Genomic DNA, 72,089 nt, shown 5'->3' with positions numbered 1-72,089 from the left:
TTTCCACTCTCTTAAAAGCCAAACCCATGTTGTTTTGGCTTACCAAGGGGTGATATAAAAACCCAAATCCCTAATTCATAACATAATCATTCATTCCACACAAAATAAATAAAAGAGGCAATCCTTTCTTCATCAAGAGAAAACTAGGATTTTCCAAGCATGTCCAATCTTCAAAAAATTTCTTCAAGGATTCTACTTCAAGTATGTGGGATATTTATCTGTAGGTCCCTTCCACCCATTGAGTCCCAAGAACACTCTAAACATCAAGTGTAAAACTCTTTTCTCTTTTATGGAGTTCTAAGTTAACTATGAATTTTATGAATCTCCTCTAAATTATTTGATTCTAAACCATGAAAATATATTGCCTCATGATAATTATGTTTCCATATGTTTGACAATGGAAATGAATCCTTCATGATTAGTTATTAAAATAAGGGGTGTTGTTCATGATTTTCACATTCCACGGATTTTTCAATATTTTCCAAGATTAGTTTGCAATAGATAATGTTGGTGGGTTATGAACACCTGATAACTAGATATTCATGCATGTCACAGTTTTTAGGTTAAAAGACATCCATACCATAATTGTATCATCAAATTCATAAAATTATAATAATGAGCACTTGTCAGTACCAGGTTACATTAAATAAATAATAGTAGCAGTGTCATTCAGTTAGGAGTAATACTTAGTACTGAGTGAACATGAGGATGGTGTAATACCGCAAATTTTTAAGTGCTAGACCCCTTAAAGTTGGGCCACTAAGTTAGCTTTCCAATGCATCAAGTCTCATCACAATACAACATGGAAAAAAGGTTATGGAAAATTTCCCTAAGGTACCAACACACTAATGTGACAACAACTCAAATGTAATAAGTCATAGCCACTCGTGATGAATCATTACGAGTGAATAAAAGCATTCCAATAAAGTCCCCATGTTTTATCCCAGTGCCTACGACTCCTCCCTGAGACTCATAATCAGTGGCTACAAGCTATTAAGAGAGACTTTTAGTCATAGTAGTATGTAACCAAAATACCTTCCAGTGGTTACAAGTCCAGCACACAACTCGTAGTCAGACCTTATGAGTCATTGTATGGACCCATAGCCTGACGAGTAAAGGGTGTAAGACTCAAGCATCATACTATAACTCTATCTTACAACTCATAGTCAATCATGATGTGTCATAGGGGAGAGTCGTAGTCAGGCCATAAAAGGGCCTCAGACCACAGATTCTAGCTTATGACTTAGACTGTAACTCGTAGTCAGTCCAATGAGTCATAGGGTGAGTCATAACGATTGGAAGCATGTCTACCTACATATTTTACTAGGGACTTTTATGTATTTTTCCACTCCCTTAAATTCCAAAACCATGTTATTTTTTCTTTACAAAGGGTGGTATAAAATACCACCATCCCTAAAGCATAACATAATTATCAAGTTCACCCAAAAGGAATCAAAAAGGCAATTCCTTTCTCCCTCAAGAGCAAACTAGGGTTCTTCAAGCAACCCTAATTCTCAAGAGAACTTCTTCAAGGATTCTTCTTAAGGTATGTGGGATATTAGTCAATGGGCTCCTTTCAACCATTGATTCCCAATGTTCTCCCAATTCTCAAGTTTAATTTCCTTTTTCTCCTTGGGTTCTATAAGAAGGATGGATTTCATAATTTATTTAGTTCAACTATCGAGTTTCTCTATGAAAATATATTCCCTCATGATAATTGTGTTACCATATATTTGATAATGCAAATATCTACATCATGATTAGTTATTAATATGGGTGTTATTTATAATTTTCATATACCATGGATTGTTTAATAATTTTCAATGTCAATCTCCATTAGATAGTGTTGGTGGGTTATGAACTAGATATTTATATATGTCATAGATGTCAAGTTACAATTCATTCAAAGCATACTTGTATCATTAAATTTATAATACTATTAAGTTAGGCTTATGTCAATATCAGTCATGTTAAGTCTTTTATCGGTATCAGTGTCAATTCAGTTAGAAGTAGGACTTAGCACCGAGAAAACCTAGGGATGAAGACTCACCCATTAGTAGAGGACTGAGACCTCTAGAAAAAGTCCCTAAATTATAGAAATACATAGTCATTATAGGTTATGAGAGGTCACCCACCAGTTGGGGATTGACACTCTCTTAGAGTTCACCCGTCAGTAGAGGACTGACACCCTAGTACTTTGGGACATCATGTTAGTGGATCCACATAGCCAATGTTGGTATCCATGGTAAGGTACTGACACCCTTCCTATTAGGGTTATAGGTTATCCCCTGACTATCTCACATTAGGGCATATTGGTTATATGATAGATCCTATAGATTAAGTTCAGTATTCAGACTACATCAGTTTAGGTCTGCATGACCAAGTGTCCATATATCAGTTACCTAATTATTCAGTTCATCCATTCATTCTCAATATATACGCATATTAGTCAGTTTTAATATCACATACTAGCACATTCAAAGTACTGATCGTATAATCTTTTTTGTGCTATGTTGTCTTATAACATAGGTTCTAACACTCAATTCCCCGATCGTACTTAGATAGTTCATATGACTCTTAGTAGCAGTTGTGGTGAGTCCTCATCCTTCGAGGATAATTTATCCATAGTTACTTTTAGTACTTTAGATTATAGTCAGTCGAAGTTAGTTGGGGGTTTGTCCCATCAAATCCTTATTTTAGAGGCTTTTAGATAGTCAAACTTGATTTTAATTTTATCAAATATTTAGATATATTGAGTATTTTTCTTTAATATATCTTATTAGTTGATCTATGCATATTATATCATGTTATTACTATCTTTAGTTCTCACAGCAGAAGCCAGACCATGGGTTTGCTTGGGTCACTTATGACTCTAAGCACCGTGTTACGACTAGTGGGTAGACCTGGGTCATGACAAACTTGGTATTAGATCACAAGGTTCAAAGTTTCCTTTATTGTCTAAAAGCCATGTTAAGTAGAGTCTTATTCATGGGTGTGAAGTGCGCCATACTTATGGATGAGAGAATACGATACATTTTAGGAAAGTTTCACTTCTTTCAGTATTCATGTCATGTGATAGAGCGTGAGCTCTATTGAATTTCCTCTTCTAACTCATCCATCATTAATTGATAGAAAATACCATCCAAAAGAAATAACTGGGGACCAGCTCACACTGCCACTTGTTTAAGAAGACCCTCTGAACGAATATGTCTCTCACGTTGAATTTAGGGCTGGTTTCATAGACATATCCCATTCTATGGATACTTAGAATAACCAGCAGCCTGTTGACCCAGCCAAACCAGTAGTGAATATGGTAGCAGTGACACAGATGAATCCTCAATTATTCTTTAGATCTAATTCTATGAAGGATCTATAAGATTTTCTTAATTATTTGTATAAAGTGATAGATATCATGGGTGTTACTCTGAGTGAAATTGTTGACTTCACTTCTTACCAACTTCAAGGGGTGGCTCACATCTAGGTAAAGTAGTAGAAAGAAGATAGAGGCTCCAAGGCAGCACTAGTAGAGAGGGATGAATTTGCTACTACTTTCTTAGATAGATTCTTTACACTCGAGTTGAGGGAAGCCAAGGTGCAGGATTCATAATTCAAGTAGGGTAACATGAGCATGAAGGAGTATTCACTAAAGTTTACTCAGTTATAAAGATATGCTCCGACTATAGTGGCTGATTCTAGGTCCTGAATAAGTAAGTTTGTCTTTGGGGTTTTTGAGGATGTGGTCAAGGAGTTTAGGACTGTAATATTGATTAACGAAATGCACCTTTCTACATTGATGGTTCATGCTCAGCAAATTGAGGAGGAGAAGCTTAAGAAGAAGAAAAGGGAGGATAAGAGGGCTAGAATGGGTGGTTTAAAATTCTCTTAGCAAAGGTTAGATAGTGGAAATTGTTCTCAGTTCCTCAAGAAATCTTCAGCCTCAGCCCCATCTTCTACTAGTACTCTAGTACCTATGTTCAGACAGGACAATTAGGACAGAGCACCAAGCTCTAATTCCAAAGGTAGTATGAATAGTGGTCTTACTAACCCTGTCGACAGGAGGTTTGGTAATAACCACAAGGGTGAGTGTATAGATGGAAGTGATGTTTGTTTTAGATGTAGAAAGTCAAGCCACAAAATCAAGGATTGCCTAGTAGTTACTCAAAAGGGTAAAGATTTCTATCTGTAAGGTTAGGCTAATTCTTCAGCAGCACGAGTAGGTTACCTAACTTAGCAGGTTGTAACTTCTAGTGCAACTAGTGTCCAGCATCAGAAATGACTTTATGCCTTTCAGACTCAATAAGATCAGGAAGGTTCTCCTGATGTGGTAACGGGTACATTACAAGTCTTCCATATTTATGTATATATGTTGGTAGATCTCGGATCCATATTGTCCTTCGTGATTCCTTATATAGCCGTAGACTTTGACATTAGTCTAGAAATTCTTAAAAACCCTTCTCCATGTCTACCTCAGTTGGTAGTTCTATTATAGCCAGACGGGTATACAGAAATTGCTCGGTCACAATATCTCATAAAGTTACTTCAATGATCTCATAGAGTTAGAGATGACCAATTTTGATGTCATTCTTAACATGGATTGGATCCACTCCTGCTATTCCTCAGCTGACTATAGAAATTGGATAGTTCAATTTTAATTCCCTAATGAGCCCGTCCAAAAATGCAAGGGTAGCAACTCAGTCCCTATAAGTCGGTTTTTCTCTTTTGTTATGGTGAGAAAAATGATTTCAAAGGGGTGTATCTATCATCTCGTTCGAGTCAAGGACTCAAGTTCTGAAATCTCATGTCTAGAGCCATTCTAGTAGTAAATGAATTCCCAGAATTTTTTCCTAAGGATCTTCTCAAAGTCACTCTTGATCAGGAAATCGACTTCAAAATAGATCACCTTACAGATAGCTAACTTATTTTAATTCCACCTTATAGAATATCTCTAGCCGAGCTTAAGGAATTGAAAGAACAATTGAAAGATCTTCTATATAAGGGTTTCATTAGGAATATTGTCTTTTCATGTGGCGTTCCAATCCTCTTTGTGTGCAAGAAAAATGATTTTTAAAGAATGTTTATCGACTATCGTTAGTTGAACAAAGTCACAATCAAGAATAAGTATCCTCTCCCTAGGATTGATGACTTGTTCGAACAATGTTAGGGTACAAATTATTTCTCTAAGATAGACCTTAGATCCAATTGTCATCATCTTAGAGTCAGAGAATGGTTATTCTGAAGATAGCCTTCAGAACTTAGTATGATCAATTAGAATTTATAGTTATGTGATTTGGACTAACAAATGATCCTGCAGCTTTTATGAACTTGATGAATAGAGTTTTAAAGAAGTACTTGGACATATTCATGATAGTCTTCATAGATGACGTCCTTGTCCGTTCATGTAGTGAAGTTGAGCATGTAGACTATTTGAGGATGGTTTTGCAGACCCTTAAGAATTATCAGCTATTAGCCAAGCTCAAAAAGTATGAATTTTGGTTGAAATTAGTATCTTTCCTTGGTCACATCATTTTAAATAATGGAATTAGAGATGATCCTCAAAAGACCGAAGAAGTAAAGAACTAGCCTAGACCTATATCTCTATCAGATATCAAGAGTTTCTCAAGCTTAGCTGGTTACTACAAATGGTTTGTTGAGGGATTTTCTTCAATAGCTTCTCCTATTTCTATACTAACTTAGAATAAAGTCAAATTTCAGTGGTCTTATTTTTGCAAAAAGAGTTTTCAGGAATTGAAGACTCGACTCACTTCAACCTAAGTATTTACTCTACCAAAGGGTTTAGATGGGTTTGTATTTTATTGTGATGCTTCTAGATTTGGTCTTGGTTGTGTGTTGATGCAGCGAGCTAAGGTCATAGCCTATGCCTCTAGACAGCTTAAACCCCATGAAAAAATTACCCGACTTATGATCTCGAGCTGATAGCGGTTGTCTTTGTCTCAAAGATTTGGAGGCATTATCTATATGGGGTTCATGTTGACGTGTTCACTGATCATAAGAGTTTACAGTATGTGTTCATGTAGAAAGAGCTAAATCCTTGTCAGAGAAGATGGCTTGAATTGTTAAAAGACTATGATATGAATGTCTTATATCACTCGGGTAAGGCTAATGTTAAGTTTGATGCCCTTAATAGTTTGTTTATGGAAAGTGTTTCCTATGTTGAGGATGATAAGAAAGAGTTAGATCACGAGGTCCATCAGCTAGCTAAAGTGGGTGTTCTGCTGGTCAATTCAACCAAAGTTGGTATTTATGTTCAGAATGGTTCGGAATCTTCTTTGATTATCGAGGTAAAGGAAAAGCAAGACAAAGATCTCAGCATAGTTAAATTGAATAAGGAAGTTTGGGATTAGAAGGTTAAGGTTTTCTCCTTAGGGGGAGATGGTGTGCTTCATTGTCAGAGCAGGTTGTGCATTTTAAATATGGATGATTTGAGAGAGAAATTGTTAGCAAAAGTGCATAGTTCGTGATATTCTATTCATCCGTGAGCCACTAAGATGTACCACAATTTGTGGGAAGTCTATTGGTGGAATGGTATGAAGAAGGATATTGCAAAATTCGTGGCTAAGTGTCTGAACTATTAGCGGGTTAGGGTTGAGCACCAAAGACCTAGTGGTATGCTTCAGGATTTTAACATCCCTACTTGGAAATAGAAAGTGGTGAATATTGTTTTGATACAGGTTTACCTTTTACGCAACGTCAACACGACTTGATTTAGGTCATTATAGATAGAATACCAAGTCAATCCCTTTCTTTCCAGTTTATACTTTATATTCAATTGAGGATTATGCTAGACTCAATCTCAGAGAGTTGGTAAGGTTATGTGGGGTCCCATTGACTATCATTTCAGATAGAGGTACTAAGTTTTCCTCCCATTTTTGGAAGGCTTTTCAGAGGGGCCTTGGTACCCAGGTTCATCTCAGCACAGCTTTTCACCCGCAAATAGATGGTCTAGCAGAGAGGACCATTCAGACCTTATAGTATATATTGAGAGCTTGTATTATCAATTTCAAGGGTATTTGGGATTATCACTTACTTTTATTGAGTCTTTCTACCATAACATCTATCACTCCAGTATCCAGATAGCTTCATTTGAGGCTCTCTATGGTAGAAGGTGTAGATCTCCTATTGGATGGTTTAAAGTTAGTGAGGCTACTTTGATAGGGCCTGATTTAGTATGAGCCAAGTTTCCCCATCTTTTCTCTATAAATTCAGATTTAACTTGAGGTAGTGGTTCTTTAGGTCAATTGTTTTATTTTATATCTCAACTATCTAACCATCCTCATGTCATAATATGCATTCATAAATACAATTTAGTTCACGCATCATGTTTTCAGATTCAGTTATTTAGCCATGATTCAGCTCATAGATCATCAGTGCATAATTTCAATCTTCCTAATACTCCAGCTCAGCTTGTACCATTCGAGGATGAATGAACCCAATGAGAAGATACTGTAATACCCTCAATTTTCAAGCTATAGACCACTTAAAAGATGGGCCACTAAGTTAGCTTTCTAATACTTCAAGTCTCATCTCAATCCAATTCCATGGCAAAATGGTTATGGAAAATTTCCCTAAGGGATCGACACACTGATGTGATAATGACTCCATTGTATTGAGTCATTTCCACACGTGACTAATCATCACAAAATAATCGTAGACATTCCAATAAATACCACATGTTTTGTCCTACTGACTACGACTCTTCCCTAAGTCCCTAATCAGTGGCTACAAGTTGTTTAGAGAGACTCATAGTCACAGTAGTATGTTACCAAAAATCCCTTCCAGTGGTTGTGAGTCTAGCATACAACTTGTAGTCAGACCTTACGAGTCATTTTGTGGACCCGTAGCCAGACTAGTAAAGGACCCAAGATTCAAGCTTTAGACTATGACTCCATCTTACGACTCATAGTCAGTCATGACTATTCATAAAGAAGCATTCATAATTAGATTAAAATATGTCCTCAAAACTCAGATTCTATCTTACGATTCAGACTATGGATTATAATCAGTCCCAATGAGTCGTACGGTGAGTCGTAACGACTAGGAACGTGTTTCCTAATATATTTTTCTAAGGACTTGTATGTCTTTTTCCACTCCCTTAAAGGCCAAAACCATGTTGTTTTGTCTTTACACAAGGTGGTGTAAAAAACCCTAAAGCCCCAACGCATAACGTAATTATCAATTTCACCCAAGAGGATTCAAAGAGGTAATTCTTTTCTCCCTCAAGAGAAAACAAGGGTTCTTTAATCAAGCCTTATTCATCAGTGGACTTCTTTCACCCATTGAGTGCTAATGTTCTCTAAATTTTCAAGTTTAATTCCCCTTTTGCCTAGGGTTCCATAAGAAGTATAAATTTTATAATTATTCAGTTCAACTCTTGAGTTCCTCTATGAAAATATATTCCCTCATGATAATTGTGTTTCTATATGTTTGATAATGCAATTGTTTGCATTATGATTAGTTTTGGGTATTATTTATGATTTTCCCATACCATGCATTGTTCCATATTTGTCAAATCAGTCTACATTGGATAGTGCTGGTGGGTTATGAACATCTGATACCTAGATATTCATATATGCCACAGATATTAAGTAATAACTCATTCATAGCTTACTTGTATCATTAAATTAACAAAACTATCAAGTTGGGCTTATGTAAGTATCAGTAATCTTAAGTATTTCATTAGTATCAGTGTCAATTTAGTTGGGAGTAGGACATAGCACTGAGCGAACATATGTATGAAGGCCTACCCGCTAGTAGAAGAATGAGACCTTTAGTAGAAATCCCTAAGTTCCATAACTATGTAGCCAGTATAAGTTATGAGAGGTCACCCGTCAGTTGAGAACTGACACTTTATTAGGGGTCACCCACCAGTAGAGGACTGACTTCCTAGTCCTTACGGATAATATGTTAGTGGATCCACACAGCCAGTGTTAATACCCATGGCAAGGTATTGAAACCCTTCTAATTAGGGTTATAGGTTGACCTTCGATTAGCTTTGATTGGGGCATGTTGATTATATGATACCTCCCACAATTTCAACTCAGTATTCAGACTACATCAGTTTAGGTTTACATGCCCAAGTGTCCATATATCAGTTACCCAGGCATTCAGAACATATCAGTATATGTTTATGCTTTGTCTTACATTCTATTTCCATGTGCATGCATTCATGCTCGACATATATGCATATCAGTCAATCTTTATCTCACATACTAGTTCATTTAAAGTACTGTTTGCCTATTCTTTTTTGTGCTATTTTGTCTTATAACATAGGTTTGGATGCTTAGTTCCCCAATTATGCTTCGATAGTTTGTGTGCCACTCAACAGCTGTTATGGTGAGTCCTCATCCTTCGAGGATAAGTTATACATAGTTACTTTCAATACTTTGCATTACAGTCTATTGGAGTTATTTAGGGGTTTGTCCCATCAACTCCTTATGTTAGAGACTTTTAGATAGTCAGACTTGATTTTTGTTTTATCAGATGTTCAGATATATTAAGTATTTTTCCATAATATATCTTATTAGTTTTCCCCAATTTAGCTTCTACATATTATATTATGTTATTATTATCTTCAGTGCTCATAGTAAGTACAAGACCATAGGTTATCTTGGGGCCACTTGTGACTCTGTGCACCGTGTTACAACTAGGGGGTAGCCCCGAGTCGCGATAGATGATGGCTCTCCCGTCAGTTAAGCATGAGTCATTAGTAGAAGTTCCTAAATTCCAGACCTACGATGCCACTATAGATAGTGAGGGGTCCCCTATCAGTAGAGGAATGACACCCTCCTCCTGTAGGATGTCAGATTAGTGGATCCACTCTTGCTAGTATTGGTACCCTTTGCAAATTACTAACACCCATTAAACTGGGGTTACTAGTTGGACCTTATTTTTTTTAAAATTGGGGTATTTCGGTTGTAGTTATCTCCCACAGTATCTATTTAGTATTCAAATTATACCAGTTTAAATTTACATGACCAAGTGTCCAGTCTATCAGTTATTTAGTTAATCAATTTACAGATAATTTTGAGCATATGCTTTACTTGATCTTGCATTCGGTTTTCATATTCATATTCATGTTTAGTACTATTATATATATATACATATTAGATAGTCCTTATCTCGTATACCAGTATATTTAATATACTGATCGCATACTCTCTTTTGAAACTATATTTTATTATAACATAGGTTTGGACACTCAGTTCCTCTATCATACTTAGACAGTTTGCATGCCACTCAATTGTAGTTGTGGTGAGTCCTCATCCTTCGAGGAAAATTTATCCATATTTACTTTCAGTACTTTTCATTATAGTCAATCAAAGTTGGATGGGGGATTGTCCGATCAACTTCTTATATTAGAGGCTTTCAGATAGTTAGACTTGATTTCAGTTTTACCAGATGCTCAAATATATTAAGTATTGTTTTTGTATTATATCTTATTAGTTTTCCCTATTTTAGCTTCTACATATTATATTACATTTTTATTATCTTCATTGCTCACAACAGGTGTCAGACCAAGGTTAGCTTGGGGTCACTTGTGACTCTAAGCACCGTGTTATGACTAGGGGTAGTATCGGGTCATGAAAAACTTGGTATCAGAGCACAAGGTTATAAGTGTCCTAGGGTGTCTGAAATTCACCTTAACTAAAGTCTTGTTAATGGGTGTGAAGCGTGCCACACTTATGAGCGAGAGGCTATGAGATATTTTAGGGAAGTTTCACCTTCTTTTAGTGTTCATGTCATGCGATGGAATGTGGGCTCTATTGAATTTGCTCTTCTAACTCATCATACTTTTATTTAAAAAAATGTATCCCAAAAGTAATAACGAAAGAAAAAATAGAGACCAACCCATACCCCCAACTATTCAAGAAGACCCTCAGTACGAACATGTCTCCCATGCCAAATTTAGATCCACTTTCACAGTTTTGGCCCAGTCTATGGCTGCACAGAATAACCAGTAGGTGTTTACCTCAGCCAATCTAGTAGTGAATACAGCAGCTGCTAGGATCTATGACTTTACTCGAATGAATCCTCCAATATTCTTCGAAGCTAAGTCTGAGAAGGATCCATAGTATTTTCTTGATTGTATGCAAAAAGTGATTGATATCATGGGTGTCACTTCCAATGAGAGTGGTGACTTAGCTGCTTACCAATTGTAAAGGGTGTCTCACACCTGGGTTAACCAGTGAAAGGATGATAGAGATATCGATGTAGGGCATTTAGAGTGGGATGAGTTTGTTATTGATTTCCTGAGCAGTTTATTCCAACTCAAGTTGAGGAAGGAAAAGGTACAAGAGTTTATCAATATGAAGTAAAGTAACATGAGTGTGAAGGATTATTCACTCAAGTTCACCCAGTTAGCTAGATATGCTCTAACTATGGTGATCCATGCTAGGGACAGATCTAAAGATGTATTCAAAGAGTGTAGAACAACTATGTTGATTAAGGAGATGGATCTCTCTAGGTTGATGGTTCACGCTCAGTAGAATGAGGCAAAAAAACTCAAAGAAAAGAAAAATGAGAATAAGAGGGCCAGAACTGGTAGTTTAAACTTTTCTCGACAAAGATCTGTTGGTGAAAATCATTCTCAGTTCTTCCAAAAATCATTAGCCCCAGACATCTTCTGTCAATGCTCCAGGGCCTAAGTTTCGGCTAGATACTCGTGATAAAGTGTCAGGCTCTAAGTCCTAGGGTAGTATGAACGGTGGCTGCACAGATTTAGTCAGCAAAAGGTATGGTAAGAACCATAATGGTGAGTGTATGGTTGGCAGCGATGTATGTTTTAGGTATGGCAAGATAGTCCATATGATAAGGTATTTCCCATGGGTATGTGGAAGGAAAGGAATGATTGTCCGCAAGGCCATACTAATTCTCTAGCAGAGCCAATAGGTCTTCCTACTCAGAAGGGTGCCACTTCTGGTGAAACTAGAGTACAATACCAGAATTGACTCTATGTACTTTAGGCTCGACATGATCAGGATGGTTCTCCTGATGTGGTTACTGGTACATTACAAGTCTTCCACATTCATGTTTATGCATTATTAGATCCTAGAGCAACACTGTCCTTCATGACTCCTTTATGGCCGTAGACCTCAGCATCAACCCAGAAAGTTTTATAGAACCCTTCTCAGTGTCTACCAAAGTTGGTAATTCTATCCTAGCCAGGTGGGTATACAAAAATTGCCCAATCATAGTATATTAGAAAGTCACATCAACTAATCTTATAGAATTAGAGATTACAGATTTCGATTTCATGCCTTGCATGGATTGGCTCCACTCTTTATATGCCTCAGTTGACTATAGAAATAGAATAGTTTAGTTTTAGTTCATCAATAAGCTAATCTTAGAATGGAGGGGTAGTAACTCTGTCTCGATATGCCGATTTATCTTATTCCTCTAGGCAAGGAAAATAATTTCTAAGGGCTGTATCTATCATCTCATCCGAGTAATGAACTCATGTTTTGAAATCTTGATTCTTGAGTCAATTCTAGTAACGAATGAGTTTCCAGAGGTATTCCCTGAAGTTTTTCCAAGAGTTCCTCTTGAAAGGAAAGTTGACTTCTAAATAGATCTCCTCCTAGGTACCTAGCCTATCTCAATTCAACCTTACAGAATGTCTCCAGCTGAACTTAAGGAATTAAAAGAATAGTTGAAAGTTCTTTTAGATAAAGGCTTCATCAGGCCTAGTGTTTCCATGTGGGGAGCCCCAGTTCTCTGCATGCGGAAGAAGGACGGTTCTCTAAAAATGTATATCAACTACCATCAGCTAAACAAAGTCATAATAAGGAAAAAGTATCCTATCCCCAAAATTTATGACTTATTCAACCAACTTCAAGATAAAAATTATTTCTCTAAGATAGACCTTAAATCAAACTATCATCATCTCAGATTCAGAGAATATGACATTCTAAAGACAACCTTCAAAACTCGATATGGTTACTTTTAATTTGTAGTTATGTCTTTTGGACAAAAACTACTCCTATAGTTTTTATGGACTTGATAAATAGAGTGTTCAAGCAGTATTCGGACATGTTTATCATAGTATTCTTAGATGACATTCTCATCTACTCTCGTAGTGAAGGTGGTCATGCAGACCACCTGAGGATTGTTTTGCAGACCCTTAAAGATCATCAGTCATTTACTAAGTTTAGGAAGTGTGAATTCTGGTTGAGATAAATACCTTTCCTTGGTCACATCATTTCTAGTTTCAAGTTTCGGTGGTCAAATTCCTACGAGAAGAGTTTTCAAGAGTTAAAGACTTGACTCACTTTTGCTTAAGTATTGACTTTACCCAAGGGTTCAAATAGGTTTGTAGTTTATTGTGATGCTTCCAAGGTTTTTCTTGAGTGTGTGTTGATGCAGTGAGGTAAGGTCCTAGCCTATGCCTCTAGACAGCTTAAGACCTATGAGACGAATTACCCAACTCTTGATCTCGAGTTGGCAGCAATTGTCTTTGCTTTAAAGATTTGAAGGCATTACCTCTATGGTGTTTGTGTTGATGTGTTTACTAATCATAAGAGTTTACAGTATGTTCTCATGCAAAAAGACCTAAATCATCATCATAAAAGGTGGCTTGAATTGTTGAAAGAATTTAATATAAGTGTGTTGTATCACCTAGGTAAGGACAATGTGATTTCCTTAGCAAGTTGTCGATGGAAAGTGTTTCCCATGTTAAGAATGATAAGGATTTAGTTCACAAGGTCCATCAATCTGCGTTTTCGGTTAGTCGATTTAGCCAAAGGTAGTATTTAGATTCAAAATGGTTTGAAATCTTCCTTAGTTTTAAGAGATACTATCCTAGTTAAGTTGAAAGAAATAATTTGAGATCAGAAGGTTAAGATTTTCACCTAAGAGGGAGATGGTGTGCTTCATTGTCAGTTCAAGTTGTCTGTTTTGAATGTGGATGGTTTGAGGCAGTGAATGTTATCAAAAGTTCATGGTTTCAGATATTCTATTCATCTAGGATCCACTAAGATATACGACGATTTGAAGGAAGTCTATTAGTTGAATGGTATGAAAAGGGATATTACAAAATTCGTTGCTAAGGTCTGAATTATCTGCAAGTTAAAATTGAGCATCAGAGACCTATTGGTATATTTCAAGAGTTCAGCATTTGTACTTGGAAGTGATAAATGGTGAATATGGATTTTGTTATAGGGTTACCTCGTATGCATCGTCAGTATGACTCAATTTGGGTCGTCGTGGATAGGATGAACAAGTCAGCCTACTTCTTGCCAATTCATACTTTGTATTCAGCCAAGGATTATACTAGGCTCTATCTCAGGGAGTTGGTAAGGATGCATGGATTCTCGCTGACCATTATTTCAGATAGAGGTACTCAGTTTACCTCTTATTTTTGGAAGGCTTTTCATAAGGGTCTTGGTACCCAAGTTCATCTCAGCATAGTTTTTCACCCGTAAACAAATGGTCAGGCAGAGAAGAACATTTAGACCTTAGAATACATGCTGAGGGCTTGTTTTATCAAATTCAAGGGTATTTGGGATGACCACTTACCTTTGATTGAGTTTGCCTACAATAACAGCTATTACTCTAGTATTCAGATGACCCAGTTTGAGGTTCTTTATAGTAGGAGGTGTAGATCTCCTATTAGTTAGTTTGAGGTAGGTAAGGCTACCTTGATATGGCCAGATTCATACATGATGCAATGGAGAAAGTTCAGCTGGTTATAGAAATTATAAAGATGGCCCTGAGTCGACAAAAATCCTATATGGATGTGAGCAGAAGAGAACTTGAGTTCAAAGTTTGAGATATTGTCTACCTGAAAAATATGCCTATAAAAAGAGTGAAGAAATTTGGTAAGAAGGTAAATCTCAATGCCAACTATGTTGGACCCTATAGGATTTTGAAGTATTTTGGAAAGGTAGCCTAAATGTTAGAGTTAGTTGTAGAGTTAGCATCAGTGCATCTAGTGTTTCTTGTCTCTCTGTTAAAAGTAGACATAAGAATTTGATTATTCCTATTAGATATAAGATAGCTCTTTATAAACTATATGGTAACTTCTCTTAAAATCCTCAGTTGTCACCCCCTAATCAAAAGACTTATCATCAATTTTATAAGGGAGACATTGACACGATATTGTAAAATATGTTGGCAATCCAGCTTTTGTCATTCCTATAGAAAGTATGGGTGTGGAAGATAGCCTATCCTATGAAGAAGTCCCAGTTGAGATACTTGACCACCAGATTTGTAGGTCGAGTAACAAAGAAGTTACCTTAGTAAATTTTTTATGGAGAAATCAGTCTATTAAGGGAGATACTTGGAAGCTGAAGCAAATGTGCGAGCCAAGTATCCCTATTTCTTCTCTATGAATTCAGATTCATCTTAAGGTAATGGTTTCCTTAAGGTAATCCTCTTGTTTTCTATCTCAACTATTCATCCATCCTCATGTCATATCATGCATTCATGAATTTAGTTCAATCTGTGCATCATGTTTTTTATTTAGATATTTAACCACGATTTAGCTTATAAGTATCCAGTGCATAATCTCAGTCTTCCTATTATCCTAGCTCAGATAGTGTTCATTTGGGGACTAATGATCCCAAGGGAGAGATATTGTAATAACCCATATTTTCATGTTCTAAATCTCTCAAAATATAGCCCCTAAAGTTAGCTTTCCAATGCCACAAGTCTCGCCCAAATCCGATATTGTGGCAAAAAGTTATGAAAATTTTCTTCTAGGAATTTATCAATTGACCAATGAAGACAACTCACTTGACGACCTGTAAATAGACCTTATGAGCCATAAAAAGGATTTGTAGTCATAACAGTAAGGGTGCCAAGTTTCATCTCAACAACTATGACTCCACTCCACGATTCTAATCTGACCTTATGACTGGTTGAGAAGGACTCATAGTCACAGTAGTGTTCAGCCAAGAATCCTTTCCAGTGGATACAATTCCAGCACACAACTCATAGTTACACCTTATGATTCGTTGTATATACCCATAGCCTAACCAATAAAGGATCTAAGAATCAAGCCTCAAACTACGACTTCGCCCAATGACTCATAGTCAGTTGTAATAAGTCATTAGGAGGCAATCACAGTCAGACCAGAATGTACCCAGGATTGTAGGACAACAGGTTACGACTTAGATCATGACTCGTGACCAGTTGTAATGAGTCATGAGGTGATTCATAATGACTGGGAGTATGTTCTCCTGCATGATTTTCTCGGGACTTTTGTGTCTTTTCCAACTCTCTTAAAAGTTGAACCTGTGTCGTTTGGATTCCCAAGGGGTGATATGAAATATGCAAAGCTCTAATTAATAACATAATCATTAATTTCATCCAAGAGAAATCAAATAGGCGATTGCTTTCTTTCTCAAGAGAAAATCATGGTTTTTCAAGCAAGTCTAATTTTCAGAAGATTTCTTCAAGGCTTCTACTTCAGGTATGTGGAATATTCATAAGTGGGTCCCTTCCACCCATTGATTCCCAAGAACTCTCTAAAATTTCACGTGTAAAACTCTTTTCTCTTTTATGGGGTTCCAAGTTAGCCATGAATTTTATGAATCTCCTCTAGATTGTTTGATTCTAAACTATGAAAATATATTCCCACATAATAATTGTGTTTCCATATGTTTGATAATGCAAATGTCTCCATTGTGATTATTTATTGAAATAGGGTGTTTTATTCGTGATTTTCACATACCATGGATTGTTTAATATTTTTCAAGATCAATTTGCAATAGAAAGTGCTGGTGGATTATGAACACCCAATACCTAAATATTTACGCATATAATAATTTTCAGGTTACAAGACATCCATACCATGATTGTATCGACAAATTCTTAACATTATCATAATGATCACTTGTCAGTACCAAATTATGTTAAATGAATAATAATACCAAAGTCATTCAGTTAGGAATAATACTTAGCATAGAGTGAACACAGGTATAGCGGCTCCCCATCTATTAGGCATGAACCATTAGTAGAATTCCCTAAGTTCCAAACCTATAATTCCATCGTAGATTTTAAGGGGTCCCCTATCAGTAGAGGAATGACCGCTCATTCTTTAAGACATCACATTAGTGGATCCATACCATCTAATGTTGGTACCTTTGTAATGTACTAACACTCATCCAACTAGAGTTACTATTTGGCCCCTAATTTTAATCAAATTGGGGTATTCAGTTATAGTTAGCTCCCACAATCTCAGTTCAGCATTCAGATTATACCAGTTCAGGTTTGCATGACCAAGTGTCCAATCTATCAGTTAATCAGTTTTATAGATTATTTTAGCATATGCTTTACTTGTTCTTGCATTTAAATTATATGTTCATGCATTCATGTTCAGTACCATTATATATATACATATCATCTAGTCCTTATCTTACATACCAGTACATTCAAAGTACTAATCGCATACTCTTTTTTGTGCTATGTTATCTTATAACATAGGTTCAGATGCTCAGTTCCCTTATCATACTTAGATAGTTTGTGTGCCACTCAGCAGCAGTTATGGTGAGTCCTCATCATTTGAGGACAAGTTATCCATAATTAATTTTAGTACTTTTCATTATAGTCAATCAGAGTTAGTTGGGAGTTTTCCCCATCAACTCCTTATGTTAGAGGCTTTCAAATTATTAGACTTGATTTCAGTTTTATCAGATGTTCGTATATATTGAGTTTTAATTCCATCTTATACATTATTATTTTTTCCACAGTTTAGCTTCCGCATATTATATTATGTTATTATTATCTTTAATGCTTACAGTAGGTGCCAGAAAATGAGTTAGCTTGGGATCACTTATGACTCTAAGCACCGTGTCACGACTTGGGGATAGTCTTGGGTCATGACAAACTCCTTTTGAAAAATCCAAAACTTTCCCCAAGTCACCCCTTTAACATCCTTAACATAATTATAGTTAAAAATTGATGTTATGAACATGGCAAGGTCAAATATAAAATGACCATAATTTTAAGGCATCTTACAGCTTTAATAGCTATATATTATCAGTAAACAAACCAATCTCAGTCCTCATCTATTCTACTTCTTGATCCGCTATCTCTTCTAAGGCTCTCTGCTTACTTGAAGCACCAACAGCATAAGTATCGACCAGCCTATTTGCCTCTAGAGTATTCCACCCTTGGTTGGTTTTTGTTATTTGGTCTAGGATTTTTGCAACGTGCTCCCAACAAAAGCTTAAAATGCCCCACCTATAATAGTGTCATCTACAGCCTTGGTATTTGCATTCAAGGCTCTGTAGAATATCTCAAGCAAGTTCTTCCCTGTGATTCTGTGGTTTGGAACATTCATCAATTCTTATTGAACACTAACCATGCCTTATATAGTGCATCTGAATATAGCTATTGGGAATTATAGATCTCATCTTTCAATTACAATATTTAAGAGAGTGATAAAAATCAATCTAAGAACTATGTCCTCAACTCGGTCCAAGTGGTAATAGACCCATAGGGCATCTCTTCTAGCCATAAAGTTTTCTTTTTTGTTAGAGAGAATAGGATCAACCATAGTCATATAGCTTTCTGACTCACCCCATGTAGATTGTATGAAGTGTAAATACCCACAAAGTTCATAATTTTCATGTTTGCATCATCACTAGGAAAACCATCAAACACTTCCTTCAAGTTTAGTAACTGGATCATTGTGCTCGCAATGTCAAATTTCATCCCTTGAGGCAATTCTGAAGGAATGATTACATATATCTCAATTGTTTTATACCTTATATCTTCTTTTGGATCATCAGAAATTAGCAAGTACTGATAAATTGGTAGTTGACCTCTGTTCCTTATGATTCGATCTTTTCAAATATTGCTCGACGTTCATCCTCCTTTTATTTGGACCTTTTCTCCATAGATACATGTCGAGAAACTGCTAACCTAGTATTTTATTTAACCATGAACCAAGCAATGACTTAATCTGCAGTTTCTTAGTAGCATATTGAGGTGGCCAATTCAATGTTGTTGGATAATCATGAAACCCTTCGATCAGAGATCCTTCATCATAAGCTTTCTCTTTCACCATCTTATAATTCTATCGTAAGGTCCGTTAAATCTTAGGATTAAGTAGAATCAGGGGATTTTCTTGACTCCGAGTACTAGGCATACTCTAGTGTGTGCCCTAGAAATAATAGAAAATAAAAAAGCAAAGAACAAAACAAAATGAATTTCAACAAACTCTATAAATAAATCTGTAGCTATATTCCCCAAAAATAGAGCAAAAATTTTATGTTGCATAAATTGCACCTCCTAGAAATTATAACCTAGTCTTTGAATCAAACATAAAACCAAACTAGGTTGGGGTTGAACCCATGAGGAATAGGCTAAAAATCTATCAAGAGCTTGCAGGCATAATTGGAAATTGGGGAAAATAAAAGAGGTTTTTTAATAATAAGAGTAACAATAACGATCGCTGCCAATTAGGGATATGATCAATATGAGACAAGTACTAGGATTGTGTTCACCATGATTTCATAACTCCACAGGCTATTCATGCTTGTCTAAATGTCTCGGTGCCTAGCATATAAAATCTAACAAGTTATGTATCACCTTACCATCTATTGACCTTGGTTTGGGTGAATTTCACACATTTTCTCTTGGTTTTAGAGAGTTACATTATGAACCCTTGTCTTATAATCTTAGATTAACTATATCGCCTCGATCTTAAGTTAATTATATAAAGGTTGATAGTTTCAAATTACTATTGTGATCTACTTTTCTTAATCTCTACCTGTCTCTCAAGAAAGTATTAAATACGAGTGAGTTCCTAATATTTGCAACCATTAAGAAGGAAATCAAAGTGAACAAAATATCAATACATGTAAGAATACTATTCTAGAATGACTTTACACTTAGCTTGCTTTGTTAATTTATCAGAGTTCCCACAACCCTAGGTTTTGAACCTCAGAAAATTTCCTGAAATTCTAGTCTCTGGCCCTAATATGATGCGAGAGTACGAGTTGTATATTGGGGTACATATGGTAAGGTCCAGTTGTATACTGACTAGTGTTGGTTGGTGGGATGAATTTTCCTTACTGAATACAACTTAGGGGTATGAGTCTTATTAGTGGCTACACAACATTTGGTTCCTTAACTTAATCTTAGACATGGTTACTTGGGTTGTATTTGAGTACAAGTGGCTCATCGTGAGCTGTAAAATAGGGTACGAGTCATACCATGGACTCATATGGTTGACAGTGTATGAATCTTTATTGAGCTTAAATATGATAGGGGTATAGATAAAGGGTATGGATCGTATGTCTTAATACGACTGAGTTGGATGAGTCATATATTGTACAGTGTTTTATCTAGGTTTGAGGCCAGGATACGAGTGGAGGATACCAATCGTATTAGAGGGTACGACTCGTATGGGTCAGTCATACCCCTGTGATGGAATATTGGCACAACTTAAGTGAGGGTATTCTAGACATTTCTCAACTTATCCTAATAAGTTCCCACGGCTTCTAACCTATTTGGGAGGTTATTAACCCTATTATTCCATTCATTATGGAAAATAGAAATCCATAATTGATTGTGTTTAGAGAGCAAAAACCTATATAGAAGAAGAAAATAATGACGGAAAAGAAGAGGATCAGTTTAGATTACACTGAACAAAGCTCTAATACCATGAATGTGAACATTGAGAATCCATGGGAACTCAGTTAATGAAGAGCATTGAGAGAACTTGATTCTCATTTCAGAAAAGAGAAAAATGTACAGTGTGCTGAACTAATCAATTATTACATAGTTGTATATAGATAAAAAAATCTAGGCTTAACTCATCGATAGACACTTAAAGTTATCCCGAAAATTTACTTAGACCCCTCAACTAAGGCATGTACCTATCAAGCCCCTAACCCATCCAAATTTTGATTCAATCATGCCTTTTTTTTTGTCAATCAACTAAAAGCTGAAGTGTATGCAACACACACGTGATGATGTGGCAAAAATGACGAAGTAAAAGGTGACACATGGCATTAAATCCAAAAATAATTTAAATTTTTTTTATAACTAATTAAATTATAATTTAAAAAGAATTATAATATTTAAAAAAAAAAAAACTAAACACCCTCCTGCCCTCCTCCTCATCTTCTTCTCCAACCATCCTTTGATTTTTACTAAATATTTTATTATATAATTATCTTCCTGTCCTGTGTTTATTAGTATTAAATATTCTTTTTCATCTATTATTCCTATTATATAATATTGAGTTAGATTAGGTTTTGGAGTTATCTCATATGCTATTCTTTTTCATGGTTCTGATTTTTCACAAGATATTCTTCTTGGTGTTCTTATTCTTTCATTTACTATTTTCAAATCTTCTTCTATGTCTATATTTTGGTAGCTATGATCATTATTATCTATATTGTTTACAAATTGCTCAAAAGGACTTTCTATTTGTATTTTGTTTATTTTATTTTTTCCAGTTATTTTATGCTTTATTGTTAATACATATAAATTTTTACATTTTGCTGTAAATATTTTACTTCCTGGGGGTTAATTCTATTCCTGATATTTTCCAATATAGTACTAATGACTTATCTATATTTTTATCTATTATTGGTACTGAATAATTTGCACTTAGTATAAATTTAAATTTTGGGTATATTAGATTCCTTCTTATAGCACTTATTATGCTTTTTTCTATAGGTTTTACGATCCTATCATCTGCTAAATATAGTTCTATTGGTGTATCTATTCCTTCTCTAAAACATGCTTTTATTAATATTTTTGTTCCTCCAAGGTGTACATATTTTATTGGGTCTTTACTTTTTATATCTTGTATTTCTTTATTAACTATTCTTTTTGTTACTAGTGGTATACTAGCTTTTCCTTTCGCGTATCTACAATCTATTATATGTTCTTTTTGGCTTACTACGTAGTATTCTTCTTTCCGTCTATTAAATATATTCCTTGTTGTTGGTATTTTAAATATTTTTTTGCACTTAACTCTAATTCTTTTCATTTTATTTCTTCAAATATATTACTATCAAATATAATTTTTTAGTCTATTTCTTCTTCATTTAGATATTCTTCTTTTTTTATTATTTGTATACTTTCTTCGGTCATTTAATTCATCTAATTCGCTATTTATTTTGTTATCTGTTTCATTTTCCAAGATTTCATATATACTATCTTCACTTTCTAATTCATAATCTATATAATCTATTTGCATATATTCTGTATTTTCTATCTTTATTTCTGATATTTGTTTCTTTTTTGGATCTTTGGGTACTTTACAATCTTTAGCTATGTGTCCTAATTTTTCACAATTATAACATTTACATTCATTTATAGATTTCTTCTTTCTATATAATCTTTTATGTTTATAGTCTTTTATGTAATATCTTTTTCTTTGTTTTTTATATTTACATTGGGATTTCTTATATTTATTATATTTCTTATATCTTTTTCTTTTCTTTTAGTATTTTTTTCACGTCCAAATTGGGGTGCTATTTTATCTTTGCAACATGCTAAATTCTTTATTAATATTTTTACATTTTTAATTCTTCCCTATATTTTTCACATATATTCCTATACCATTGTTGTAAAAATTTTATCCTTGCTCCTAGAGTATCTACTATTTTAGTTTCATCCCAACATTTTATTATTTTTGAACTAAATGGTTCAGGTAGTTTGCTAAAATATAATCTCCTTATTTCTTTACTTTCTTCTACATTATATTTTCCCTTATAATAATATTCTTTGAATGCACATGTATATTCATCCATGTAGCACATATTACATATTGTTAATTTCAACATTAAATTCCTATTTATATCATTTTCTATATTTTATTCTTCTTCTTCTTCTTCTGTTTCTATACTACTAAATTCATTTCTTATAGTTGTTTCATAATTTTTTAATATTTCTATGGGTGATGCTTTAGTCGTTCCTTCTTTAGTTGTTCCTTATGTATTTTTGTCAGTTCTTAGTACCTTTTTACTTTCTTCAGTTAAATTTGATAGCCATAATTTTACTGTTCCTATTAGTGTTTTTTCTATATATTCTAGTGTATTTGATGTGTCTATGCTATTATCTAGTAATTATTTTGATATATATCCTACCCATAATTGTATCATCTTATTTGTGTCTATTACACAATCTAAATCTAAGAAGTTATAATTTTTATTAACTATTTGTTTTAGTGTCCATCTGTATTCACTTTTTGGGTTGTACTTATTTTTGTAATTATATTTTGGCTTTCTTATTTCTGATGTACTAGGTATTATGTTTTCGTCATCTTCAAGATTATTTATTTCTTTTATATTTTCTTTTTTAACTACTTCTTCTTTTTCCTTAATTTCTAGATCTTCTATTCTTTCTAAAATTTTTGTATATGTTTCACTATCTTCTGAATCATAATCATTTATTTTTTCAGTATCTATTGTATTTATTTCTAATTCATTGGTCTTTAATTCTTCATTTTTTGTTTGTAATTTTTCTTTAAATTGGTTTATTTCATCTAGTAGTTTCTGTTCTTTATCCTTTTCGTCTTTTTCTCTTTGTCTTTTTCATATAGATCTTTAGTATTTTTAATTCTTTTTCTAACTCAGTAATCTTATTATTTTTTATTTCTTCTATTTTCTGTATTTCATCCGTAGTTTGTTGTTTTATTTTTTCTATTTCTTTTTTCTGTCTATTTCTTCATTTTTTTTTGCTATTCTTACCATAGCTGTTAGTTTATCTTCTAATTTTAATTCTTTTTTTTCTAACATTAAATATAAATGTTCATCTTTTTTCTTATATCTTCTTCCTAAATTAGAAAATACTATTCTTATTTTTAATCTTTCGTAATTTTCATATGTTTTTTTCATCTATTATGAATTCTTTATTCATTTTATCTATTTGATTGTATATGTGTCATGTTGTTGTATGTACTCTAGTTATCTATTAGAGCTTCTAAATATGATATTTCTTCTTTTTGTGCTTTTATTGATTTTTGACGTACTCCAACAATTAAATTATATTGTAGTCTTTCTTTTCTTATTTTTAATTATCTTCGTTTCTCAAATAATATTTTTTTTAGTTCCTTATATTTTTGGGATTGGTCTATTTTATTCATTATTTATAATATTTTGGTAGATTTCTAAATTTAGTTCTATCATAATATGCATTCCTTAAATAAATACATATAGAACAAGTAAAACCATACAATATAAAACATAACCAATTAACCATAACGTATAATAAAGAAAAATTATTAATAAAAAGAGCTTTAATATGAAAATATATGTACTCATGAAGATAATAATAGAAGGATATTATAATAGATATTATACGCCAATGATAGATATAGGAGCAGAAGTCAATTTATGTAGATATAACTGTTTACCAGAAAGTAAATGAGATAAGTTAAGAACACCAATAGTAGTTAAAGGATTTAATAATGAAGGGAGTCTAATTACATATAAAGCTAGAAATTTAAAAATACAAATATGGGATAAAATATTAATAATATAAGAAATTTATAATTACGAACTAATATCAAAAGATATGCTTTTAGGAATGTCATTTTTAGATAAACTATTTCCACACCTAATAACTAAAACACACTGGTGGTTTACAACACCATGCAAACAAAAGGTAAGAGCAAAAAGAGTTACTAATAAAATAAGAAAGAAAATAGATTGGATTAAAGGAAGTGAAAAAATTACACAAAAATTAGAAAATATAAAAACTACTAAAGACACGATAGAATTAATTATATTCTCTATAAATAAGGAAGAAATGACCATATTTTCAATAGATAAAGTAGAAATAATCAAAAATAAATTAAAACAATTATATAGAGAAGATCCATTAAAAGGATGGAAAAAATATAAAACTACTGTAAAAATTGAACTAATAAATAAAGATAGTATAATAACTCAAAACCCACTAACATACAATTTTGACGATCTAAAAGAATTTGAAATACATATAAATGAACTATTAGAAAAACAATATATACAAAAAAAGTAATAGTAAACACACTAGCCCAGCATTTATAGTAAATAAACATAGTGAACAAAAAAGAGAAAAAAGTAGAATGGTTATTGACTATAGAAACCTAAACGCAAAAGCAATGACATATAATTCCCAATACCAAACAAAATATTAAAAATAAGACAAATACAAGGATATAATTATTTCAATAAATTTAATTGTAAATCGGGATTTTACCATTTAAAATTAGAAGAAGAATCAAAAAAAATTAACTGCATTCACAGTACCATAAGGATTTTATGAATGGAATGTACTACCATTTGGATATAAAAATGCACCAAGTAGATATCAACATTTTATAGATAATTATTTCAAACAATTACCTAATTGTATAGTATACATAGACGATATATTGTTATATTCAAAAACTAAAGAACACCTAAAATTATTAAAACAATTTATAAATATAATAGAAAATTCAGGAATAAGCTTAAGTGAAAAGAATGCAGAAATAATGAAAAACCAGATAGAATTTTTAGGAATACAAATAGATAAAAATGAAGTAAAAATGCGACAGCATATAGTACAAAAAATAATAAATTCAAAAGAACAATTAGATACAAAAAAAAATTACAATCATTTTTAGGATTAGTAAATCAAGTAAGAGAGTACATATCAAAATTAGCAGAAAATTTAAAATCATTATAGCAGAAATTGAAAAAGGATGTAGAATATAATTATAGTGAAGAAGATAAAAAACAAGTGCAAAAAGTAAAGATACTTTGTAAAAACCTGCCAAAATTACAATTTTCAGATGAAAATAAAAATTTTACATACATAGTAGAAGCAGATGTGAGTGGGCATAGCTACGGAGGAGTACTCAAATACAGGTATGAAAACGAAAAAATAGAACATCATTGTAGATATTATTCAGGAACATTTAATAAAACAGAAATAAAATGGGAAATAAATAGGAAAGAATTATGTTCATTATTAAGTGTTTATTAGCATTTGAACCATATATTGTATATAACAAATTTATTGTACAAACAAATAATACACAGGTACGATGGTGGCTAACTAAGAAAATATAAAATTCAATAACAACAAAAGAAATACGGAGATTGGTATTAAATATATTGAATTTATATTTACAGTTGAAATATTCAGTACTAACAAGAATGTTATTGCAGATTACATATCAAGACAAAGCTACACAGACTGATATAATAGAAAATGATACATTAGAAGAGATACTCAAAAACCCAACTACGCTTTTGCTGAGAGTGGATAGTATGTGCAATGAGGTAGAAAAGCTAAAGAGTAATGAAGGTAAACTGAAGTCTAAAGCTACAAGTCAGCTGCATGACTATAAAAATGCAGAGCTATGTCATCGGAAGACATCAAAAATTCAGAGCTAAAAGTAGACGTTGGGACACTCCATAAAACCCATAATCCTTATTAATCTATGTCTGCAAGTACAAGCAAAGGAGTTAGTAAACAAGGATTAAATCCGAACAAGATATTTGATAAACCATTTATACCAAAAATACCAAAAAAACCTTTATTCATACCTCTACAAACTACCACATATCGAGAAAGTTTGAACCAAGACAACAAAACCTATAACCATATAACCCGAGCATACATAAAAAATATCCACAAAATACAAACTTACCTAAATCTTAAACCAGAGCTATAAATATCCAAGAACCGAACACAAACTATATAACCCAAAAACTACAAGGATACAACAAGTTAATTGCACTACCAAAATCCAATCCAAACCTAGTTAGAAATTGTTTTAGTTACGGACTACTTAATACCGTGTATACCCAAGACGAAAATAAATTATCAGCTATACCTGAAATATATAGAGCATTTTTTACGAACAAAAAAATAACCAAAGGAAACCTATTTTTTATAAAGTTTTATACTGCCCCAGCAGAGATATTATATGACGAAATTAAACCAGTTATACAAGTTATAAAAATTGGATTAACCAGAGATATGATTATACCAGAAGATATTGGACAATATCCAGAAATACCTAAGGTAGAAATACCAGATTTCTATGCAGATAAACGAATTATTGGAATATCTACGATTATTCAAGAGCTAGCAAATAATTATCTCAATGAAAACCCTATATAGAGTTATTATTCGCGAGACCAGCTAATGATCTATTCAAATTCAAGGGAGCTACGACAATCAGATATGGAAGAAGTTTAAAAATGAATAATGGCATTACTCAATCCAGAAATACAACCAACTACAAGAGCAATTAAGAAGAAATTTATTCCAAAAGAATTATTGACAAGATATTACAAATTAATAGGACATAAATATCTAGATCATCAATGTTCGAGATGTAACGAAGAAGATAATATTATTCCAAAAGTCCAAATAGAATAAAAGATAAAGACAAAAATCAACCAAGAAGATAAGAATGAAAAAAAGCGAATTGAAAGATAGACAACAAGAGATAGAAAGCAACATAAAGAAGGACGGACCAATGAAAAAATAAAGGCAGAAGACAAAGAGACAAGATATTAAAGCTATGAAAGTGACATGTGAATTATTAGATAGTTTTTAAGAGACATAAATTATTGTATAGCTTTTGACTTTTTTGGCAAGTGCCATTATTAGTTTTTCACTTTTTTGACAAGTGTAGAATAGGAATAGTGTTAGGATTTTCATTTTGTAGATTATAAATGTAAGCCAGTCGGCAGATCTAAGGCAAAACTTTCTACACGGAAAGCAAGCCTCCTTGTACACAACCAAAATTCTCTCAAATATTCAACAAAGATATTCAGTTTAATACTCAACTATGGAAAATAAAAGCTCAGAATCATCAAACCTACAAGAACAAGTATTTTCATTTATGATTATGAATAGATAAATTCATAAATTCCTGATAATCATGATATAATAAAATAAGTTCATGTTAGTTACTATATAGTAGAATTATTCGAAGGATAATATGTTACGAATTTTATTAGAAAAGAGAAAAAAGAGAAAAATTCTCAGAACTATGTCATCCTAAAGGTGAAACCAGTAAGGCAGAAAAGTCGTGATAGGGTGGTAACCAGAGTTGAGGGGCTGTTTAGGGAAGAAGTATCCAAAAATACCATGCTAATAGTGACAGAGGAGCATGATTATCTAAGGATAATATAGTACATAGTGATCTAAGATGACCATATTTTGTTATGTATATGATTGAAGGAAATATTTTGAAATAAGCATCATATGAAATAAAATGACTAACTACTTATCTGATGAAATGATAGATAGGGTCAAGATACTTATTTGTATATACTTAGGGATATAGACATAATAGATATAAGAAAACTCATATGGGAAAAGATATTTGATTTTGAAGATGAGTTACTAAATAATGAATGGATAGAACAAGAGTTAGAAAATATAGATTTGGATGGTAGATATTATTATTCAGATATTACTCAGACTAAAAGGATAAATTATGAATACTTAAAATATTGGAGGAAAGATACGGAGCAAATAAGATTAATAGAAATACTTATGAAAAAGAATCTACTCGACTACATAAAAATTAGAAATATGGAGCATATAGTATACCTTAAAAATAATATAGAATAATTAATAAGGTTAAACCAAATAACTAAGGAATACTATGACATAGCATTTCAACAAATATGATAAATTTAGTACTACAAGTATCCCCCTTAACTTCCCCTGATTTTCAAATACAATTTATTTTTAGGAAATTTAACATTCTAATACGAAACATGCTATATCAAGTATTTTGTGCTTCATATGTTTAATGTGAACGCAATAAATAGTTTACTGACATGATGATTTCTATTAGTTTGACTACACTTGTATGAAATTTAACATTCTAATATATGAAACATGCTATATCAAACTTTCGTACTTCACATGTTTGTCTCCATTTGTGGTGTCTTAATATGGCCAACTTGAATTATCAATTATCATACCTTGGGTTATATATATCGGTATACATTGGTAAGGATATCACACATCTCTAGCTATCTCCACAATGCTAAATAAGCAACTATTTCCTTTCCTTCTTATAAGCATCGTGATGACCGCGGCTGCAATTACGGCCATTGTCATCACCACAGCAGCATCTACAGCTGTTGAGGATGCAACAATCACGCCCAACATGGTGTATAGTGTTAAGTATCCAACATCAAAAAAGGAATTGGTCTTCTTATATAGACTTGGGCGATCCTCCCCTAATGAGCTAGCTTTTGAGGTTGAAGGCCCAAGATTCATTCTTTATCATAGTATCAAAGCCAGAATCTTTGTTCATTGGTGGGCCCCTATATTATATTGTCCATGTTTCTGTTATTGACCTCCATATTATATTATCCGTGCTCCTGTTATTAGCCTCCATATTATATTATCTATTGTCCATGCTCCTGCTATTGTCCTCCATATTATATTGTCTATGCTCCAGTTAATGAGGCTTGGTGTGTGAAGAGTGTTAACGAGGCCTAAGTCCTCCATATTATATTATCTATGCTCTAATTAACGAGGCTTGGTATGTAGAAGAGTGTTAACGAGGCCTAAGTATCTCATATTAGAAAAGGGATGGGTAATTGGTCTCCTTAAATGAACTTGAACAATCCTCCGAGCTAGATTTTGAGGTTAAATTAAATCGAAAATCTATTCTTTACATATAGTAGCATTGACCCATGTCTTGGCTACGTGTTAGGTGGTGGATTAAGTGTGTCATCAGAGTGTTGTAGTGGTATCAAATCTCTCCTCAGCACTACACGTACCACATCTGACCGCTAGAGCACTTGCAAATGCTTGAAGAGTGTTTTTCTAAGAGCTGCCAGAGTTCAAATTAGTCATGCTGCAAAACTCCCTCGAATATGTAAGGCCAATGTCCCTTTCAAGATTAGTCCAGATGTTGACTAGTCTAAGGTAAAATAACAGACTTTTTCGTGATTTTAATTAGCCTTTCTAATCACCTATTATTTTTCAGTGCATGATGACATTGAATATGTTTGTGTTAGTGAGAGTATGATCACTGATGTCCCCTTATTTCCCAGGCGTCATTGATGTATATGTTTGTATATCTCTTATTTTGTAAGAGGAGTTGTTTTAGAAATCAGTCAAATTTGTGTTTGGGTAACTAATTTCTTCCTTTTTTTTTACTTTGACATAAAAAGAGGGGAAAAGGACATGGGCTAGCCACTTTTTAAAAGAAATGGCCCATAATTGAAAAGGTGGACAACTTAGGCCAGTCGGCCCAATTTAATACCCTTTTTTAGCCATTTGATCCAATTGGGCACATGCAATCTGTATACTCAATTGATACACTTTTATAACAAATTTATACACTTTTATATTAGGGAAAAGAGTCAAAAATACCCCTCTACTTTAAAAAAATGGCCAACTTTATCCTTAGTTATACTTTGGGGTTATATATACCCCCGCCGTCATAAAAGTTCACATATATACCCTTCAACTAACAAATAACCCAAATCACTTTAAATGACCCATTTTTTAAAAAATTCCAACCCGACCCGACCCGACCCATCGAAATACCCAAACATAATATGCGGATTTTTCATTACTTCACCATTAGGCTTTTCACCTTCAATAGAAAGAGACGGTATATGATTTTCTCATACTTCACAATTACGGCTTTTCAAAAGAGATTCAATTGAAAGAGAAGATAGTTCTGCTAATGGAATATACCGTCTCCCACACTATTAACATATTTCCCATCTAATGTTTATAGATCTATTAAGGGAATCTCAGTAAAGGTATAAAATTTTCTTTGATTTGAGCATATTTCTCTTCTTTCATGTCTAACTCCTTATTAACTAGGGCTTTTAATAAAGCTTCCAAAGTAGTTTCTCATAAACTAAAGATTTTCTAACTGTAATAAAATGTCTAACTCCTTTACTTAGCTTTCTTTAATTGTTAGGGTTTTCTAAGATGTTCTAAGTTTAGAGTATAGGTGAGTTGTTTTAGCGTTTTTATGATATGTTAGATTTGACGGATTTAGGGTATTAAGGATGAATTGATTTGTGGTATTAGGTATTCCTATATTTTGTAAAGTGCAAATTCAGTTATAGATTTTATTCCTTCCTTTTTTTTAATTAAAAAGAATTGATTACAATGTCATCAAAATAGGAAAAGAATTGAAATGTGGTCCCAAAATTTTATTCTTGTCTCCTAAAAGTTATGGAGAAGTGGGACTTACTGGATTGAGAAATGGTCCCAACACATTTTTTTTGTTTGTTTTCCTTCCAGAAAACTTGTTGTTTAATCATTTTTTCTTGGCTTTTTGTAGCTTTTTTCGTTTATCTTCTATTCTTATTTGAAAAACATTTGTGGTATTAGGTCTAATAAAAATGTCGTTCTTGGTGTCTAATTATAGCATCTTTTATTGTTTATTCATTGTCCATTGTTTTAGTTTAGAAAATATTTCTTCATTTTTGTGCTACCTAAATGCTCTAATTACTTTTTTTATTTATCTGTTATCTTAATTTGAAATTCTTACTGATTTCAGATTATCTAAAATAGTGCTAATTGACATGGTATTCCACTATGGCGGTGAGTGGATAAGAGAGCAAGAAATGCTATATTCAAGAAAGTTGGTGCACAAATGGGAAGGGTATGATTCTGATTTGTTATCGTTTATTGATATTGTGAATGAATACAATGATACATTAGGATTTCTTGTTGTTCAACAAGCTATTGTGTCTTTCCCTTCTGGAAAATACTATGAAATAGTACGTGATTAGGGAATTAGAACATTATTGTCTTATGTGAATGATAAATTTGATGTTATAAACTTGTTTACCATTAAAGATAGCGAATTACCTGTTGATGGTAAAAACATAGACTGAAAGAGTCTATGGTAGAGGTTGATGAAGTAGATAGTGAAGATAGCAGTTGCAACCCTGAGGAAACTGATAATGATAGTTGTAATGCCTCTGATTATTCTGATTATGATTCTAAGGAGTTAGAGGTTCTCGCTAAAGAAAGAAAAAGAACAATCAATGACAAGTTTTTTGAATACAAGGAGTTACATAGGTTTATGACTTTCAAAGATATAGCTAAAGCTAGAAGATTCATTAGTTTGCATGCATTAGCAAATGGCTATAACCTAGCGATAAAAAAAAACTCAAAAAGATTTAGGGTTGTTTGTCAAAATGTGTGCAACTTTTTCTGCCTAATTTCTGGTGAGAAGAATTGTTCTGGTGTTAGTGTGAAAACATTAATGGGAAAGCATAAATGTGATGATCCATGTGGTAACTATAAGGTTTCAGCAACTACACTTGCTTATTACTTCAAGGAAAAATTACAAGCTAAACCCAAATATAAGATCAAAGACATTAGAGTTGATCTCAAAATTGCATTCAACATTAATGCTTCTTTTAGGAAGTGTAAGAGAGCTAAAAGAATGATTTGGGAAAAAATGGAAGGCAGTTTTTGTGATGACTATAAAAAGCTTGTTGGATATACGAATTCTCTATTGGAGAGTAAAGTAGGGAGTGATGTTAGCCTTAAGGTTTTACTAATTGAAGAAAAAAGGCAGCTTTTGAGAATGTATATCTGTTTTGATGCACTAAAGTTTAAAGCTGGTTTGAGACCTTTCATTGGATTAGATGGAACTTTTTTGAAAGGTAAAGCCAAAGGTCAACTCTTATGTGTTCTTGGTCAAGACTCAATAAATTATATTTATCCTATTGCTTGGGCCATCGTGCACAAAGAATGCAAAGCTACTTGGCTTTGGTTTGTGAAATTGCTTCAGCAGTCTCTAAGCCTCAACAATGGAGAAGGGATCACATTAATCTTGGATATGCAAAAGGTGAACTATCAATATTGTACAATTTCATTATTTTCTTTAACATTGACATGATTATCACTATTTGCTGAGAATTGAGTCAGTTCACTATTTTTTTATAAGTGAATCGATTTAGTTCATTATTTGCTAAGAAGTGAACTGAATCATTTCATTATCTTCTAATTAGTGAACTGAATCAGTTCATTATTTTTTGATAATTATTCTTATTTATTTTCATTTATCAACTTTTTTTCTAATAAACAGGGACTGCTTAAAGCAGTTAAAATTATTCTACCTAATGTCATGCATAGATACTGTATGAGACACATAGAGGCTAATTGGAGAAGAAATAGAAAAAAATCTAAAAAAATGTCTAAGATATTATGGTGGTGTGCATGGAGCACCTACAAAGAGGAGCTGGATGATAATTTGAAAAAATTGGCTGAATTATCAGAAGAAGCCAAAGACAACCTGTTGCATTTTCCAATTGAAACTTGGTGTAGAGTATTTTTAGACACAGTTTGCAAGAATTAAAAAGTGAAAAATAACTTTTTCGAGTCATTCAACTCATGGATATTGGAAGTAAGACAGAAACCCATCATTGGGATACTTGAGGCTATCAGAATAAAGGTAATGAAGAAGTTTGTAAAACATGAAAAAGAAGTGAAGTCTTGGGATACTAAATGGAGCCCAAAAGCTATTGAGTTGTACAATTAATACTTGAAAATTGCTAATGTGTGAATTAAATTTCAATGGTGATTATGGATATAAGATTAGTGAGGGAAATGACAAACACATTGTTAGGGTATAGGAACTTGCCGGAATACCTTGTCCCCATGCAATCAAGGAACTTCTTTATAAGGAGAGTGATCCTAGGGAAGAGATCCACTGGTGGTACACAAAGGAGGCATATCTCTTGACTTATCATTCAAAGCTACAACCAGTGTCTGGCCCTAAGTTATGGAAAATTGATCCAGCAGAAGCAATAGAACTACCCCCTTGGGTAACCCTGGCTGGCAGACCTCCAACAACAAGGAAAAGAGATAAAGATTAAGCACTTAAGAGGAAAATTGAGTGGGATGCAACAATGAAAGGTGGAGTTAAGACTTGTTCAACCTGTGGAATTCCAGGATACAATGCCAAGGGTTGTCAAAAGGTAACTTTTTGTTGTAATTAATCACTTCTAATTTTTTTTAAGTATTACAGATTTATGCTTAAGTTGTTATTTTATCAGTTTCACAAAATAAGTGATGAAGGCACTTCTAAGTCCAGCCAGTTGAAGAGTAAGAAACAAATGAAAGACAAACAACGAATGAAGGGCAAACAGTCAATGAAGAGGCGAAGAACACTAATTGATGAAGAAGATGTAGAACCAAGCCCTCCCAGATTCCCAGATCATGGAATAGTTGAGGACGTAGCCTTGAAGCTCCACAGGCTAGTCAAGACAGTACGTCAACTCAACGACATCTCCTCTTTGGCAAGTCCTTTGATCAGTCCATCTTTGGTCCATCTCCAAGTTATCCTGAGTTTGAGTATCGTGGTTTAAAAGTTGAAAAAGATATACCTTGAAAGCCGAGAAGTGTTTCAGAGTTCAAGTCTAAAATCTTACAAAGATGGAAATAACCAAAACCAATTGGATCAAGACCAATCAAATTTCTTCATGATGGTATAGGTTCAACTAAACCAAGTGACTTGTATGCACCAAAAGGGCTCTCATGGAATGATAATGCATCTATTACCGGGAGATAGTTGGAGCAATTAAGAGTGGATAAACTTAAGACGAGAAAAGGAAATGGCAAGGCACAACAGTGAAAATCTAATATTGGCATGTTTTGTGTATTAAGACAAGGGACTGGTCAATATTTTATGGTGATAATGAATGTTCTATCTCTTTTGTTAAAATTATGAACTTGTATTTTTGTTGCAACTTTTGGGATTATAAGATGGCATCCCTAATGTAATGAACAAATTGTGGTTCAGTTTTTAGATAACTTAATGCTTGTTTATTGCTATAGTGTGTGTGTGTTTTGCTATTTTTCTGTTAATTAATATATTTTTTCACTTTTTGGGTGACAAAGGACCATGTCTTCAACAGTGTAGTAACTAGTATGTTGTGACATTATGGGCCATATAATCTCACTATTTTTAGTGTATTATGACTGCATTTGAGGCTTTATAAATTAGAGGTAAATGCAAAGTTCAAGTTAAACTATTTATAAATTATCTATGTCTTCAAGGGGTATAGATCCCCGTTTGTGGGATTACACTGTATGTATTGTTAAACGTATCTGTTATGGTTTTAAAATTTCTAAAGATCATGGTTATCGATATCTAGGTTCTATTTGGTATATTTGGTTGTGAACTTGTTATTTCAATATAATTTTTGCTACACATAAAAACTGCATCTTGTTTATTGCAAGTGTTACATACTATTGTTGATAGAACATGACAGAGTATCGTATTCTGCCTTGTATAAATCGTGTAACATGTAATAGGTGTGCTTTGTGTGCTTGAATTTGTAATTTTTGCTACACTAATTCATTAGAAAACTATGTTTTCCTATCAACAAGGGCTGTCAATTGATTTATGCTTGTTTGTATCTTCTGCAGGTTGATAATTTAATGAATAACTACTGTTATAAGTGTGCGTACTGAGAACAATTTGTATCTTAGAGGAGCTAATGATAGCCATATAGTATGGAATCGCACCATTTGTATGGATATGGTGTGACAGGTGCGAATTTATCGTACGCGTACTGTAAGACTACTACTACTTCGATACCTAATAGGCTATTGGGAATGTTGAAATTTGATTTGGGAAATTCTCCGAATTCTCATAGTCAATGTAGTTTTAGTATTCCATAGATAATTTCATGTACCACAAAATATTTTTGTTTATACACATTTCATTATGTTCATCTGTTGGTCCCTTGGCTTGGAATTTTTCTTGCACAATATTCAGTGAATTCTCACCAAATAAGATTTATGATGTCCTAAGCAACTTTTGGGTCATATTTGAGACGATTTTGGTTCAAATTTTGGGTCTTGAGTTTTAGCTACATTGGGTGCATTGATATGTGAAATAGAAGTTTGGTTATCAAATATTGAAAAAATAATTTTCAAAAAAAATATCGAGTTGAGGTTTTATTAGAAATAGGCTCCCTACGTTCACAAGGTAGAGTAAGACTGCGTGTACACCATCCTCCCTAGATCCTATGTTGTTGTTGTTGATTTTGTTAAGAAAAATATTTTTATGTCATACCAAATGGCATGTTTCTGGTGTGTGTTTGTGATTGTAATTTTGGTTTTCTTGTATCCATTGTTCTTCAATAACTTTTTGTAACTAGTGTTTATTTTTATCTTTATGCTAGTAGCTGATAGCCTTCCTTATTCCCTTTTTATTTGCCTGTATATCATACATCTTTTCCAGTGTATTTGGTAATTGATATGAGTAATTTATGCATTTATCTATATCACAAATCGTTAATAGGAACAAATTCTATTTGACGAAAACGGTTAATTAAGAAGTAAAATAGAATCAAAGTGAATACTTGGACAAAGATTATTGTATAATTTATTTCACTTGAACTATACAATCAAAGTAAATTTATCTCTGTGATGTAGTGATAAGGTCTGCGTACACTTTGCCTTCTTTGGACTTCCCTCACCTATTGGGGATTTGTGTGGGTGTGAATCATGATGATCAGTAGTCAATAGTGACTAGGTAGAGAAGAAAACCAATAAACTTAGGACCCTATGTATAATGTGATAATTCGTTTCTATATTTACAGCTGTTATGGAATAGTTTCTATCACTGCTGGTACTATTACTATTATGCAGTAATTGCTTTGAGTTTGGTTGTTTTCTAGGATTTGCTGCCTGCAATGCACATATTATTTGTTGGAAATATGTGGATTGCCTAAAAGGCGCAAGATTGAGTATAAAAGTGGTATTGGAAGGTTTAAAGGAATACTTATCTTATTGTCACTTGAAGGAACAGATTGCTATAAGGTTTAAGGTTCTCAACTCTTGTATCTGACCTATCGTAAAGACATAGATAGCTGGAAGTTATCTAAAGAAATGACAACTGCAGTTGTAGTCTAAATTTATTATGTAAATCTTTTGGTACTTTGGGGTGCACGCTTACAGAACTCCAACTTGAGTTGTTCTTGTTCTTTTTAAACCAATATTTGAGTTTCTAACAACATGATGCTTATGCTAATCTGGATAATTAGCTATGATTACTGGTAGTCTTCTATCAGTTAGTTAGTATAAAGGATTAATGCCAGAGGCAGATAAGTGTTCTATCGTCTCTTAGTGATATTTCCAGTTCCACCTAGGAAAGAATGTTAGACTTGGAAATGTGCAGGTAAGTGTTTATCCACATGAAATGCAACCCGAAAACCCCAACAGCTATAGAAATCGAAAGAGAGAATCCTTCAGATTATAGCGTGAACGTAGAAAGGCAGGAAGAGAGGGTATCATCCTTCAGCCTCAGTTGGTAGTTGCTTCTGCTGCTGATTCCTTCGAGGATGATCTCACTACCTCTTGCTGATATAGGTCTTTCGATTCTTAAACATTCTATTGTCACTTTGGTTGTTTCTAGTATTCACATATGCAGACTACATGCTAAATGTGCTTCTGCCATTGGTGTCTTTTGTTTGTAAATTGCATTATTGGAAGCATGAGTCCATGTCACATGTCACGGGCTGTATAAGGACAGAATGAAATGGCTGTTTTGGATTCTATAACTCCATTGATGAAAAGGAAAAATGCACAAGTTCATTTTAATCCTTTGCCTTCCATGTTTGGTGCATATCTCTATACATACATATAAGGTAGTGTATGAAGATGGAAACTCTTAATGGAAACATTAAAATAGGAGGAAAAATAACAGTTAGAGAGATTTGGGGTGGATAAATATCAATAATTAAGGTTAACTATTTTTAAGGAAGGTAAATTGTATATTAATTGTATTAAATTTTAATTTTCCTTTTTCATTAATTACTTTTTTGTATTTTCAACAAAACAAAAAAAAACCTTTTTTATATATTTTTTAAAATGAAAGTTGCTATAACTTGAAAACTTAAAAGTTTTGCTATAACTTGTAATAACAAATCTAATAAGTTTATATAGTTAATTTTCCCAAAAAAAATGAATACAAGAATTGAAATTGAGCCCTTAATTGGCCCATTAATAAAGTTGCCCAGCTTTTGGGCTTTAAATTATGGACTTTGGGTCCTCTTTCTGCAGTGTATACTATATGTATATCAGCCCTCTTTTTCTGCGTCTTCCTGTATATACGTTGTATATCAGCGTATAAAAACTTGTATAACCACATGCAACTTTATCATTCTGTCATATCTTGGCTTATATCAGCCACCTTTAACATGTAAATCTTATATATATGGTGTATATCAGTCCATTTGGAACTTTAGCATGGGGGTTGACTCGAGGTATAGTCGGGCTAAGGCCCCTCGAGGTATAGTCGGGCTAAGGCCCCTCTAGGAATATGCAGGCACGGGGAAGAGTCCAATGGACTCGAGCAAAGTTCCACATGCAGAATAAAGGAGATAAGGATTAGTGACCAGTTCACACTCATGAGTAAAATTTATTTTTAAAAACAAACTTTATCATATTCTAAAGAAGATAGGATATTGACATGCTCGATCCATATGCTCAAGAGAGAATGAATTAACACTTATGACGGGGTATTAGTCAGACAACAACAGTGCAACTACTTCAATCAAGTGTTTCAAATAAACGCAAATCGAAGTGTAAAATCTCTAAAAAAAAATGAATAAAGTCGAGCTAGATTTAATAGACAAGCAAGCTTTAGATTTTTACACACTGGACATTTTTTATCAGAATTAAAAGAAAACTCCAAATTTGTTTTTAAGACATCCCAGATAATCAACCCATCATGTTTAAATGAAAGTGCAGCAACTTAGTAACCAAACGCATAAACTCCATGGTTAAAATTGTTTTTTAGTTCAAACTAATGGAAGTGAAGGGGAAATTCCAGCTTGCAACCACCACAACAGTACAAATTTGTCTTGAAAAAAAACTATTGGTATAGGTATGAATTTTTAAAAATCAAACTTTCAGAACTGTTCGACAATTAAAACCCCTCATATGTGTATATATTCGATAAACTTGATAGATTTACAAAGAACCCTCTTGGTCTTGAAGAAAGCTTCAAACCTCCACTTTGTAATTTATAAATTTATTTGAAAAACCTTCAGTAATTTCAACCATTTTTTACTAAGAAAACTAGGAGAAAAAGTATCTGTTTAAAATACGAAACAGAAACAATCAAACTACTAGTTAACAACGAATTTGCTTTTATTATATGAATCTAGAGAAACAAATCGTTATGACAACAGACTTAATAATTTGCTGCAAAGAATCTCATCTATATGACAAACAAAACTTGAGGCGTGTCAGTATTCCCGTAGATTCACAACGTAGCAACTTTTTTAAAAAAATCTACATTTTTCAACGGCCTACTACCAATCGAATGAATCCATAAATCATTCATTCAAAACAACTAGAATCTAGAGAGATAAAAGAGTAAAGGAATTATGGGCAGCGAACCCGGATTACGAGACTTTATGACAAAACTTCCAACACTAACTTCAATTTCAATCTGCAGGAACTCAAAATAATTTCATTGGATGTTGATTTTTTTGAATTGTGTTCTTTGAGAATTTGGTTGCGTGTGGTTAGAAGCATGCGCCTCCAAAACCCCCCAAATTTTTCCCCTCAATCTCTCCCTTCACCCCTATGCTTCACTATCTATTTATAGGGGAATTTAGGAGGGGAAAATTTAGGGTTTCGAATTTGAAAAATGGGATTTTGAATTGATTTTCTTGGGGAATTTGAGGTCCACAGGCAGAGAGGTACGTACCCGTTGGCTTCTTTCCAAAAAGCGAGTGAACATGGTCTGAGCAAGGGGAAGGTACATGAAACCTTAGCCCAAAATGGTTGTACGACCGGGGGTAAAAGAATAAAATTGAGGGGCAGCTAGGTATTACTAGGGTTGTTGTCGTTGAATTATTGTTGGTCAGTGGTGTTGTTGTTACACCTTTATCGCTGTTGTATTGTTGTTACGGGAAAGGGGTTGTGTCGTTGTCGGTGTTTGTCTGAGGGTAAAGGAGAAATTATAAAGGTGTGGGTCGGGTCGGCCAATTAGGCTGAGGGAAGTGCTGGTTGGGCTAGCTTGGAGCAAAATCTAAATTCAAAAAAGGTAGGGGTGTTGTATAGATTGAGGAGAACGGGCTGGTTAATAAAACAATAATTATTAACTTCTAATTATGGTTATTTTATATTAATAAAATAGTCATAATTGAATAAATTTGAATAAATTTGAGGCAAAATTATCTACTAATTAATTTAACGAATTTTTCAAATTTAATAATTTTAAAATAAATATTTAATAAAAGCACAATTATTTTAAAAAAAAATTAAGAAACTAATTATGTCATTAATTTCTTATTTTAAATCAATCTTGAACAAGTAAACTATTTGCAATTTAATCAAACTTTTCACTCTGAATAAATTCTAAAGCATTTTCTTTAACTGATAATTGTATAATCCTGTATAATTAAAAACTAAACATATTAATTTCACCTAAATTCAAAAGGTAGGGTTGAAATTTATTTTAAAATAACTTAAAATAAATATTTTAAAATAACTTAAAATAAATATTTTAAAATTATTTAAAATTGAGAAATTCAAAAACTTACTTGGAATGTGGAGGGTAAAAATTAGGTGTCAACAACTGCCCCCTCCCTTTGGGTAGGGTGAATGCAAGTAACCCTGGGCAAAGGAAGTTTAACATTTCCAATTTTTGTCCGACCATAAATTCGTTTTCCAAAAGGGGATTGATTTTCGTACGAGTTTCATTGAGTTATGGACAGACCCCGATGTCGAGCTCCCTACATTTCTCAGATTACATGAGAATTCAGGTCACTTATAGTTCATAAAGCTTGATTTTAAGCATGATTTTCAAAGAATTCACAAGCTATCTCGGTTTTTGAATTTTTGTGAAACTGAAAAGCTAGAGAATAAGAGGATTAGAGGGGAGGTTAGAATGCAGTCGATTTTTCAACATAGACCTTAGATTATATATCCCCGAGACTCAAGGAATCAGACTTCTTGTAGTTCAACTCAAACGGTGGAAAAGATAGTCTCTTATTTAAGACAACCTTTGGTTCAGAATGAGTGACAAATATATCTAGTTAAGGAAAGAGGCTTTCATTTATCTCAATAACAAATATGAGGCCCCTTTACACCCACAACTGAAAGCTACATGGACATAATTTCCAAAGCTCTAGGTGTGTTGTCACCTAATTTTCAAAGAATAGGAAGACTACCTCTAATGAGAGTTTAGAAATTCACCAGAGATGAAATTGAAACAAAACATCCCAAAATACCCACATGCCTTCTAATAAGGGTGTGGTTTGATGGTGGTGCAAGTCGTCCTTCAGCTCGCATCCAAAGAGTTTGATATTCCTCATCAGACTATGTCCCAGTTCGCTGCTAAAAAAAAGTTTCACGTTGTGTTGCGACCTTTTTGGAATCGTCCACACCTGTGGTTTTAATTTGAGAATTACATCTTTTTGGATGCTTTTGAAAACAACCCAAACAAATGATTAGTTATAAATTTAGTGTTACGCAGACATAAATTGGTGCAATCCTGCTTGAATATGCTATGTTGAGATAGTTCATGAAGCAATTTGCACAACACTTTAAACAGGTAAAGTTTTAATGTGTCTCATTAAAAGGTGGATGACCTATTTTGAATGTAACATATCATATTGAACAGGGTGGAGGCCTAATGAGCCTTATTAAAAGGTGGATAACCTATCTTGAATATAACGTGCTACTTCAAATAGAGTGACGATCCAACGTTTCTTATTGAAAGGTGGACGACCCAACATAAATATAACATGCCACTTTGAATGAGGTGATGATCCAACGTGTCTCATCGAAAGGTGGACAACCTATCTTGAATGTAACTTGCTACTTTAAACGGAGTGATGGTCCAACGTTTCTCATTAAAAGGCGGACGACCCAACATGAATATAACATGCCATTTTAAATGGGGTGATGATCCAACGTGTCTCATCGAAAGACGGACAACCTATCTTAAATGTAACATGTCACTTTGAATGGGGTGATGACCCAACGTGTCTCATTAAAAGGCAAACGACATATCTTGAATATAACATGCCACTTTGAATGGGATAACACCCAACGTGTCTCATTAAAAGGCAGAAAACCTATTTTGAATTTAACGGTCACTTTATATGAGGTGAAGGTCCAACGTGTCTTATTTTAAGGCGAACAACTTATCTTGAATGTAACATGCCACTTTGAACGGGGAGATTACCCAACGAGTCCCATTGAAAAGCGGGTGACCTATATTGAAAGTAACATGCCACTTTGAATGGGGTGATGACCCAACGTGTCTTATTAAAAGGCAGACAACCTATCTTGAATATAACATTTTACTTTGAACGGGGTGATATTTCAACGTGTCTCATTGAAAAAAGGACAACATAGCTTGAATGTAACACACCATTTTAAATGGGGTAACGACCCAATGTGTCTTATTGAAAGACATATGACCAATTTTGAATGTAACATTCCACTTTGAATGGAGTGATGGTCCAACGTGTCTTATTGAAAAGTGAACGACTTATTTTGAATGCAACATTCCACTTTGAATGGAGTGACGGTCTAACATATCTCATTGAAAGGCGGACATATGACACTTTGAATGCAGTGGCGGTTCAACATGTCTTGTTGAATGGCGAATGACCTATTATGAATGTAACATACTACTTTGAATAGAGTGACGGTCCAATATGTCTCAGTGAAAAGTGGTTGACCTATTTTGAATGTAACATGCTACTTTATACAGAGTGACGGTTCAACGTATCTTATTGAAAGGAGGACGACCTATCTTAAATGTAATGTGCCACTTTGAATGGGGTGACGATCCAACATGTCTCATTGAAAGGAGGACGACCTATCTTGAATGTAACATATCACATTGAATGGGGTGACGACCTAATATGTCATCTTAAAGGGTGAAAACCCTAATATAATAAGATGTGTCTTTTGAAAAGGGTGGATGACCCAAATAAGATAAGAAAGGATAGAAGTTAATTTGTTGAACTTCATCCTTTGAATCAGGAATCCTTTAAGGAAAGTGTGCATGTTCTGAGCTTTTGGATTGAATCCTCAAACTTTGAGAGGATACTTTTTCATTATTTATTAGAGACGATCTTGCATGAAGTCACCTGTATAACTTAAACAACACTTATTAATAACACAACAATCTGTTATAACTAAGTTAGGAGTATAACAAAAGATAGAGTTTGAAGATAAAGATAAAGTTATTTAACTCATAATGATTTATAGATAGTAGTTTGAATAATATCTTCACATCTTTGTCATTATGCTCGATCATTTTCGGCAAGGCCACAATGGGTCTGATAATGCCCTTTGTCATATTTAACATTGTCAACTTTGTGACTTCACTGTTCCTGCATCCAAAGAAAATTCTTAGTTTTAGGAGACTAACTGTGTTGGTATTGTCTTGCTCGCCTGATGCACCTTGTTGATCATAGATTTGCAAACTTTCAAATCTTGAAGTACAGTTTTTGTGAAATTTATTAGGATCTTCCTCAAAAATTCTGCCTCAGTCTATAACATATAAACTCTCAAAGTTTCTCATAACTTATGACATTCTTTAGTATGAAATTTTAAGACCTTCACAAAAAATTTGCCCCCTGTCTAAAATGCAAATACTTGAGTTGTTTTTTATGTAGAGCACTTTAAGCATAGAGAACTTCAAAAATTATGCCCCAATCTCAGGTTCAGCAACATCTAATTTTCAACTTTGTAGCAAATGTCATGTTTTGTGAAATTTTTGACACCTTCTCAAAAATTTCTGCCCCATTTACATGCTAAAATGTCATCTTTATTTAACTTGGGAAAGGATCCTTTGATGAATTTTGGAGGTCTTTTAAAAAATTTTGTCATAATTTCTATGAAAATATTATGGTAAATATGACCGAACTAGTATGGCACCAACGCGTTCCATTGGGGTAGGAAAGGTAGTCCAACATAAAATGGAAAGATAAAGCTTCTGAGGGATTGACCGAAGTCAACATAGGTTGCCTACGTATCCCATTCTTGGGAGGTCAAACATAGTTTGCACATGAAATGAAAAGATAAATTTTCTAAGGGGTTGATCGAAGCCGACATAAGTCGCCTACGTATCCCATTCTTGGGAATTCAAGTCAAACATAGTTCATTCAAAATAAAAGGGATATTTGATATTTGATAATGTGACTAAAGTCAATACTGGCCGCCTATGTATTCCACAAGGAAAATTAGGTCGAACATACTTCATTACAACTATAAGGGTGAAATTATAAGGAAATCAAACCATAAAGTGTGATTATAAGGAAATAAAACGACAGAATGCAATTACAAGGAAGTAAAATGAGAAAGTACGATTATAAGAAAATAAAACACTAACTTCTAAACGCGGGATAAAAGAACGCCAAAGTGAGCCTTTTGAGGAAAATTCATTCTTCTTCTGATTGATGATGCTAATAACTACTTCTTATGATTGGACAATAGATTATTGTTAACATTAGCTGGAGCTTCTTCAAGCATTATTATGTTGTTGTCAATCAAATCCTGAATTTTGTGCTTGAGAGTGATACATTTCTCTATATTATGTCCAACAACTCCAGAATGGTAAGCACATTGCTTGTTTGGATCATACCAATTAGCAGAAGTGTTTTCAGTCTTTGTTTCCACTGGATGAAGTAACCCTTCTTTCAACCTTTCATAAAGCCGAGTAAGTAGTTCTGCCAATGGCGTGAAGATCCTGGGAGGCTTTCTTTCATGATTGGCACAAGGGGCATTATTTTGGTAGTTTTATGGTAGAGATTGAGCATGATATGTTGCTTGCGCATTGTAAACTGGATAGTGAGCATATCGAGTATTGGGATGGTATCGAGGAGGTTGCTTGTAGTTGGAAGAAATTTCTTGAGTCATCACTCCCATTACTTCTCTTTTTTTTCTTTCCATTTCCAAAAGAGCTAGGTTTGAAGCCCTTATGAGTGGATTACAATTCTGTCAAATTTATTATCCTTCCTGTCTTGAGGCCATCCTCAATCATTTCCCAAGTCTTAAAAATTTCAGGAAATATTTTTCCAGTCATTGTTACCATGCGATCAAAATATTCTGGATTTAGTGCATGAATGAAGTAACTTATCATTTCAGCTTCTTCCATAGAAGGATGTACCCTGGTCGCTTCTTCTCTCCAGTGTATGGCATATCTATAAAAACTCTCGATTGATTTCTATCTTAGATTTGTGATAGAGATCCTGTCAGGAATGATATCGACATGAAACTTGTAGTGATCCACAAAAGCATTTGTCAGGTCATCCCAAGTATGCCACTTAGTCATATCTTGCTTAGCGTACCATTCTAAAACCTTTCCACTCAAACTTTGACTAAATAGCTTGACCCGTATTCCTTCATTCTTTCCCACACGAATCAAATTTTCATAATAAGTTTTCAAGTGAAAGAAAGGATTTCCATACCCATCAAACTTTTCAAATTTTGGGATCTCATAACTAGGAGGCAAGTCAATCTCGAGAAATGCACACAACTCTTCATACTTCACACATTGGTTACTCTCAATCCCCTGAAGGCTTCTCATTACATCTTCCAAGACCTTGATCTTTCTGTTCACCATCTCATCAATATATATTCTAGGATCATTCTTTGTTTCAACATAATGATTAGTATCTAAGTGGTATAACCCTTGAGTTTGTGGCACCGATGGGGCGGTAAAATAAGTGTACACTAGTAGAGCTTGGTTTGACAATAATATGTTCTAAACCTTTGGATGAGCAAATGTGTACCCAAAAAGGGCATTCTGAGAAGCATGAGCAAAATGACCTTCCTAATCAACTCCTTCTGACGTTGGAAACATAGGTCCCTTTTGTCGAGCATCAGGAGGTAAAGTCGTGTTTAGAGAAGTCTAAGAAAGTGTTCTACTTTAACTCACCATGAACCTTATCTCGGCAATTTGTTTCTCCAAACCCTCAACGACCTCTGGTTTATTTCTCTTCCTATCAAGGCACTCTGGTCCATTTCCACAGAGAAGATGGGAACTGAATCAGTGAAGTATTTATACTAATCAAACTAGGATCTATAGTTGAACGAGTCCTTCTATTAGCCCAAGTAATAACTGATGAATATGTAGTCGTTTTTTTGACCTTAGACAGTGTGAAATACTGATGTTCTTCCAGCGATTTGCTTGTTATCTTTGTGAAGCGAGAAAGTTTGACTACCAACACAAATCAGCCTCTCTAAAAGAAAAGAAAAACACTCAAAAGGTAAAATTTTAGTTCATGAATTGTAATAATTAACCAAAGAAATATCAAATAAATAACATTTGTTTAGCTCAAAACAGATTAGCCCAACATTCGAAAAATGGGACACTTTTGAAAAGTGGTTGAATGATCAAAATTTTGACTATTTGACAGACTTTGAATTTAATGGGGAAAACAACATTTCAAATAGAGTGAATTAAATGATTTCAAGAGGTCGGGTGTTTACGAATAAACACCCTAAGGTAATATTTGGAAGGTACTTTTGAAGACATGCTAGTCTTGCCATTAATAGAATACCTAGATAACTCTAGCTATAATTGATAAACAAAAAAGGTGATTTGTGAGAGCAACATGGTCAATGTGAATTGGACAGTGACCTAGTGAATTTTGAATCAAGCTTGGGTAATTTGGAAGGGATTTTATCGAGAGACTTTTAAGGGCATTTTAGGAGGATTCAAATTTTTTGAGTCTTATATGCCTAACAATAATGGAACACTTTAGTACATAAATTATTTTTAACACATCCTAGCATACATGGGACCTTTCAATCCAAAGTTAAGCCTAACGTTTGAAAGATATACATGTCATTTGTATGACATTCCATTGACCCCAAATATATCCCAAAGGACAATGGTCCGTATATTCATTATTGCATCCTTCAATTAAAACACATAAAGGATGATCGTCTATTATTGACTCGTAGTCAATAGACGTAAGGTGGGTTTTTATAATAGGCCCAATACCTCCTTAGGTATTGGGTCGTCCTAGGCTCATGCCTAAAAATGGTTTTGGTTTTGCTCTATCCTAGGTATCTAGAGTGAGCTTTGACCAGGTTTCCAAGTTGACAACTTGGGTTTGAAAATACGAACAGCCATCGAACACCTAACGTGCTAACTATCGTATTTCTAACACTTTATTTGGAATTGATAAATAGGAGCTAGGACATCCGCGAAACCCTAAAATAGTTTATATATTCAAATGTAGAAGTATACCATGAAATGCAACAGTTTAAATTTTATGAAAATTTAAAAACATAAGCAAGCAAACAGTTCAAGTATTACAAACCCGAATAATTAGTCAAAGAAGTTAGTTTTAATATTTGGTTACGTCACGACCCAAAGCTATTCCCTAGTTGTAACACGGTGCTTAAGGCGACAAGTGACCCCAATCTAACCCATGATCTAGTACCTACTGTGAGCACTGAATAAAATACTAATGGGATAATATATACGGAAGATAATATGGTAAAATATTGGTACAATGTAATACAAAAATATAATTCAACATGTCTGGAACAACTGAATAGACTGAAAATCAACTAACTGTCTGTCTATCTGAAAGCCTCTAAAAATCATAAGGAGTTGATGGGATAAACCCCTAACTAACTCCGACTGACTGAACATAAAGAGAAGTTGAAATAACGGTAAATTATGTCATGTCCTTGATGGAAGAAGACTCAACACTACTGTTGTTGGGTAATGTTGATTTGTCTAAGGATGGTCGAAAAACTGAGTGCCCGAACCTATGTTATAAGACAACATAGCACATGAGAAAAGTATACGGTCAGTACTTTACATATACTGGTACGTGATATAAGGACTAACTAAAATACATATTGCAATTGAAAATGGATTCATGAATATGTAAAACTGAGAATGCAAGACCAAGTAAAGCATATACTAAATTTAATCTGTAAAATTGACTGACTGGATAACTGAAGATCTGATTACTTGGTTACGCAAACCAAAACTGATATAAACTGAGTACTAACTGAAACTGTGGGAGTTATCATGTAATCTACATGCCCTAATTTGAGCTAATCAGGGTCCAACCTATAACTCCAGTTGAAAGGGTGTTAGTACCTTGCCACGGGTACTAACACTGGCTGTGTGGATCCACTAAGCTAGTGTCCTGAAGGACTAGGGAGTCACCCTCTACTGGAAGGTTCCCTTAAGAGAATTCTAACCCTTAACTGGTAGGAAGACCTCTCAAAACTTACGCTGGCTACATAGTTCTAAAACCCGGGGATTGCTACTAAAGTCACACCCTTTACTGGTAGGTGAGCCCCCATTCCTGGGTTTAGAAAGTGCTAAATCCTAACTCCCAACTAAACGGACATCATTTTTGACTAATGTCAACTGAATATCTCAACTGATAGTGATCAGCATGATCATAACAAACTGAGTATGACAATAAAATCATGAATGGACTGACTCATTACTTGAAAAGTCTAAAACATAAGTAAACACATAGGTATCGGGTGTTCATAACCCGTCAGCACTGAATGATTAAAAAATTTGATAACAACACTTGAAACAGTAAGATAAAGTCCCAATTTAAAGACCCAAAAAATAATACGTGTCACGAAATTCATAAAGTCCATGAATTTGAATATATGAATGTATTAACCTTGGGAGGATAATAATTTCACATGGTTTAATTCATAATTTGATAATTTGACATTGAAGCAATTGAATATGACATGAATAGTTAAAATTCAAAGCATGAAGCAATCCAATTTATATAGAGACATATGTTGCAATGACTTGAATTCAAATTACTAAGGAAAGCAAGGATTAATTTTATATTTAACATGGATAATTTCATAAAAGAGGAAAAACTTCATACTTTAATCAAAAAGAGAATTTTCGGGCTCAATGGGTAGAAAGAACCCATTGATGAATACCCCACATACCTGAAATTGCTTAACTTGTGAGGAGAGCTTGAATTTTTTGAGTCTTGAAAGATGACTTCGTGAGGGAAACCCTAATCTTGATGTTTTTGAATATGAGAGGATGAAAGTGTTGTTAATCGACTGAAAGTATAGAAAAATAACACTCTTTTTAGGTTATATGTAAGACCTCACAAAATTCTTAGCTTAACTCAGTCCTTTAAGCTTGTTGAGGGGGTCCAAGACTTAGAAAAAAAATTTAGCTAAGTATCAAGACTTAGAATCATTTTAGCCTTCCAAATTTAGAGGATTTTATTTTTGACCTTTCTAGCCTTAGTTAGTCGATTTTTAAATTGATTCATGATCAGTTTCACTTATAGATCATCTCAGGCAAGTTTTGAATTTTTCAAACTAGCGTAAGGGTGAGTTTGGATGCCCAAAATAATGAAGTGTCGCAATAGTCGCGCATCGCGAGGCCAGTCAACCCAAGTAAGGGTCACGTCGTGATGGCTACTTGACCCGATAGGAATTTCATTGTGATGGCTACTTGACCCAAGCAGGGGTCGCGACGTGATGATAGCCATGTTCAGCATTATTTTACTATGAGTTATGGGGGCAAATGGGTCATTTTCCCCACCCGTATTTAGCCTTAACTCCAAATTAATCAGCCTATAGGGAAAAAATCTCATTCTTTACTCATAAACTCTCTCAAAAGTAAGCCCTAACCTCTTTAAGTTCAAATATTCAAGTCTCAAGAACTCACTTTAATCTTCTCAAAAGTAGTAATCAAGGTATGTGAAGTGTTCATCCAAGGGGCCCTTTCACCCTTGGAGTCCAAGAAACTATTTTTAATCTTCAAGTTTATGGATTTTTGAATTCCAGGTTGGTTTTGATTATATACATATTTATAATGATTCATTGGGATTCTAATCCATATTTTATGATGCATTTCATGTGAGGTTAATTGATATGTATGTAATATCATGAGGATCCATGTAAAACCCTTGAAATTATCAATGGGGATTTGAATTATGATGACTACTTGTTGTTTAGTGTTATGTGCATATATATGCTCACCAAGTGCTTGATAAATTACTCATGTAAACTAATAAGGGAAAGAGATCATGTCATGTTAGCTTATGTGCAAGTTGTATCCTGCCAATGTTTGATAAAATATTTCCATGAATGAGTTGTGAACAAGTGCACATGATTATGCTTTTCAAGCTTATGCTATGATTCACCTTTCATGCTATCGAGTCCTGGGGGTATTCAATACCCAAAAACTTAGTTGTTTACCTAGAGCTTCAGTAAGTTACAGAACTCAGGAAAATCTCAGTAGTATTCATAAGTTAGTCACAATATTCAGTTCAGAACTCAATGGTACTCAATCAGTTAACAAAATTCAGTAGTATTCCATTAGTCCACGGAACTCAGTGAACTCAGTTCAGTTCAGTTAACTAGTCCAATCAGTAATAGTTTAGTTTAGCCTAGTACATTTTAGTATTCAGTCCAGTGTCTATTCAGTTGGGAGTAGAATTTAGCACCGAGTGAACCCAAGGATAGGGGCTCACATGCTAGTAGAGGGTGTGGTCCTTAGAAGCAATCTTTGTATTCCAGAACTACGTAGCCATCGTAGGTTGAGATATCTCCCTACAAGACTAGGCTTGATATATCTCATTTGAGCTTTCCTACCAGCGAGGGTTGACGGAAGAGCATCCAGTCAAAGAGGGTTAACTCACAACTTATCTTTACCTGTGGCACGGTATTGACACCCTTCTAACTGGGTTACAAGTTAGACCCTAAATTAGTTAGAGAAGGGGTATGTCAGTTAGATAATTATTTCCTACAGTCTCAATTTCAGATTCAGTCTCAGTATAAAACTCAGTGCAGTTCTACTAATTCTGGACTGTCAGTATAAAACTCAGTGCAGTTCTACTAATTCTGGACTGTCAGATACAGTGAATCAGTTCAGCTCAAAACTCAGTACAGTTTTATAGATTCAGGACTGTCAGATACAATCATTCAGTTATCAGTAATTCAATATCAGTATACTTAGATATCAGTTAATTAGTATTCAAATTTAGTATCCAGTGTTATCATGATTTCAGTTATAGTACATATATTCAGGCATGTACTCTCATTCAGTCATATTCATGATATTCAATTAGTATTGTTAATGCATATGAACCCATGCATTTCACCCTGCCTCACTGAGCATACCAGTACATTCAAAGTATTGATGCATGTTTTTCTTTTGCTCTATGATATCTTATATGAAAGGTTCAGACGCGCGGGCTCTCGATCATCCTTAGCAGTTCAGACTTTCAGTAGTCAGAGTTAGCGGTGAGTTCTCATAGTTTGAGGACATGATTGTTTTCTTTCAGTATTTCAGTTATCAATTCACTTTCAGTAGTTAGAGTTAGTTGGGGGTTTGTCCCATCAACTCCATTATTCAGACAGTTTAGAGACTTTTCAAATAAGAGCATTTTCAGACAGATATTTTAGTTTTGGTATTTCTATACCGTATTCAGTTCTATTCATAATATTGAACCTTATGGCCAGTTTTCACATACTTTTTGCATATTTACAGTATTATTATTTAGTTATTGTAGCAGGTACCAAACATTGGTTAGCTTGTGGTTCTTTGGGGTGTTACAAACTTGATATCAGAGCCAAAGGTTCAATAGAGTCCTATGAAGTCTAAAAACCACATCTAGTAGAGTCTTGTGTATGGATGTGTAGAACACCATACTTAATGACGAGAGGCTACGAGATATTTTAGGAAAAGTTTCCCTTCTTTCAGTATTCATGTCGTACGAGTGAGCATGAGCTCCAGTAAAACTCTCAGTCTAATTCGCTTCATCTTTTCACTTACATAACATGCCTCCCAAAAGGACTAATAAAAAAAAATTGAAAATCATTCAGCACCCCAGCCCGTTCAGGTATATCCCCTAGATGAGCACGTTTCTCATACAGAATTCAGGGTTGCATTCACTACTCTAGACAATTTAGTTGCAACTTAGAATGAATGGCCGCTGTTGTTCTGACCAACCCAGTAGCTAATACTGCTGCAACCAAGATTCAGGACTTCACCCGAATGGATCCTCTCTTATTCTCAAGTTTTAAGTCTGAAGAGGATCTACAGGAGTTCCTCGATCAGGTTTAAAAAGTCACAGATATCATGGGAGTGGTTCTAGTGAGGGTGAGGAGTTAGCCACCAATCAGCTACAAGATGTATCCCATACGTGGTTTAGGCAGTAGATGGTAGACAAGGGCGCAGATGCAGAGCCCATAGAATGGGAAGAGTTTGCTACGGCCTTATTAGATAGATTCTTTCCCTTAAAACTGAAAGAAGCCAAGGTGTTAAAGTTCAGTAATCTCAAGCAAGGCAGTATGAGTGTGAAAGAGTATTCCCTCAAGTTTACTCAGTTAGCCAGGTATGATTCCCATGTAGTAGCAGACAATAAATCCAAAATGAGCAAGCTTGTGTCTGGGGTATCGAGTAGAGTGGTTAAGAAGTGCAGGGATGCGATGTTGATTAGAGAGATGGACATATCTAGGCTTATGGTCCATGCTCAACAGATTGAGAAATATAATCTTAAAAAAAATAAGAGAGCCGGAACGAGTAGCTTTAGTTTTGCCCAACCAAGGTCAGAGGGTGGTAACTGTTCTCAATTTAATCAGAAATTTTCAGCTCCAGTTCTATTTTTAACTAGTACCAAGTTTCAGGAATAATAGTTAGGATGGGGCGTCAGTCTTTATAACCCAGAGTAGCACAAGCAGTGTTTTTACTAATCCGCTTTGCGAAGAATGTGGTAAGAATCATAAGGGTATGGTAGAGATGACAGTGATATGTGTTTTGAATATGGCTAGTCAGGTCACAGAGTCTGAGACTGTCCTAAGGCTGGTCTACGAAGTGAGCACAGTCACCCTTCAGCTCAGTCTGATCGCCCGAATCAGCAGGGTGCTACTTCCAGTGCAGCCAGTGGGCAGTGCCCAAATAGGCTTTATGTACTTCAGTCCAGGCAAGATCGAGAAAGTTCCCCTGGTGCGGTCACTGGTACGATATAGACCTTTCATTTATATGTTTATGTCTCATCAGATCCAGGAGTTTCTCTATAGTTTGTAACTCTTTGCATAGCAATTAACTTTAAAGTCAGACCAAATATTAACAAAACCTTTCTCAGCCTCCACCTCAGTGGGTCAGTCTATCTAGCCCGGCGGGTATACAAGAACTATCCGGTTATGATATCTCAGGAAGTCAGGCTTCCATATTTCAATAGTAATATTAGTTTGTGTAGAAAATTAATGGGTGGGAATGATGCCCAACCCGTCTTTTCCTTAGTTCAAAGTCTTGTAATTCAGTCATATACCTACGTATGTTTTATGTCTCAGCCCCATGAACACAGCTTTTATTCACGCACTTTCCATAGAATCGTGTGCATTTCCAATTCTTAGTATGAGGAGTTCCATTTTACTCAGTAATACGAATCATGTTCCATGAACACGAAAACTCCAAAACTTAGGTCATGCAGCTCATGACTTCTGCACTCATGCCTTAAAGTGTGTTCAGTCCCAGCTACCATCTAAATTGTAGTCTCAGTTACAGTCTCAGTTATAGTATCAGTCTCAATCTAGTAATTAAATCAAAAATTCAGTTCAGTTTCGGGTTTGCTCGTCCATAGCGTACAGTTATTAGTTACTAGTATTTCAGTACCTCAATTTACAGAATATTTTAGAACTATGTTATATGCTTGGTCTTGCATTCTTAAATAATATAACTTTCATGAATTCATGCTCAGTTATCTCATATTACCCAGTCAATCCTTACCTGGTATACATGATACTCTATAGTTTCAGTCCAGCTATTCAGACTAAGTACAGTTCAGTCTTGCAGACCCAGTATTCAGCTATCAGTTATTTAGTTAATCAGATAAGTTAGTATGCTTATGCATTCGTGCGCAGCTCCCATGCAAATATTTTTTAGTAGTCCCAAGTGAAGTATCGTACTAAGGTGGAGAGCATAGTTGAGAGAGTATTCAAGGGATATGTATAATCTTGAAAATTTATAGTTACAGTGCGTAAGTCTTAGTCACTCTATCTTAGATGATGAATCGTAGGCCTCGCCTCAACTTACATAATTCTAACCACGTTGTGATGTCTTATTTAGACAATGCCAAGCTTTCCTTGCTCCCTAAAGTTGATGGCAACTCAATAAAAAGAGTGTTAGAGAAAATCTCCAATTGAGAATAAGTTTTCAGTATGAGTTAGTCCGTAAAGCTAGTAATTCAGTTTAGCAGTCAGATGGATAAATTTGTGTGGTATGGTTTTCCATCTTTTCATCTAGTCGCACTATCCGAAGTATCATGATAGTAACTATTCCAAAATTAATCAACCCTGTGGTTGCAAGTTCATCTTAGTTTAGGTTTGATGCCTCAATTTCAGATCCCTCATATGCAATCATGATTCAGTTCGTAGGTGCCCAGTGCATCGTCTCAGTTTTTCCTTAGTATCTCAGCCAAATCAGCATTCTTTAGGGGACATAATATCCCAAAAGAGAGATGTACTATAACCCCCTCCCCCCAAGTTTTCATGACCTAAACTTCCCATCTTCTCTTCACGTAACAAATCCAGTTTGGATAGTGGGTACTCATAGATGGACCCTCAAGTTCTAATCTCAGATATAATCCATGTATTTAGGGGCTCAATTCCGTTTATGATAATCAATTCCTGTATCACATTTCAGGCTCAGTTATGTTCTTATGTTCCCGTTCATGCATATTCAGTAAATAATCTTAAGTTTGGGATCGGTGATTTGGTATTCTTGAGAATCTTACCTATAAAAAGAGTGAAGTGGTTGGCAAAAAAGGGGAAGCTCATCCCTCGATATGTTGGTCCTAACCAAATTCTCAGGCGTTTTGTAAAGGTAGATTACGAGCTCGAGTTACCTTCAAACTTAGCTTCAATATATCTAGTGTTCCATGTCTCCTTGCTTATGAAATGCATAAGTGACCCAGTAGTCGTAGTCCCGATAGAGGGCGTAGATATCCAGAACAGTCTCTCTCATAAAGAGATTCCAACCGAAATCCTTGACTATCAGATTTGCAGACTGAGGAACAAAAAAGTCCCTCTAGTCAAAGTTCTTTGTCGAAATCAGTCCGTTGAGGAAGCTACTTGGGAAGCAGAAGCAAATATGCAGACCAAGTATCCTCACCTCTTCTCTGCAAACTCAGACTCAGCTCAAGGTAACATTTTTCCTTAAAAACTTACTCAGTTCCATGATGACATGTTCCTCGCAAACTTGGTATCAGTTATCGTTGCATATCATCATGCATTCATGAATCGTGTTGAGTTATGTACTCATGCATCAGATATACATGTTCAGTATATATATAAATTCAGCTTATCAGTAATACCAGTTACGAAATCATGCATCTTATATGCATGTTCAATATGAAATTTTAGTATAATAGTAGTCTCAGTCATAAAATCATGTCTCAGTTATGTATGTCCAGTACGTACTTACAGTCTGTCAGTTCTCCCATCTTAGTCAGTCTCATTCGAGGACGAATGTTCCCAAGAGGGATATATTGTAACACCCCACAAAATTCTTAGCTTAACTCAGTCCTTTAAGCTTTTTAAGGGGGTCCCAGACTTAGAAAAAAAATTAGCTAAGTATCAAGACTTAGAATCATTTTAGCCCTCCAAATTTGGAGGATTTTATTTTTGACCTTTCCGGCCTTAGTTATTTCATTTTTATGATTCATGATCAGGGTCACTTGTAGGTCATCTCAGGCGAGTTTTGGATTTTTAGAACTAGCGTAAGGGTGAGTTTGGATGCCTAAAATAGTGAAGGGTTGTGATAGCCCCGCGTCGCGAGGGCCAGTTAACCCAAGTAAGGGTCACGCTAAGATGGCTACTTGACCCAAGTAGGGATCACATCACGATGGCTACTTTAACCAAGCAGGGGTCACAACACGAGGGTAACCCTGTTCAGCATTATTTTAATATGGGTTGTAGGGACAAATGGGTTATTTTCCCTACCCTTATTCAGCCTAAACACCAAATTAATCAGCCTATAGGGAAAAAATCTCATTCTTTACTCATAAACTCTCTCAAGAGCAAGCCCTAACCTCTTCAAGTTCAAGAATTCAAGTCTCAAGAGCTCACTTTAATCTTCTCGAAAGTAGTAATCAAGGTATGTGAAGTGTTCATCCAAGGGTCCCTTCCACCCTTGGAGTCCAAGAAACTATTTTTAAACTTCAAGTTTATGGATTTCATGAATTCCATATTGGGTTTGATTATATCCATGTTTATAATGATTAACTGGGATTCTAATCCATGTCTTAAGATATGTTTCATGTGAGGTTAATTGATATGTAAGTAATATCATGAGGATCCATGTAAAACCCTTTAAATTATCAATGGGGATTTAAATTATGATGACTACTTGTTGTTTAGTGTTATGTGCATATGTATGCTCACCAAGTACTTGATAAATTACTCATATGAAATAATAAAGGAAAGAGATACAGACATGTTAGCTTATGTCAAGATGTATCATGCCAGTGTTTGATTAAATATTTCCAGGAATGAGTTGTGAACAAGCACACATAATTATGCTTTTCAAGCTTATGCTATGATTATCCTTTCATGATATCGAGTCCTGGGGGTATTCAATACCCAAAAACTTAGTTGTTTACCTAAAGCTTCAGTTAGTTATAGAACTCAGGAAAATATTAGTAGTATTCATAAGTCAGTCACAATATTCAGTTCAGAACTCAGTGGTACTCAGTCAGTTAACAGAATTTAGTATTATTCCATCAGTCCACGGAACTCAGTGATGTTAGTTCAATTCAGTAAAATCGTACAATCAGTAATGGTTCAGTCCAGCCTAGTACAGTTAAGAATTCAGTCTAGTATCTATTCAGTTGGGAGTAGGATTCAGCACCGAGTAAACCTAAGAATAGGGGCTCACCTACCAGTGAAGGGTGTGGTCCGTAGAAGCATTCTTTGCATTCCAAAACTACATAGCCAGCGTAGGTTGAGATATCTTCCTACAAGACTAGGGTTGATATATCTCATCTGAGCTTTCCTACCAGCGAGGGTTAACGGAAGATCTTTTTCAGAGAGGGTTAACTCACAGCTTATCTTTACCCGTGGCATGGTATTGACACCCTTCCAACTAGGGTTATAGGTTGGACCCCAAATCAGTTAAAGAAGGGGCATGTCGATCAGATAATTATTTCCTACAGTCTCAGTTTTAGATTCAGTCTCAATACAGCACTTAGTTCAGTTCTACAAATTCAAGACTATCAGATACAGTCACTTAGTTCAGCTCAGAACTCAGACAGTTCCACAAATTTATAACTGTTAGATGCAGTCATTCAGTTATCAGTAATTCAATATCAGTATACTTAGATATCAGTTAATAAGTATTCAGATTCAGTATCCAGTGTTATAATGATTTCAGTTACAGTATACGTATTCATGAATGTACTCTCATTCAGTCATATTAATGATATTTAGTTAGTATTATTTATGCATATGAACCCATGCATTTTAGCCTACCTCACTGAGCATACAGTACATTCAAAGTACTGACACATGCCTTTCTTTTGTACTTTGATGCCTTATATCATAGGTTTAGATGCACGGGCTCCTGATTATCTTTAGCAGTTTAGACATCAGCAATCAAATTTAGCGGTGAGTCCTCATAGTTTGAGGACATGATTGTTTTCTTTCAGTATTTTAGTTATTAGCTCACTTTCAGTAGTTGGAGTTGGTTAGGGGCTTGTCTCATCAACTCCACAATTCAGATAGTTTAGAGGCTTTTCAAACTAGAGTATTTTCAGATAGATATTTTAGTTTTGGTTACTGTATTCAGTTATATTTACATTGTTAAACCTTATGGCCAATTTTTACCTACTTTTCACATATTTACAATATTATTATTCATTTATTATAAAAGGTACTAGACATGGGTTAGCTTGTGGTCCTCCGAGATTATGAGCACCGTGTAGTATTCGGGGTACAAATTCAGGGTGTTAAAAACTTGGTATCAGAGCCTAAGGTTTAATAGAGTCCTAGGAAGTATGAAATCCACATCTAGTAGAGTCTTATGCATGGGTGTGTAGCGCGCCACACTTATGGACTAGAGGTTGCGAGATGTTTTAGGAAAAGTTTCCCTTCTGTCAGTATTCATGTTGTGCGAGTGTGCATGAGCTCCAGTAAAACTCTCAGTCTAATATGCTTCATCCTTTCACATACAGAACATGCCTCCCAAAAGGACTAAATAAAGAAGAATCAAAAATCAGTTAGCACCTCAGCCCATTCAGGCAGATCCCCTGGATGAGCACGTCTCTTATGCAGAATTCAGGGCTGCATTCGCTACTCAAGCCAATTCAGTTGCAACTCAGAATAAATGGCTAGCTGTTATTCTAGCCAACCTAGTGGCCAATACTGATGCATCCAGGATTCAGGACTTCACCCGAATGAATCCTCCCTTATACTCAGGTTCTAAGTCTGAAGAGGATCCACAAGAGTTCCTCGATCAGGTTTAGAAAGTCACAGATATCATGGGAGTAACTTCCAGTGAGAGTTCCGAGTTAGCCACCTATCAGCTGCAAGATATAACCATGCGTGGTTCAGGCAGTAGAAGGTAGATAGGGGCGCAGATACAGATCCCATAGAATGAGAAGAGTTTGTTACGGCCTTATTAGATAAATTCTTTCCCTTAGAGCTGAAAGAAGCCAAGGTGTTAGAGTTCATCAATCTCAGGCAAGGCAGTATGAGTGTGAAAGAGTATGCCCTCAAGTTTACTCAGTTAGCCAGGTATGCTCCCCATGTAGTAGCAGACAATAGATCTAGAATGAGTAAGCTTGTGTCTGGGTATCGGGTAGAATGGTTAAGGAGTGTAGGACAGCGATGTTGATTAGGGACACGGACATATATAGGATTATGGTCCATGCTCAACAGATTGAGAAATAGAAACTTAAGAAAAAAAAAAGAAAATAAGAGAGCCAGAATGGGTAGCTTTAGTTTTGCCCGGCCAAGGTCAAAGGGTAGTAACCGTTCTCAGTTTAGTCAGAAGTTTTTAGCCCCAGTTCTATTTTAATCTAGTACACCAATACCAAGTTTTAGGAATGACAGTCAGAATGGGGTGCCAGGCTCTAAAACCCAGAGTAATGCAAGCGGTGTTCGTACTAATCTGCTTTGTGAAGAATGTGGTAAGAATCATAAAAAGGTATGTGTAGAGACAACAGTGATGTATGTTTTGGAAGTGGCAAGTCAAGTCACAAAGTTTGAGACTGTTCTAACGCTGGTCTATGAAGTTGGGATAGTCGTTCTTCATCTCAGTTCGGTCGCTCGAATCAGTAGGGTGCCACTTCCAGTGCCGCTAGTGGGCAGCGCCCAAATATGCTTCATGTACTTCAGTCCTGACAAGATCAGGAAAGTTCCCCTGATGCGGTCACTGGTACGTTATAGACCTCTTATTTATATGTTTATGTCTCTTCAGATCTAGGAGATTCTTTGACTTTTGTAAATCTTTGCATAGCAATTAACTTTAAAGTCAGACCAAAAATTAACAAAACCTTTCTCATTCTTCACCTCAGTGGGTCAGTCTACCATAGACCGGCGGGTATACAGAAACTGTCCGGTTATGATATCTTAGGAAGTTAGGCTTCCAGATTTCAGTAGTAATATTAGTATGTGTAGAAAAGTAATGGGTGGGAATGATGCCCAACCAGTCTTTACCACAGTTCAAAGTTCTGTACTTCAGTCATCATGATACCTATGCATGTTTTACGTCTCAGCTCCATAAACATAACTTTTATTCACATACTTTTCATAGAATCGTGTGCGTTTCTAGTTCTTAGTGTGAGGGGTTCCATTTCACTCAGTAGTACGAATCATGTTCCACGAACACGGAAACTCCAAAGCTTAGGTCAAGCATCTCATGACTTCTGCACTCATGTCTTACAGTGTGTTCAGTCCCAGCTACTATCTAAATTATAGTCTCATTTGTAATCTCAGTTATAGTATCAGTCTCAGTCCAATAATCAGATCAGAAACTTAGTTTAATTTCTGGTTTGCTCGACCATAGCATACTATTATCAGTTACTAGTATTTCAGTACCTCAGTTTATAGAATAATTCAGAACCATGCTACACGCTTGGTCTTGCATTCTTAAATAATACAACTTTCATGAATTCATGCTCAGTTATCTTATATTTCCCAGTCAGTCCTTACCTCGTATACATGATACTCTATAATTTCAATCCAGTTATTCAGACTAAGTATAGTTCAGTCTAGCAGACCCAGTATTCAGCTATCAGTTATTCAGTTAATCAGATAATTTAGTATGCTTATGCATTCGTGCGCAGCGCCCATGTGAATATTTTTGGTAGTCCTAAGTGAAGTGTCGTACTAAGGTGGAGAGTATAGTTGAGAGAGTACTCAAGGGATATGTCTAAGCTTGAAAATTTATAGTTGCAGTGTATAAGTATTAGTCACTCTATCTTAGATGATAACTCACAGGCCTCGCCACAAGTTACAGAATTCTAGACATGTTGTGATGTCTTATTCAAACAATGCCAAGATTTCCTTGCTCCCTAAAGTTGCTGGCAACTTAATAAAAAGAGCGTCAGAGAAAAGCTCCAATTGAGAATAAGTTTTTAGTATGAGTTAGTCCATAAAGCTAGTAATTTAGTTTAGCAGTCAGACAAATAAATTTGTGTGGTGTGGTTTTCTATCATTCCATATAGTCGCATAATTCGAAGTCTCATGAAAGTAACTATTCCAAATCGAGCAACCCTGTAGTTGCGAGTTCAGCTTAGTTTAGGTGTTATGCCTCATTTTTAGATCCTCTATATGCAGTCATGATTCAGTTTGTAGGTAACCTATGCATCATCTTAGTTTTTCCTCAGTATCTCAGCCAAGTCAGCATTCTTCAGGGGACATAATGTCCCAAGGGGGAGATGTACTATAACCCCCTTAACCCAAGTTATCATGACCTAACCTTTCCATCTTCTCTTCACATAATGAATCCAGTTTGGAGTAGTGGGTACTCATAGGTGTACCCTCAAGTTCCAATTTCCGCCATAATCCATGTATTCAGGGGCTCGATTCCATTCATGATAATCAGTTCCTATATCACATTTCAGGATTAGTTATGTTCTCATGTTCTTGTTCGTGCGTATTTAGTAAATAATCTCGAGTTTGGGATCAGTGATTTGGTATTCTTGAGAATCTCTCCTATGAAAGAAGTGAAGAGGTTGCCAAGAAGGGAGAAGCTCAGCCCCGATCTATCAGTCCTAACCAAATTCTCATCCATTTTTGAAAGGTAGATTACGAGCTTGAGTTACCTTCAGAACTAGCTTCAGTACATCCAGTGATCCACATCTCCTTGCTTAATAAATACATAAGTGACCCAGCAGCCGTAGTCCTGATGGAGAGCGTAGATATCCAGAACAGTCTCTCTCATAAAGAGGTTCCAGTTGGAATCCTTAACTATCAAATTCGTAGACTGAGGAACAAAGAAGTCCTTCTAGTCAAAGTTGTTTGGTCGAATCAGTCCGTTGAGGGAGCTACTTGGAAAGCAGAAGCAGATATACGGACCAAATATCCTTACCTCTTCTATGCAAACTCAGACTCAGCTCAAGGTAACAATTTTTCTTAAAAACTTACTCAGTTCCATAATTAGATGTTCCTCGCAAACTTGGTATTAGTTACCATTGCATATTCAGTCATGCATTCATGAATCGTGTTGAGTCATGTACTCATGCATCAAATATGTATGTTCAGTATCTATATAAACTCAGCTTATCAGTAATATCAGTTACAAAATTATGCATCATATATGCTTTTTCAGTATGAAATTCCAGTATAATAGTAGTCTCAACCATGAAATCATGTCTCAGTTGTGTATGTCCAATAGGTACTTGCAGTCTGTCAGTTCCCCCTTCTTAGTTAGTCTCATTCGAGGATAAATGTTTCCAGGGGGAGATATTGTAAGACCTCACAAAATTCTTAGCTTAACTCAGCGCTTTAAGCTTGTTAAGGGGGTCGCAGACTTAGAAAAAAAATTTAGCTAAGTATCAATACTTAGAATCTTAGACTTCCAAATTTGGAGGATTTTATTTCCAACCTTTCCGGCCTTAGTTAGTCGATTTTTAAATTGATTCATGATTAGGGGCACTTATAGGTCATCTCAGGCGAGTTTTGTATTTTTTGGACTAGCGTAAGGGCGAGTTTGGATGCCCAAAATAGTGAAGGGTCCCGATAGCCGGCGTTACGAGGGCCAGTCAACTAAAGTAAGGGTCGCACCGTGATGGCTACTTGAACCAAGTAAGGATTGAGTCATAATGGCTACTTAACCCAAGAACTAACTTCAATCTTCTCAAAAGTAGTAATCAAGGTATGTGAAGTGTTCATCCAAGGGTCCCTTACACCCTTGGAGTCCAACAAACTATTTTTAAACTTCAAGTTTCTGGATTTCATGAATTCCATGTTGGGTTTAATTATATCTATGTTTATAATGATTAATTGGAATTCTAATCCATGTTTTATGATACATTTCATGTGAGGTTAATTGATATGTATGTAATATCATGAGGATCCATGCAAAACCCTTGAAATTATCAATGAGGATTTGAATTATGATGACTACTTGTTGTTTAGTGTTATGTGCATATGTATGCTCACCAAGTGCTTGATGAATTACTCATATGAACTAATAAGGGAAAGAGATTATGTCATGTTAGCTTATATGAAAGTTGTATCATGCCAATATTTGATAAAATATTTCCATGAATGTGTTGTGAACAAGTGCACATGATTATGCTTTTCAAGCTTATGCTATGGTTCAACTTTCATGCTATCGTGTCCTGGGGGGATTCAATACCCGAAAACTTAGTTGTTTACCTATAGCTTCAGTAAGTTACAGAACTCAGGAAAATCTCAGTAGTATTCATAATTCAGTCATAATATTCAGTTCAGAACTCAATGGTACTCAATCTGTTAATAGAATTCACTAGTATTCCTTTAGTCCACGGAACTCAGTGAACTCAGTTCAGTTCAGTCAACTAGTACAACCAGTAATAGTTTAGTTCAGCCTAGTACATTTTAGTATTCAGTCCAGTGTCTATTCAGTTGGGAGTAGGATTCAGCACCGAGTGAACCTAAGGATGGGGGCTCACCTGCCAGTAGGGGGTGTGGTCCTTAAAATCAATTTTTGCATTCCAGAACTACGTAGCCAGTATAGGTTGAGATATCTCCCTGTAAGATAAGGGTTGATATATCTTATTTGAGATTTCCTACCAGCGAGGGTTGACGAAAGACCTTCCTATCAGAAAGGTTTAACTCACAGCTTGTCTTTACCCGTGGCACGGTATTGACACCCTTCTAACTGGGGTTACAAGTTGGACCCCAAATCAATTATAGAAGGGGGCATGTCGGTTAGATGATTATTTCCCACAGTCTCAGTTTTAGATTCAATCTCAATATAGAACTCAGTTCAGTTCTACAGATTCAAGACTGTCAGATACAGTCACACAATTCAGTTCGAAACTCAGTATAATTCTATAGATTTAGGACTGTTAGATACAGTCATTCAGTTATCAGTAATTCAATATCAGTATACTCAGATATTAGTTAATCAGTATTTAGATTCAGTATCCAGTGTTATCATGATTTTAGTTACAGTATACTTATTCATGCATGTACTCTTTTTCAGTCATATTCATGATTTTCAGTTAGTATTGTTCATGTATATGAACCCATACATTTTAGTCTACGTCACTGAGCATACCAGTACATTCAAAGTACTGACGCATGCCTTTCTTTTGTGATATGATGTCTTATATCATAGGTTCAAATGCACGGTCTTTGGATCATCCTTAGCAGTTCAAACTTTCAACAGTCAGAGTTAGCGGTGTGTCCTCATAGTTCGAGGACATGATTGTTTTCTTTTGATATTTCAGTTATCATTTTACTTTCAGTAGTTGGAGTTAGTTGGGGGCTTGTCCCATCAACTCCATAGTTCAGATAGTTTAGAGGTTTTTCAGACTAGAGTATTTTCAGACAGATATTTTAGTTTTGTTATTGTTATACCGTATTCAGTTCTATTTACAGTGTTGAACCTTATGGACAATTTCTTCCTACTTTTTACATATTTATAGTATTATTATTCAATTATTACAGCATGTACTAGTCATGGATTAGCTTGTGGTCCTTCGGAATTTTGAGCACCGCGTAGCATCCAAGGTACAGACTCGGGGCGTTACATTATAAGTCGTAGGTTGGGAGTTAATAGAAGGGAAAAGACCAAATGGTCCTTTAACTGAATATTGCAGAAATTGTTTGTCAGTCTATACGAGTCAAACATACGACTCATATGTTGAAGGTACAAATAAGCCTATTGACTCATAAGCGTGGCAGGATCTAAGATAGTATACACTGGTCAACATACGAGTCTAAACCTACGACTAGTAATATCTCCATTTGACTTGTAGCCCTTCACTCATAACTTGGACTGAATCTTAAGGAGTTTACACTATTGAACTCACAACTTCACTTCATACGACTCGTATGATATATGTACAACTCAAGGGAAAGAGTCATACCTAAAACAGAATGTCAACCAATTTACACTGTCTTGGATATGACTCGTATGTTATATGTACGACTCAAGGGCATGAGTCGTATGTAGTACAGTGTCATTTAGGCATGGGGTATTACAATATCTCCCTCTTGAAAACATTTATCCTCGAACATGACTGGTTAGGCTGAGAGTACTAAGGAAACTGAGATCGTGTATTGAATGCTTATGAACTGAAACATGATTAAACGACTTAGTCTGAGTCATGATACATGGACTGAATCGAATTTATAAATGCAAGCTATGACATGAGGATGACTATATGACTAAAATGGAAAATGAGAGACTCAACTTATGAGTAATCTTTACCTCCAAATAGATCCGAGTTCATGAAGAATAGATGAGGATATTTGGTTCGCGTATTTGCTTCTACTTCCTAATTAGCTTCCTTAACAAACTGATTTCTCTATAGAAATTTCACTAAGGGGACCTCTTTATTCCTCAACCTATGAACCTGTCGGTAAAGGATCTCAACTAGAATTTATTTGAAGGAGAGACTATCTTTCACCTCCACACTCTCTAAGGTCATGACTAAAGCTGGGTAGCCAATACATTTCCTTAGCAAAGAAACATGAAACACTGCATGCACTGATGCCAAATCTGCAGGCATCTCTAAATCATAAGTTATATTTCCAAAATAGCACATAGTTTAATATGGGCCAACATAATAGGGACTAAGTTTCCCCTTCTTGCCAAATATCTTCACTCCCTTCATAGGTAAAATTTAAAAATAAACCAAGTCACCAATATCAAACTCAAGATCTTTCTTCTCACATCTGCATGAGATTTCTAACGACTTTGGTTGTCTTCGGCCTCCCTCGAATTAGCTGAACTTTCTCCATCACCTCAAATACTGAATCTAGCCCTATCAAAGCGGCCTCAACTAATAAGAGATCTACATCTCCTTCCATAGAGAGCCTCAAACAGCGCCATCTTAATACTGGAGTGGTAGTTGTTATTGTAGAAAAACTCAATCAAAGGTAAGTGGTCATCCCAACTACCCTTAAAGTCAATAACACAGGCCCTCAACATGTCCTCTAAAGTCTGAATAGTCCATTTTTCCTGCCCATCTATCTGAGGATGAAAAGTTATACTGAGATGTACTTGGGTACCAAGACCCTTCTGAAAAGCCTTCCAAAAGTGAGAGATAAACTAAGTACCTCTATTCAAAATAATAGCAACGAAACTCCATGCAACTTCACCAACTCCCTAAGATAGATTCTAGCATAATCCTCAGCTAAAAATGAAGCATGAACTGGTAAAAAATGAGCTGACATGGTCATTTTATCTATAATGACCCATATCAAATTATGTTGACGACGCATACGAGGCAATCCTATAAAAAAATCCATGTTCACCACCTCCCATTTCCATATAGGGAAGCTAAACACCTGAAATGTACCATCAGGCCTTTGGTGCTCAACCTTAACATGCTGACAATTCAAACACTTAGCCACAAACTCTGCAATATTATTTATACCACTCTACCATAGACCTCTCATAAATCACGATGCATCATAGTGGTTCTAGGTGAATAGAATACAATGCACCATGCACTTCAGCTAGTACTCTCTACATCAGATCATCAACACATGGAACACACAGTCTTCCTTGATAACAAAGTACACCATCTCCCCCTTGTGAAGAAACCTCCACTTTTTGATCTCTAACTGCCTCCGTCAACTTGACCAAACTGGGATCCCTATCTTTTTTCTCTTTTACTTCTGAACCTAATGAAGATTTTGAACTATTCTGAACCCATATTCTACTTCAAATGAATCAACCAACCAAACCCTAAGCCTAGAAAGCTGGTGAACTTCATGGACCAACTCTTTCTTATCATCCTTAACTTGAGCCACATTACCCATAGATAATATACTAAGGGCATCTACCACTATATTGGCCATGCCTGGATCGTATAACATACTCATATCATAGTCTTTTAATAATTCAATCCACCTTTCCTGATGAAGATTCAGGTCTTTTTGTGTGAACACATATTGTAAGCTTTCGTGATTCATGAACACATCAATATGAACCCCATAAAGGTAATGCATCCAAATCTTTAAGGAAAAGACAACAGTCCCCAACTCAAGATCATGGGTTGGATAATTCTTCTCATGTGGCTTAAGCCGTCTATAGGCATAGGCTATAACCTTACCTCTCTGCATTAGTACATAACCAAGACCAACTCTAAAAGCATCACAATACACTAAGAACCTATCTATGCCATATGGCAAAGTTAAGTCTGGAGCGGAAGTGAGTTGAGCCTTCAACTCCTGAAAGCTCTTCTCGTATGAATCTGACCACTGAAATTTGATTTTTTTTGGGTTAGTCTAGACATGGGAGAAGCAATATAAGAAAACCCTTCGATAAACCATCTGGAAGACCCAGCTAAACTCAAGAAACTCCTAATGTCTGATGAAGAGATAGGTCTAGGACATTTCTCACTATTTCAGTCATTTGAGGATCAACTCGAATGCCATCACCAGAAACTATGTGACTAAGAAAAGCTATTGATCTAAACCAAAATTCACACTAACTAAACTTAGTGAATAACTGATGATTTCTAAGGGTCTACAACACAACTATCATATGGTCAGCATGATCATTCTCACTACGGGAATGGACAAGGATGTCACTAATGAAGACTATGACAAATATGTCTAAGTACTGAAGGCTATCTTCAGAATGTCACATACTCTGACTCTAAGTTGATGATAGCAAGATCTGAGATCTATGTAAGAGAAAAAGCTTACACCTTGAAGTTGTTCGAATAAGTCATCAATACTGGAGAGAGGATATTTATTCTTGATTATGACATTGTTTAACTGATGGTATTCAATGCATATTTTGAGAGAATTGTCTTTCTTGCACACGAAAAGGACTGGAATGCCCTATGAGTAAACTCTAGGCCTGATGAAACCTTTACCTAAGAGCTTCAAATGTTCTTTCAATTCCTTGAGCTCATCTAGAGTTATTTTATAAGGTGGGATAGATATAGGCTGGATATTTATAACGAGATATATCCCAAAGTCAATTTCCCTTTCGGGATGAACCACGGGGAGATCTTTAGGAAACACATCTAGAAATTTATTTACTACAGGAACTGACTTAAAACTCTAGGTTTCAAAATTTGAGTCCTTAACTCGGACGAGATGGTAAATACACCCTTTGGATATTATATTTTATTTCATAAAATATGAAACAACCAGACCCTTAAGTACTGAAGTACTACCCTTCTATTTAATAACTAGTTCATTAGGAAACTGGAAATGGACGATTCTATTTCTGCAATCAACTAAGTCATAGAATGAGTGAAGACAATCTATGCTGAGAATGATATCAAAATCACTCATCTCAAACTCTACAAGGTCAACTAAAGTAACTTTCTGGGACATTATGATCGAGAAATTTTTGTATACCCATCTGGCTGTAATAGACTTACCTACTGGGGTAGACACTAAGAAAGGCTCTACTAATATTTTGGGACAGACATCAAAGTCTACAGTGATATAAGGAATCACAAAGGAAAGTAAATCTCTGAGATCTAACAATGTATAAACATAAAGATGTAAGACTTGTAACGTACCTGTAACCACATCAGGAGAACTTTATTAATCATGTCAAGTCTGGAGAGCATACAGTCTATTTTGGCGCTACCCACTGGTTGCACTAGAAGTGGCCCCCTGCTGAGTTGGGCGACCTACTGAAGCTAATGAAAAGTTGGACTGACCCTGCTGACAAATGTTCTTACCCTTCTAGCCAACCCATAGGCAATCCCTGATCTTGTGGCCTGGTTTGCCATATCTAAAACACACATCACTGCCTGCTTTACATTTACCCTGATAATTCTTACCACACTTCCTATAGAGCAAATTGGTATGGCCACTATTCGCACTACCCTGGGACTTAGAGATGGGCGCTCTATCCCGACTGTCCTACCTGAACTAAGGCACTGGCACACTGGCTGAAGATGGATCTGGGGGTGAAAATTTTAAACGGAACTGAGAACGGTTATCGTCTTCCAACCTTGGCTGAGAAAAGTTAAAATTGCCTATTTTGGCCCACTTATTCTCTGTTTCTTCTCTTTAAGCTTCTCCTTTTCAATCTATTGAGCATGAAGCATCAGTCTATAAAGTTCCATCCCCTTGATTAGTATGGCAATCCTACACTCCTTAACTACACTGTTAGAAACACTAGACACAAACTTACTCATCCTGGACCTAGAGTCAGCCACCATAGTTGGATCATACCTCATAAATTGAGTGAAATTGAGTGAGTACTCCCTCACACTTATGCTTCCTTGTTTAAAATTTATAAAATCTTAAACCTTATCTTCCCTCAACTCTAATGGGAAGAACCTGTCAAAGAAAGTCATGGCAAACTTCTCCCATTCTATCGGCCCTGCCTTAACACTTTATCCTTCTTCCACTTCTTTAACCAGGTGTTAGCTACTCCCTTCAACTGGTAAGCATCTAAGTCTACACTGTCGCTCGAAGTAACGCCCATGATGTTTGTCACTCTGCACCTTATTCAAAAACTCTTGCTGATCCTCCTTAGTCTTGGATTCAAAAAACAAAGGGGGATTCATCCGAGTGAAATCCAAAATTCTATTGCATCTGTATTCACCACTATATTAGTTAGGGAACCATCTTGCTGGTTGTTCTAAGTATCTATAGAATGGGCTAAGTCCTGAAGGCCCTAAACTCAGTATGAGAAACATGGTCATTCAGGGGATCTTCCTAAATAGGCGGAGGTGTGGGCTAATCTCAGTCCTTTTTTTGTTGTTTCTTTTAGGAGACATTTTCGGTAAATAAAATAAACGATGAGTTAGAAAAGGAATTCAATAGAGCTCATGTTCTTTCGCATGACATGAATACTGAAAAAAGTAAAAATTTCCTAAAAGTAATCTCGTAGTCTCTTGTCCATAAGTGTGGCGCGTTTCACACCCATACACGACTCTACTCAATGCAGCTTTCAGACACCCTTGGACACTTTAAAACCTCAAGATCTGACACCAAACTTGTCACGACCCAGAGCTATCCCCTAGTCATAATATGGTGCTTAAGGCCACAAGTGACCCCAATCTAACCCATGATCTAGTACCTGCTATAAGCACTGAATAAAATAGTGATGGGATAACATGTGTAGAAGATAATTTGATAAAATACTGGTATGATGTAATACTGAAATATAATTTAATGTGTTTGAAACAACTGAATAGACTGAAAACCAACTGACTGTTTATCTGTTTGAAAGCCTCTAAAAAATCATAAGGGGTTGATGGGACAAACCCCCAACTAAATCCGACTGACTGAGCATAAGGAGAAGCTAAAATAATGGTAAAACATATTATGTCCTCAATGGAAGAGGACTCACCACTACTGCTATTGGGTAATGCTGAACTATCTAAGGATGGTCGGAAAATTAAGCATCTGAACCAATGTTATAAGATAATACGGTGCAAGATAAAAGTATGTGGTCATTACTTTGAAAGTACTAGTACATGAGATAAGCCTAACTGAAACACATACGTTAACTGAAAATTGATGCATGAATATGTAAAACTGAGAATGCAAGGCCAAGTAAAGCATGAACTGAATTTAATTTGTAAAATTGATTGACTGGATAGTTGAAGATCTGATTACTTGGTCAAGAAAACCTGAACTGATATAGACTGAGTGTTGACTAAAACTCTGGGAGCTATCACGTAACCCACATTCCATAATTTGAGCTAATCAGGGTCCAACCTATAACTCCAGTTGGAAGGGTGTCGGTACCTTGCCACGAGAACAAAAACTGGTTGTATGGATCCACTAAACTAGTATCAAGAAGGACAAGGGAGTCACCCTTTAATGGAAGGTGCCCCTAAGAGAATGCCAACCCTCAACTGGCAGGAAGACCTCTCAAAACCTACACTGGCTACATAGTTCTGAAACTCGGGGATTTCTACTAAAGTCACACCCTCTACTGGAAGGTGATCCCCCATCCCTGGGTGCACTCGGTGTTAAATCCTACTCCCAACTGAACTGACATTATCTCTGACTAAGGTTAACTGAACATCTCAACTGATAGTGCTCAACATGATCATAAAAAATTGAGTATGACAATAAAATAATGAATAGACTGACTCATTACTTGGAAAATCTGAAACGTAAGTAAACACATAGGTATCAGGTGTTCATAACCCGCCAGCACTTAATGATTCGATAACAATACTCAAAACAGTGATATAAAGTTCCAATTCAAAGACCAAAAACATAATACGTGTCACCAAAGTGATAAAATCCATGAATTTGAATAATGAATGTATTAAACTTGGGAGGATAACAAATTCACATAGTTTAATTCATAATTTGATAATTTGACATGAGAGCAATAGAATATGACATGAGTAGTTGAAATTCAAAGCATGGAACAATCTAATTAACATGGAGACACATGTTGTCATGGCTTGAATTCAAATTACTAAGAAAAGCAAGGATTAAGTTCATATTTAACATGGATAATTTCATAAAAGAGAAAAAATTCATACTTTAATCAAAAAGGAAATCTTTAGGTTGAATGGGTGGAAGGAACCCATTGATGAATACTCCAAATAGCTAGAATTACTTGACTAGTGAAGAGAGCTTGAATTTTTTGAGACTTGAAAGATGACCTGGTAAGGGAAACCAAACCCTAATCTTGATGTTCTTGAAGATGAGAGAATGAAAGTTTTGTTAATCAACTAAAAGTGGTGTAAAATAACGCTCCTTTTTAGGTTATAAGTCTTGGGTTGTGTTGACACCTAATTTTTGCCCTTACTACTAAGTTTAGTCTCGATTTTCTATAATTCTCTAATAAAATTAAAATATTTATTTTATCCGAATTAAAAGTTTTTTAAAGTATTTATCAGAGTAATTTTATCATTTTAAGCAGTGATTATATATCATTATTTTTAATTATATGAAATTATATAGTTTTATTAATTAAATATTTATTTTATGGAATAACAGATTTTATTCAAGGTTTATCTTAAAAATTAATTCAAATGGATAAATCTTGATTCAAATATGATTTGTTCTTAAAAATAATTTATTTGGAGAAATTTTTTTTATTTTATCTAATCAAGAAGCTCGGGATTAAAGGAAGTATTAGTTTGTATCAAATTTCAATTTAATTTAGTCAGTCTATTATATTTGACCATAATTGCAATGCAATCCGTCAATTAATTTTTAATTTGGTCAAAATTAAATATATTTGGATAAATTTTATATCCCAATTGGAGTTATATTTTAAATAACCCCAAAATTCCAAAAATGACCTAAATCCACCCAACCTTATCCCTTTTCAATTTTTGAATTTCAAACTTGTACTAGATTTGTACAATTTCACCTCAACATTATCCTCTTTTCCATTTGAATTTTAAAATTTGTACTAGATTGTACAATTCCATCTCAACCTTATTCTTTTTCCATTTTTGAAATTTAAATTTTGAAATTCAAAATTTGTACTAGATTGTACAATTCCACCTCAACCTTATTTTTTTCTATTTTTGAAATTCAAATTTTAAATTTCAAATTCGTAC

General features: G+C 34.9%; 1 protein-coding gene across 1 annotated transcript; it reads left to right on the top strand.

Annotated features, from left to right (window-relative positions):
- Window positions 1-31,819: 31,819 nt before the first annotated feature.
- LOC124886645 lies at window positions 31,820-33,806 on the top strand. Its single transcript, XM_047395520.1, has 2 exons — window positions 31,820-32,776; window positions 33,564-33,806. Exons 1-2 carry the CDS (start codon window positions 31,820-31,822, stop codon window positions 33,804-33,806), a joined length of 1,200 nt encoding a protein of 399 aa, XP_047251476.1.
- The last annotated feature ends 38,283 nt before the right edge of the window (window positions 33,807-72,089 follow it).

The sequence above is a fragment of the Capsicum annuum genome, chromosome 8 (assembly GCF_002878395.1).
Source record: "Capsicum annuum cultivar UCD-10X-F1 chromosome 8, UCD10Xv1.1, whole genome shotgun sequence".
Taxonomy (NCBI): domain Eukaryota; kingdom Viridiplantae; phylum Streptophyta; class Magnoliopsida; order Solanales; family Solanaceae; genus Capsicum; species Capsicum annuum.
This window is presented reverse-complemented; position numbering and strand designations above follow the sequence as displayed.

What these genes read in the sequence shown, in the direction of transcription:
- LOC124886645 (XM_047395520.1), top strand. Translation starts at nt 31,820, where the DNA reads ATGGTAGAGGTTGATGAAGTAGATAGTGAAGATAGCAGTTGCAACCCT. An exon ending in TAATCTTGGATATGCAAAAG is followed by an intron (nt 32,777 to 33,563) that starts GTGAACTATCAA and finishes GTTAGGGTATAG; the next exon opens with GAACTTGCCGGAATACCTTG.